This window comes from Seriola dumerili, unplaced genomic scaffold (genome assembly GCF_002260705.1).
Source record: "Seriola dumerili isolate Sdu_G_001 unplaced genomic scaffold, Sdu_1.0 BDQW01000092.1, whole genome shotgun sequence".
NCBI lineage: Eukaryota > Metazoa > Chordata > Actinopteri > Carangiformes > Carangidae > Seriola > Seriola dumerili.
This window is the reverse complement of record NW_019174347.1, coordinates 756,669-828,757: the sequence shown is the minus strand read 5'-3', so window position 1 is coordinate 828,757 and position 72,089 is coordinate 756,669. Positions and strand designations below refer to the sequence as shown.

Here is a 72,089-nt window from a genome sequence, read left to right as displayed (position 1 = left end):
CATCTCCTCCTCCACCTCCTCCTCCTCTTCATCCTGCTGCTGCTGCAACAACCCTGATGAATACAAACTGTACAGTCTGGAGAACAGACAGTAATGGCCGCCACACAACCAGAGACAGAGTGACAGGGGGGGGTGGGGGTGGGGGGGGTGTGAGGAGAGTTGGTAACGAGGGACAGCGTGACATGACAGAAGAGAGAAGAAAGAGACAGAGCCAGGGGAAGGAAGAGGAGGATGTGACAGAGCGAGGGATGGAGAGAGACGGAGGAAAAGACAGTGAGAGTGACAAAGAGGGAGAGAGAGAGAGAGAGAGAGAAGAGTCGACTTGGGTCTTTGAAAAACTTTTACTCTCACTCTGTCAGTCTGTGTGTCGCCGCTCGGGAAACATTTTACAGAGAAATCTCACACTGCCTCAGCCAGGTCCCGTCACAGGAGGATGCTGCCGCTCCAGCCTGGTTTGTGCTTGTTTGCATGAGTCAACTGTGACCTGCGGACGTGCTGAGTCAGCGTCAGTGACTGATCTCCAGGTTTTTTTTTTTTTTTTAGAACATGAACCAACAAATCTTTGACGCCGAGGTAGATTTGTGGACATGGGACGAAGAGAAAAACCTCGCCATTCTGGTGCAGGTCTTTTCGTTCCTCAACACGGCAGCCACTCGCTGCTGCACCCAGTCACCTCGCCAGCTGGATTTATCACCAGCGACGAAAAAAAAAGAACAATAACATTAGAGTTTATGCTCAAAGTCAGACATTACTTCAGCACGTTGATCATCATGACATCATACTTTCTGTTTTACTGACCAATTCCTGATGACACACCTGCACACGAGGCGGTTTACACGCTACAGTTTCCCGTTTTCTGTTTGAGAGCTCCAGGTTTCTCAGTCCTGGGATGGTTATGATCATTAAAAGCATGTAACGTCATGTGATACTTCAGTCTGTTTTGTACTGAACTGAATGAAACAGTTCAAACCAGAAAAAAGTCTGAACCATCAGTCAGAGGCGGCACCATAAAGTCACAGTGTTATCGACAGAGTAGATTCACTTACTGCTGCACGCTTGAAAAAGGTGCGATTACTTGTAAAAACTAGTCATGTCATATAGTAAGAAATCACAACCAGAAGTTACCTCAAGGCACTTTTCATATAGAGCAGGTCTAGACCTTCTCTTTATAATATTATTTACAGAGACCCAATCACCATGAGCGACCACTTGGCGACAAAAAACTTCCTTTCAAGAGGCAGAAACCTCGAGCAGAACCGGACTCAAGGCGGGCTCGAACAAACTACACCCTTATTTACATCGAATGTTTGAAGTGAACTAAATGGAACTATTTGAATCAGCAACAGGATTTTTTTTTAAAGTATTATAAGAAACACTGAATTCATCAGAGGCTTCAGGAGCTTTCAGGACGTCTGGAAGTGAGGGACGATATATGAGACCGGTGACAAGCGTGATGAAGCCCTTCAACACTGTGTGGAGAAACATCTCCCAGCACCTGTCAGCTTGTTACCACAAACTGTGACACGAGCCTCGGGTTATTGACGAGACAATTACGAAGCCCGGACTTTACCATTGCTTCATCGTTGGCATCGACTCGCAGTCCAAAGAGCCAGAATGCGGATGAACGAGGGTGTAGCCAGGGTGGAACAAGTGAGCAGAAACACGCCCGCTGCTGAGGGTGAGTCACCTGTCGAGCAAACTAAATCTTTCACCAGAAAGTCTCCGAGTACAAGAAGGAAAAATTCAAACATCTGAAAACAAAGAGAGAGATTGGACGACTTCTCAATTCAAGTCGTCATCTGTCTGCGATCGGAGTGACTACGTGGCGTATCCGAAGGTACCGGACATCACATTGACACGGATGAAACAAAACAAAAGTCCCGCTCTCAACCCTGATCTCCATCCGGGTCACTGTTAGCCACGCTAGCTGAAATTTTGCACTAACAGTCATGCCGGCCAAAGGATGAATCTCTGCGAGTTTAATGATCCCCTGACTTTTCCTCTATTGCCTCCATGAGGCTGGTTTTTAGACAAATGTCTCAACTATTTGATGGATTACCGTGAAAATTTGGTACCAAGGAAGTTTAGCGAATCTCATCATAAGCAGCGTTTCCTGTTATCTCTAAGCTCAACCTACTCATTCACGTCTTCGTCCAATCACAACCTGACACGCTGGCCTTTAGCCAATTACTCATACGCTGTGAAACTTTAAGGTGTTCTCTCTCTCTCTCTCTCTCTCTCTCTGTTGTCATTTCAGCACCGTGAACATTTCGACACCAGTGTCAAAACTCTTTTGTTCCTCGTGTGAGTCTCTCCTGATTAAAATATTCATGTCTCCCTGAAGATAAGCTGTTATCACTCTGGTGTTCCTCTGACCTTTCATCCACTACCATCATCGGGTTGAAATTTAATTTGTCCAGTACTTTGGTTTATGTCCAAATACCTGCAAAACCGACATCGCCAACAGTGACGCTACATTTCCAAAGTCAGGAGCAATCTACAAATTACAATCATGAGTTACAGAGGTTGTCTGTCTCACTGTCCTGGCTTTTCTTTTGAAACAGTAATTAAGAGGACGTACACTTTCCTAACGCACATGGGCACATCCACACATATTATAACACACGCAAACTATCAGAGCTCCGTTGCCGTAGGAAACCTCAGTGGAGTCAGTCTGCCAGAGTCTTTACTGTGCATCTCTGGACTGAGCTCCAATTAAGTGGAGATGTCTCCCTTTCACCGCCTCGTTAGCCTAATTGGATTAATGAGGGAGAAGCTTTTTGACGGACGGCTGGTTTGGGGGCTGCGTGACGACTCTGTGGCAACCTCGAGAAAGTAAACTTCGCATCACACCGGCGAACGACAGCTTTGTTTCCTCTTCTTCCTCTTGTGTTTTTCTACTGCACAGCGAGGTTTTAAAATCAATTCAAGGTCCCGTGTGTTATGAAACTGACTCATCAGATAATTCACAAAAGGCTCGCTGCTGGTTTGAGGAGAACACTGTACACCTGTGGGCTGTGGTGATACAGTCTCAGAAAACACTTTCTGATGTGTCTGGTTTCAATGCAAGACTGACTGACTGAAACTTTTGTAGAGATAAACAGATTAGTTGTTCAATATCGCCCTGGCATCATAAAGTTAGGGTGTCACATTAGGACAGCAGTGAACAAGGACTGTTAAATTTTTGGGATTTTGTTTAATATTTTGAGAGAGAGAATGAGTCCTAAATTCACTCTTGACTTTGGAAACCGCAGCTGAGAAAACAAGACCATCATAATGTCCATTTAGTAGCTGCTCTGGAGCTTCAGATCATCTGAAGACACGGGATACAAGATCATCTCCGTGATATTTATAAACCAAAACGGACAACAATGAATGAACAACTCCATGACAACTCAGCAAACATCCATCTGCTGATGAAGATCTTGAGATGTGGTCGAAAGCTCCAGAACAGATACTAATTTCACCATGAGAGATTAGCCGTGTCCCAATTCAGGGGCCCCCATTTTTTTTTCACAAAAACTTGAGACCTGTGGTTTGAACAGTTGTTCTGTTAGCTGTTAGCTGTTAGCGCTGGTGGCTGACAACTAAACTTCATTGTTTAGTACACGCTGGTTTTTATCAGACACTTATCTCACCCCACTGGCAGCTTCCCTGAGTCTCATAAAGATGATAACAGTCTGGGGTTCAATAAAAGACAAATTAGTTTGATAAGGTGGAAATATTTCGTGGGGCATGAATCAGCAATAAGCAAAGTACATCGAAAGTGCAAGCTAAGCTAAACCAACAGCGTCTTTTGACCAATTAGAGCCGCAGACCGGACGGACCAGACATCAGCTGGCGGGGTCAGGGTCGGGTCGAGTCAGGACAAGTTGGTTCGGGGTTTCAGACTCAGTCTGGGTCCTGGACGGACCAACTGAGACCCAGATGAGACCAAAGCGACAGAATAAAGGAGCCTTTGTTGGTTTCCCTCTCAAATTAGATGAGATAATGAAACAGTATTACATAAGGAGACTCTTCACACAGCATGTCAGTGAATTTGTTTATGTCCGTGACATTGATTGTGTGTGTGTGTGTGTGTGTTGTTTCTCTGCCAGTAGAACCCACTGGTAATTGGGGTGGCTTCCAACTCCTCTGGTGAAGGGTGTGGATGGTCATAATGAGAAGAGTTTGGCTCGTCTGTGTGTGTGTGTGTGTGTGTGTGTGTGTGTGTGTGTGTGTCAGACTGTTTGTTTGGGGGTGATGGTGCCTCGGGGCCAAGTGCTGTTAGCCTGTGTTGGCGAGCCGCCGACCCTCAGGCTTCGCCTTTTGTTTAACCCAGATCAGTTTGGAGAGGGGAAGCCACTAAACCACCCACAGACCCGGAGGAGTCTGATTGGCTGTGACAGACTGTAAAGAGAAAGCTGATTGGTTCTGACAGTTAGGGCCCGCCAGCCAGTTTGGTGACCCAGACGGGAGGGAGAAGGGGAAAGGTTGGACACTGGCTGGCAAACAAACAAAAGCTTACAGGCTCCTGTAAGAACAATATGTTCAATGTTGTTGATGGTGAAATCTCCATGAAAGTGTTTTTAATGAGACTAATTACACAACATGTGATATCCCATTATAACAGAGTCAGTGCAAACTCGCAACTCACATTTTCTTCTCTGAGGATTTGAATGAACCCTGATAAGAGTCTGTTGCTGACAAAATCTAAGTCGTGAGGGGACAGACGAGACAGTTTGTGCTGAAGCGGGTCGACACCAGCGACCGTCCCGTATCCAGTCACCACATGGTAAATATTATACACGGCACAACCGCAAATAAATTCAGCGGAAACAACGTAAACACTTGGTGCAAAACATTTGGTGCACGGCTGTTGAAAAACAGCGTAAATGAAAATAACAACTGAGTCTAAAACACAAATGCACGTCAACAAACATCGTATTGATCACAGTTTAAATCTTCACCTGATCAACATTGACCGAACCAACAAGGACGAAAAGGAAACAGGAGAGAAACTGAAGGAAAACAACAGCAGCAGCAACGGCGGTTGGGTGTTCGTGGTTTTAATCAGTAGCCGGGTTTCCATTCAAGTTTTACGCAAAACAGAAGCAAATTTTTTTCACGAAGCGTCTGTGTTTCCGTTGAGTGATAAATAAAGCTACGGCGACAGATTTCCAGCAGTCTGCCTCTCGGGTCAGAACTGCCGCCACGACTCGAAGGCGAGAAAAAAAAAAAGTGTTTCCATTTCACTTTTGCGAAAACTGGAAGAAAAAAAAACACCCCAGTTTTCGCAAAATGACTCGAAACAAAACCAAGAAAGAAAGAGAAGAGGGGTTTCTGTGTTTTCTGACTGTGTGGGCATTAAACTCACCGGAGGGAAAATCTTATCAGTGTTAATAAAAATGGCCGCACTGAGGGAACCACAGATTAGACAGATGAAGCGCAGAGAGAGTGAGAGCCTCTTTAACTCATTCCCATTGATTTCAGCATCAAATACCTGAACCTCGGGAGGAAAACACACACACACACACACACACACACACGAACACACACACACGCGCCTCGTCTCTTTTCCCGTTCCCACACTCATTCACTCTGATGAATAAGACATGAGGCTTTTTTATCTTTACACAACTCAATGCTGCTCATTAATATCGATATAAGGAGGAAATGCACAGCTCCACATTCGCCTCTAATTGAAAACCTCTGCATCGATTTCTCTTTCACTCATCTTTTTTACGTTATTGTTCACTCCATCTTCCTGTCTCCTCTTCATCTCCCACGTCTTATTTCATATAATTTCATTTTTTCATCCCTCACTTCGTCGAATAAATCCTTCCTCTCCGTCTTTCTCTCCTCTTTCTACAAGCATTTGTCCGTCTCTCTCTGTCTGTCTCTCTTCTTTCTTTCCTCCTTCCATCACATAAATCCTTTCATTTATGACTCCACAGGTGGTGGGATTGAGGAAGGATGTGTTGCCATGGAAACGGTCTCGGCCTCGCTAGAGTCGCTGCGGCGCTACAAACCCGACAAGATCTGCATCCACGCACATTTAACACACATTAGAGTACGTTGACACACACACACACACACACCTAATAATAATGTGATTATCTCTGTAACTGTGGCTTTATGAAACTGAGAAATGTGATACTGCTTTCTATGTGTGTGTGTGTGTGAGTCAGTGTACACGTGGGCATGCATGCACATGTATGAGGCCATGCGCTTAAGATTCATACTTTTACACACACACGGTTTTTCCATTTACCTCTTTACATCCTGACGTTAAAGTGGCCAGTCCAATTAAATTTGACAGGTGTGTGTGTCTGTGTGTGCGCGCGCGTGTGTGCGTGCATACACAAGTAAGTGCATGCATATTGTATGTGTGCATATATGCATCTGCATCTAAAGTTTTTCTCGTCCCTTGTGACCTGATTCTGAACAGTCAATTAAAATTCAAGTTGTGTAAGCCTGTATGCATGTGTGTGCATCTGCATATGTGTCTGTTTTCCACACACACACACACACACACACACACACACACACACACACAAACACACACACACACACACAATCTTTCCAAATAAGTGTTGAGTTTGACTAAAATTGTTCATGAAAATTAAATGAAATTTGTCGTGTACACTTTACGTTGCACTCATCGTTTTCAGCTTTTATTTTGAAATTGTCAGTATATTTATTTTGGACATGAGCAGATAAACATCGGACAGATGAAAATTAATAATACATGTATCCAAGTGAAAATACACATATATTTTTAAACACTCTCTTCTGCTCAACCATTCAGAGAAACTCTGGTGCACAATCAGAAACTAATTATGTTTTTCTCTGAACTACGGAGGTCAGCATCCGACAGCTTTTGGGTGGAGCCCACTTTAGAAGATTAGAAATCATGTTCATGTTGGAGGATTCTCATGATTTACATCCAGTTTGTGCTTCATGTAGCAAGGAAATAAATGGGGGGTGGGGTGGTCAAGGTGGGGGATGGACCTGCGGGACATCAGACTTTCATGCAGGGAACTGGAAATTGTTTTTGTTGCTGCATTAACCACAATCTTTTGGGGGGTGTGACACACACATAGAGCTGGGCATTGAACTTTTATAACTATTGTTATGGACCGACCAAATTTGGTTTGATACGATTGAGGATCGAAAAAATGCCTCGTCATTCGATACCTGGGGAGTAAAATGAGTAAATCTCATCAGCGTCTGTGAGCCAATAGGCATGCAGCATGCTTGGACCAATATCTAATAATGTTGGTGATTGGCTGATTATTTACACGAACATGTTTGAGTGTTTAAAGGGATCAGGTATAAAAAATAAAACTATAATTTGTGACATAATGTGTATTTTAATTTTCTTCTTGATGAAATGGATTTGATGAAATTGGCATTATTAAGACTGGGTGTGGAAATCGACATGAAAAACCTTTCTACTTGAATTATTTCTAACATGTTTTGTGTTTCATCTTGTTTTATCTCAGCACCCGTGAACTTCTGCAAAAACACAGCTCATTTCTGATGACGTGTTTATCATTCTTACTGAGTTATATTTATGGTTTGTCTGTGTCTTTAGAGCTTCAACTGATGAATATTTTAATAATCAATGAATCATTTAGTGCATGAAATACCAGAAAACCGTCAGTCTCCCAAAGCCTGAGGTAACATCTTCAAATCCCCTGTTTTACCTGATCAGTCCAAACAGAAAATCAGCTCTATCCGTCTTTCCTCTGTTTTACTCGGTTCTGTTCTGTCGGTCTGAACATAAACTGTGAAGCCCAACACCTGAGAAAACAGCATCAGACAAATCAAATAAACCCACTTGTCTAATTATCTGTCTTCCTGCTGAACCTGGTGTGCTGCCATGACAGGTGTGTGTGTGTGTGTATTTGTGCACGTGTGTGTGTGCTCACAGAGGGTTGTGATGGGCGGACTGAATGCTAATATGACAGTCTGCAGCAGAGGAGCGAGGAGCACGTGCGGTCAGACGGAGAGAGGAGGGGGAGCGGGGGATGGGGGGGTGGTGGGATGAACTCGATGACTCGCTTCAGGAAGGACACACAGTGACACACAGACAGTCTCGCACCCACGTAACACACCAACGAACACCCAGAGCAAACGCACTGTAGCTCACATTACGGCAGAGAGACAGGTGCAAGCCTACGCACACACACCAAAAGATACGCTCTTGTTCCACCTTCCATCTTTTCCCACCTTTTATTTTACACACACACACACGCTGCCTACATGAACACACACACACAAACATGTAAATTACTGTTCAAGGGCAGCGTTTGAGAACAACGCCAACTCAGCACTGCAAAAAAAAATTAAAAAAAGCACACATACTGTTTCCTAATTGTTTTGTCTTTGAGCGGGAAGGACAGAAGAACCCGACATCGTCAGAAACTTTGTTCGGGTTGTTTGACGACCTTCTCCACCTGCACCGCAAACTTCCCACCAAGGGCGACGGCAATGACATCCCAAACAACTGTCACACCTGTGAGTCAGAGCTGCGGCGAACAAACACCTGGACGCGGACAAGGACGGCGACATGGGGGGAGAAACACCGGCACAGAGGGACACTCACTTCTTCAGTGACACTGTGGATGATGATTTTTATGCAAATCTTAGCGGCGGAAACAGTTTCCCCAGGGATTTTATTCACGTCAGGGTTGGAAAAGACCAAAAACAGCATCACAGGCAGCTGTAGCCACCAGCTCCTGTTTAAATGCACGCTAGTATCCTGGTTCTGATTCAGTAAGTCACATATTTTTATTGTGCATGCACATTTAAACATCACATAGTGTTTTTTTTGAAATCCGGGAAAAACCTTAAATGCATAACGTGTAATTTTTGGCCGCTAGGGGTTTCGCTTTTACCAGTCGGGATTCTTTCAGTGACAATCCTTCAGGAGGTTTTGGCGATATAAGAATTATCCGCAGAGGTCTTCTCTTCTCCGAAACCAACAGACCAAGTAATTAAAAACGGTAAAAACACTGAATGAAGCAGTTTCACGTTAAAAATCAGTGTTTCTTCGATGCTGTTCGGGGGACGCAGGACGTGTCGGAGAGGCTGCGAGCCGAGCTGCCACTGATGCTTCCTCGGCTCTTTTCTCTGAGATCTCGGCCGGTCTGGTGATGGTGAGGGAAAGATCGTGGCAGATAAGCTGAGGTTAAAGTTATGTTTAGGTAACTACAGCACTTGGTTAAGACCTCCACCCTGCTACATGAAGGCCGCACCCCTCCCTGCTGGCACCGAACGCTAGCAATTGATGTGAATTGTGACGATCAGGCAATATGAACATATTTCCTGGGGATGACCGAGGTGAGTAGCCTTTGTTAGTTAGTGATCCAACAGGCAAATTATTCATACTCCTCAATATTTAACAAGATGTAGCGCAAAAGATTGTTTAAATTTTAAGAGGTTGCTCAGTGAAAACAGATTATTTTAACTCCCTCTGCTGCAGCGCAGTGAAATAATCTTCCTACAAGGTCTTGTTGTCCGTCTTGGACGAGCACAAAGAGGCTTTGCTGTGTTTTCATCCTTAACGACTGAATATTTTAATTATCAAAGGAAATCAATTAGTTAATCAAGGGCACACGCTCTGTCATGGATTTAGGATCTCTAGATACAAATGCAGAGACGAGGCCCATGAGCAGAGCTGGTGCAGTTCATAGATTCATTAAACACAAACACAGATTCTTACTGGCAGGTGAATCAGAATCCAAATCAGGGGTGCAAAGAATCTAAAGTCCAAACACACGGGAGCCGGAGGAGACACGGAGCAACAGAGGACAGACAGCAGCAGCAATAACAGACTGACAGGGAAAGACAGACTTCAATACACAAGGGAGGCAGGGATGATTGGACACAGGTGAAACACATTAGGGCGGGGCACGAGGGAAACTGGACAAAGACAGGAAGTAATTTCAAAGTAATAGTAAGTAAAATAAACAAATAATCCAGTGTGTTGGTCACACAGCGTGGACCATAATGGGACACTAAAACATCCCAATGCAACCCAGCACAGTTTGAATCATTTTAGAAACTGGGAGAGAAGCTCTGAGATGAAAAAGATGTTAAAGTTCATGACAGGAAAGAAAAATCTCAAAGAAGAAAATCTCATTTCATCCTTGTTTTTGTTTTGTTTTTTGTCACTGTTGTTTGAAACAATTTTGACGGAACAAAATAAAACAATAACAGAATTACATTCAGAGCTACAGTGAGTGAAGATTCGTGAAGTCCTGTGCAGCAGGTTATTATGACCCATAGTTACGTTTTGTTGCTAGGCGACATCTAGCGGCCGTAGATATTATGACAGGAGCAAAAAGTGCGTAGTGACGTAGTAGAAATAGAGACAAAGTCCGTGTCAGGAGGAGGTTGTGGTGGATGGATGAATATGACACAGGAGAGCGGTGTTCGATTCCCATGGGAAACTAGCAGTTTGTATTGTAACCATGACGACGGAGATCGTCTAATGTTGAGGAAGTACTTATTTTAACCCAAATCGCGATCTTTTCCTGAACCTGACCGAGCCATGACTGTTATTACAGCAACCACTGCAATGAACGCCGCTGTCTGCACAGTCCGCATGTTTATTACTGTAACCGTGACAACCAAGGTGCGGCACGCCTGTCGCAAAACACAACAACAGTTCTAGTCGTCAGTATTTCAATCCAAACACTTTTATTTCGTGTTAAACTGTTAGGAAATCCTTCCCGGCTCGTTTCAGGACGTTTCCTCACACTTCAAAACTGTGAAACACAAACTTGATTCTTGCATAATTTCCAAATGCAACACCTAACCCGTGTTTCCCGTTTCATGCCCATTTCCCAAAAATGTTATTACTTTGTTCTACGAGGACATTTGCACCTCAGAGGGGGTTGAAATATAAACACAAACCCACATACAGTTCAGTTCTTCCCCGCTCACACGAGCTCACACAAAGTAACACAGAGAGAAGCCAGCAGCTGGTCGGGTCAAGCCTGTGGCCACCTACGTATGCTAATGTTGGCCCGCAGGCAGATCCAGGTGGGCGGATATAACAAATGAGATTAGGATCATTTAGTTTCCCAACAAACAGATTTATCTGGATGAGAGACCTAATAGCCACCGCTGATCCCAGTTTAGTGCTGAGAGAAAAGTTTGTGTCCCTGCCCGTTCCCCCGGGAGAACAGAGGGAGACTGTGGCTGCAACCAGAGACTGTTTTCATTAGCGATTACTTCTTTAGTCTATCAAACGCCACAAATGAGGAGGAGCGGCTTCTGTTTATGTTTTTGAGAAACGGCCAAAAAAGAGATGGAAGGCGCTCCGTTTGCAACGAGAAGAAACGGAGAGAAGCAGCGGAGGTGGAAACCAGGCAATGTGAGCTAAATTTATGTGACTACTGACTCAAGAAGGACAAAATGGACATCACTGCGGTCTTATAACATGATCACATGCTACTGCTAATCACTCTGATAACTGGGCCCGTCGTGGCTTCAGCGGTCTGACATTTTGACGAGCGCTCCCGCGTGTCCATTACTTTACTTTCCATTACTAAAAGCATCAAACGCCAATTGCACACAGAAGCACAACTGTGTATAAGTGTTGCTGGAGTTTTGACTTTTCTTTCTCCTTTGTAAGTCGGACTAGAAATCCCTGCTCTACTTCCTCTGAACAAGATTTAAAAACATCATGCAAACTGAAGCTGCCTCTGAACGTGACTGCTCCCAAAATATCATCAAGACAGACTGTAAATGATCTGCGGTGACACACAGCGAGTAAGACTTTGTCTAAAAATGCTGCAGCTTCCAAAAAAAACAAAAAAAAAACTGATGTTTGCAGAGCCAACAGTTCATCTGCTGCAAATCAAACACACCGTGCATGAAATCATTACGCCGAAATAATGAATACGCCACTACAAATGATGATATCATCTACAAATTATAGCTGGTAATGATGGACTACACCCATTGCCAATGAGATCTGGACTCGCGCACACACACACACACACACACACACACACACACACACACACACACTCATGCACGGTCAGTAGGCGTTGAGCCACCAGACTTAGCAAGAGGCGTCAGCGTGCGCCAAAAATCCGACCAACATTTCGAGCCTTAATAAAATTCAAAGCGCGAACACATTATGGCGGCCATGTGAACACACTGGGCTGCCAGCCGGCGTCATGTCAACGGATGTGTGTGGTTTCCATGGAGACCAGAGAAAAGGGAGATGCGAGAGGAGAGAACAGGAGGAAAGCCATTGTTCACCACACCAATAATCAAAAACTATAGGTGATTTTATTGGGGAGGATTGAGGGGGAGCGGGGGGGATTTCTATCACACTGTGATAAAAACGAGGCTGGATCAGGTTAGTGGAGTCATGGAGGGAGGATTTGGCTTGAAGATTGACCCACTGCACATCAAAGATAATCTGTCAGCTAGCAGATATGTGTCAGCAGGGCAGGAGGGTGAAGGGAGCGGCTGAACATCCTCGCAAGAACCAGAAACCGTTGCCCCCATCAACCACCTTTCTACCAGTTAAACTGTGCGTTGGGGGGAGGGGAGAGACGGCGGCATATTATCAGTATTAAACACACAGAAGGAGGAGGAGTAGGAGGAGGATGATTGCAAATGGCCACCGGAGAAAAAGCGAACAGGAAATGACTGACGGCGTTCTGCTCGGCTGTTGTCAGTTCAGGGCAGTTGGCCTTGGATGTCTGAGCATCGTTCACAGATGTGGGGCAAGCTGCCGCCTCCACACTTCACCGGTGAAGCGGGAAAATGTGTGTGTGTGTGTGTGTGTGTGTATGGGAGGGAGGGGGAGGTTTAGCCCAAGGTTGTTTTAAGGGGGTCTGAACCAGATCTGCCAACCTCTTTTTGTTGAATATCCACCTGAGTCTGAGCCGACAGGAAGTCGCTGCGGCGGCACTGATGAACGGTTACAGAAACTTATTAGTGCTCGAATCTGAGTTTCAGGTGATCATACGGCATTCTGTTATTTTAGTATCCATCAGTAATCCCTTCACACATCCAAATCTCCATCTTTAGCTGTAAATCCTGCTGGTGGCGCGGCTCTACACGTGCCGCTGCCTGAAATATCTCAACTGCTGCTGGACGAACGGCTCTGAAATCTGGGTGAGACGTTCATGTTCCGTCAGGACAACCTCACAGAGGAGCTGCCTCATTTCTTCTTTTCTTAAAACAAGTGGGGGGGGGGAAATGCACCCATGTGGTGAATTTCAACAGTTTTACGCTACAGATGTTGCCTTGCAGATGTTGTCCAGTTCAGCAACTTACATTATTCTGTCTTACTTCAAAAATAAAACATTACATATATTTTTTAACAAATCAGACTTGTGGCTGAAACTGGTAGAAGAAAATCGCAGTGATGTGCTTTGCTCAAGGGCAGCTCATTAGATAAGACTATGCAGAGGCATTTGACCCCTGAACTCTGGTCCAGCACAAAGCCAACATTCCCAAACTCTCATCTTTAAGTCTGTGTAGGTTTTTAGTTACCTGTCGTGTGCATGAGGATGCAATGCAACCGGTGCAAACACTTTGGTTTCAGTGCAGATGTGAAGTGTTATTAAGCGAGCTGTAGAGGCGCAGGTATTACTAGCTGTTTCCCCCTGCAGCCAGTTATTGTGCTAAGCTAACACAACCCCCCCGCTGGCAGTAGCTTTATATTAGCCAGGAGGGTGGTATTGATCTTCTCGTTTAACTCTCAAAGAGGGAAACTGGCAAATTTCCCAAAGTCTGAATTTCTCCTTTAAGAGAGCTGAGGCCAAATATTCCTCACAATTATCTCATATTCAGACTCATCGCACCGTCTGCACAGATCCTTTCAAACTGGTTAGATGAGCTCATATCTCACATTCCTGCGAGGCATTAGAGAGCAGAGGAGGGAGAAATGCACCTGCCACTTAAAAAAAAAATAAAATAAAATAAAACACATCAACATAAATATCCATTACATTTCAGAGGGGGAATGGAGCGAAGCCTGATGACTGGGCCAGGAGGCTCCGATGTGCAGCTGACAGAGATCACTGCTCCTGGATGTTCCACTGATGTGAGATTTGTTTTTCAGCTCCAAATAAAACACACACATTAAAAAAAATAATAAAAAAAAAAACATCATTGTTTTTGGACTCCAGTTTGCAATCACATCACAGCCGGTGAGTTTGAGCCAGAGCGATGAAAAGAATCAGCCAGATTATATTAGATTATAACGCCAGGGCGATTTCATCTCGTGCACGCTCCTGCATTATTAATCTGACAGTAATGTAGCCCGCCATGCGCAATGAATCTCAGACAAAGAGACACAGAGAGACACAGAGAGAGAGAGAGAGAGAGAGCCTCCGTGTCCCTTTTTTTAATGTTTACTCGACTGTTTTTTTTTCCTCTCTGTGTATCAGAATGTCCGTTTAGATCCCTTCATGAATTATTCATCCTGCCCCCCCTCCCTCCCCCCTACTCCCCCCCCCACCCCCCCCCTCCCCCTCCAGCCCTAATCCTCGCCTTTGTGTCGCTGTAGTGCCAGTGCGCCTCCAGGGATCCGGACCGGTTTCCAGCATCGGCTGGACGCTGTCACTGTCACAAATCTCCATCATTTCTCCTCTAATATTCCTGCAGCGTCTCAGAGTGAGTCCGCACCGCTGCAAGTGTTGATTTACTGACCTGGTTTCTTGCTGTGGTTGCCTCCTAAGATGCTTCTATCATGTCCTAAAATGATATATATTTTTTAAAACCCTCCCATCCTATATAATCACTTACAATGTCTGAGCACTGAGCTGATTGTGACCTTATTGCATATTCATATATTAATTATCTCCATTTACAACATTACTCCTTACATAGACTCCCTATGAGGGATCTCAAAAATGTTTTAATTAATGTCCTAATATCATGTCTTTCAATGTGTCTATGGTGTCCGAAGGGTTTGTGCTGACCCCATTGTTACCTCCCCTCTGGTGTCTCTGTAATATTCATAAGGATTTAGATTGTCTAATTGTGTCTTTATCGTGACCTAATTTTGGGTTTTGCCATTTTTTGCCTCCTAAGGCATCTCTACAATGTCCCTGCAGGGACATGGTGTTCAATAATGAGCCTTCAGTGGTTTAATCATGACATGAGCATCCAAATAAAATAGATTTGAAATTTGGTAATTTCTATGATACTCCTGCAGAGTGATATCAAGAAGATATTTGCTGTAGTGTGCATCAAAATGTGCATTACCTACATTTATTTGATGACAGATTCTGCAAAATTTAATTTATTTTGATTTGCATTGACAAGGAAATGTCAAGATCAGCAAGGTGTTAAGAATAATGTCTCCTAATTGTTCTAACCAATAGACTTTTAATACTAGCAGAGTGCTGAGTGCTTCCTAACCCACAATCCGAGCCTCACTGACCTCCTTTCTGGCTGCCCTGTGGGAGTGTGTTTAGGTACCGTGGATCCACAGAGAGGACAAGCTGCTGCTGCTGCTGCTGCTGCTGCAGCAGCAAAAAAACATTAATATGTGGACGCTTTTGCATGATGCAAGTGCACAGCTGAAGGGCAGCTTCTTACCGTGGACAGCCGGCGGGATCAAGTGCAGAGCCAGGACGCACGACAGCAGCGTTAGTCTCCAGCATCCCGTGCAAAAGCTCGCCTCCTTCCCCTGCATCCTCGCCGAGCAGTGGTAGCCTAAGATGATCGGGTGGGAAAATATATATATATAAAGTCCCTGTTCTAACAGTGGCAGTAGAGTTCAAAAAATGTGGCAAAAAAGTAATCCGGACGAGTGGGTCAGTTGATTTGCGTGCAGTCTAGACTCCAGCCTCGCTGCGCTTCTCCTCCATAGCCGCCTGGTCTCAGCTGTCTCCTCGTATCCGCCGCGGCTTCACACGCTCGGCTCAGTTCAGCACACTGAGGTTGGTTACGGCTCCATCGCTTTACAACAGCGGTCGGAGATGGCGAAGCGAGGGTGGGGTGGTGGTGGTGGTGGTAGTGGTGGTAGTAGTAGTGGCGGTGGAGGCAGGGAGGAGGGGGGGTTTGCGTTTGGGGGGCGCAGACGCACGCCGTGGCTCGGCTTGGCTTGGTTTGGCTCGGAGAGGATCGGTGCTTTGGGCACTTGGACGCACGGCGGAGTGCAGCGCGCTCGGCAGCCTTCTCCTTCTCATCATCTGGGGAGGGGAAAAAAAGGATTGTTGATGCCCCCCCCGCCCCCGTCCCCCCGCCCCCCTCTTCTTCCTCCTCCTCCCCCCATGCTCTTCATCCCTCCTCCCTTCCTTCCCTCCCTTATTTTCCCAAGACATCTTCCCCCTCCTCCCTCCATCCTTCCTAAAACTTTTCCTACTTTTTTTTGTCGTTCAAAGCCTCCACCTCCTTCTCTTCCTCAAACTTTTTGTCCTCCTTCCTCTTCTTTTTCCAGACATTTCTCCTCCTCTTCCTCCTCAATTTCTTCATCTTCCAATACTTTATTAACCCACTTTTCCTCTTTCCCCAATATGTTTCCTCTTTTTCCTTCCCTAAAGCGTTCCTCCTCTTCCTCCTCTCTCTATGTTCTATGTTCATCCATCAAAGCGTCCACCTCTTTCTCTTCCTCAAACTTTTTGTCCTCCTCCCTCTTTTCTCAAATCGTATTTCTTTTCCATCAAACTGTTCCTCCTTTACTTCCTCCCTTCCTCCTTTTCCAAAGTTGCTTCCCCCCTCCTTCCTTCCCTTTTCCTGAAATCTTCTTCTACTCTTCCTCAATCTTTCCTTTCAAACCTTTCCCCACAACTTTTCCTTATATCCTTCCCTCCTCCTCCTCCACTCTCTCTTTCCTTTAATTAAAATAATTTCCTGTTCTTTCCTCTTCCCCAGACATTTCTCTTCCTCACCTGCTTTGGACTCTTTCCAATACTTTTTTTAAACTCTCTTTTCCTCTTCCCCTCTTTCTCCTCTTCCTTCCTTTCTTTTCTTCCTCCTCTTCTCTCCACCCTTCCCTTTCCTTTCCGTCCCCTTCCCCCTTTCCCAGAGAAGTTTCTCCTCCTCTTCCTCCTTATACTTTTATCTTCATCTCCCAAAACTTTGCCTTTTACCTCCTTTCCCCCTAGAAACTTTTAGTCCTCTCCTCTGCAGCTTTCCTCCTGCTCCCTCCATCCTTACTTTGCTTCCCACTAAGATATTCCTCCTCCCACCTCCTCATTCTCAAGACGCTTCCTGCCTCCTCCTCCTCTCTCCATCCTTTTTCCTAAAACATTTTCCTGTTTTTATTATTCCACCTCTTTCTCCTCCTCAGACTTTTTGTCCTCTCTCCTTTAAATACATTCCTCCTCCTCCTCCTCCTTTCTTATTCATCTTATTTCTATGTCTTTGTCTTTTCGCCGACACCTTTTTGAGGATGTTTCCATCTTTTTCTCCTCTTCCATCCTCTTTTTCCCTAACCCTGTTCCTCCTTCTCCATTTCTAGGAACACATCCCTCCTCCTCTTCTGCTTTCCTCCATCCTAAGACTCCCTCATTCTTCCTCCTCCTCTCAGACTTTAACTTTTTCCTCCTACATTTCCTGCCGTCTCTTCCACCTTCTCTCTTTCCCAAAACTTTGCCACTCCTCCTCCTCCTCACCTCCCTCCCCTCCCTTGCTCCCTCCCTCTGTTCTCAAAGCTTTCCGTCATGTGCTATTCATCTGAAAGTGTTGGATCTCAATGGGAGTGCACACACTCTGGCCACTTCTCTGTTTTTTGGGGGGGTTTTTTTCCCAGGGGAGATCGCTCTGTTTCGCAGGAGCTTAACTTCGTCTCTCTCTGTGAGCGGCGGACAGGATGAGGCAGTTTGAGATTATGTCAAAAAAATAAATAAAATTAAGTGTGTTGTTTGACGCCGTCAAAACAACCAGCTTTGTTTAATGGTGTGACACAGAGACACAAACAAAAGGGGGGAGGGGGGGGGAAGGGGGGAGGAGCATGGGAGGGTGTCTGGATGAAAAGGAGAGTGGTGTGTGTGTGTGTGTTGGGGGGGGGGGGGTGTTTTAGGGGTAAATGGGGGGGTACACACGGTGATGAATGCCCAAGGGCCCTGGGGGTAATGATGGTGGTGGGGGTCGTGGGCATTCTTCCACACACACACACACACACACACACACAAAGCATAAAGGAAGAGAGAGGGGCAGGGCAACAGGAGATGTTTTGTGTGGATACGTGTGTGTGTGTGTGTGTGTCTGCAGTTGGTTGTTTGTGTGTACATGTGCACATGGAAGCAGCAGCAGTGCCAAATATATATATATGTATATATACATATATATATATATACAGTGTTCCCAGTGTTTTTTTACTTTTTATTTTTTTTTAAAAAGGAATCCAAATGTTTAGCGGAGGAGAAAATGTGCTCAGTGGATTGTGAAAAGTAGGTCACGGGGACAGTTTGGTGTCTTCCATTTAAATAATATAAAATATGGTCTCTTTCTGGCAGAGCAAATGTTTTGGGAACACTGTATGAAAAATGTGTGTCAGCCCCCAAAAATCCTGCCAGAAAACCTTGAATTCACCTGCCGTCTCTCCGTCTGCCACGGATCCAAAACAACCTCTGGTTCATTCATTATGAGCACAACGAGATAACGGCCTCACTACCAACCTTCCTGCTCATTTCGGCTTTTATCTGATTTTACTGGATGACTGGCTGCATCTATTCCGCTGTATGATACCAATGTTATCTGACAGCGACGTTGGACAGAGGAGCAATAACAAAAGCCGTCCCCCGTCTGTTATGAACTTTCATTTTGTGCAGATTTTGTTTGTGTGTCTTCATCACCCCCGAATCTAATAAAGTGGTATCTCTTCCTCATTTTGTCCCACTGTTGTCCCACTCTCACAATCAATACTTATTAGCACTCAACAAGACCAGAGTGTGCGGCCGTCTGAACCAAATATCAATCCGTAATGGTTGTTGAGATGTTTCGCTCAAAACCAGAACTGTGAACCTCATGGTGGAGCCGGAAGGAAAAGGCAGCGGAGGATCACCAAAAGTCTTCACGTCTGCACTGAATTTTATGGCAATCTATGTAGTAGATGTTACGATGTTTGGCTGAATGAGTGAAAACTTTGACCTGTTGGTGATGCATGTGAAAAGTCATATGGTCACCAAAGTCAGTTGGACTCATTCAGTGTGGAAGAAGAAATTTCATCCGATACTTGTTGAGACCATTCAGTCATAATCCAGGTTTGATGTAGGTCGCATCAATACCCCCAAAAACAGAAATCCAATGTTTTCTGTTCATACTGACGAAAACAAAAAAGTCTGAGTGCAAAAACTACATGTAGACTACTTCTGGATTAACAGTTTAAACTAAAGCTGGTCATTTAGTTTAGAACATATTTAAAAGAAATGTAAAAATGTGAAAAGAGGCTTCAAATTGCTTTTGTCTGACCAGCAGTTCAAAACATATTCAAGGTATTCAACGTACAGTCACTAAGTTTCCATTTCTGACAAACTAGAACCAGAGAAATTCTGGTATTTTTGCTTCATTAATGAGTTATTGTATGAAGGTAGATGTCCATGTCTTTATTTGATCATAAAGCGGGTCTAGCTTCTATATTAATAGTGTAAAAGTATTCAGAAACTGACCCTTAAAACAAGCCGTCAGGACTTCTGTAACTTTGTGATGTCACAATGAAACAGCGCTCTCAGCCATGCCCCAAGAGCCGCCCGCCTTGACCCACCATCCAACACTTGCAGGATTTGGTTTCTCTGAGTGTTTTTACCTGAAATCTGATATATTTTTATTTGATCACTCAGAAAACAGTCAGCCAATCAGAAGAGAGGCTCAGAGCCTCCTCTCTTCTGATTGGCTGACTGACTTGTTACTGGAGCTCCAGAGAGAAGCCTGAGAGAGGAGACGTAAAACTACACTGAGATGGTTTTTAAATATATCTTCTTATGGTTCAACACTTTAAACAAAACACAGGAGAAGAGTAAAGTATGGAGCTTTAAACGGTTCATCTCGGGGCAACCTGGTAGCTAAATGGTTACAGCCTTTATACCACAAGGGCTCAAATGCTCCGTCACTGTCCAATAAAGGGAGTTACAAACAAAAAACACTGAAATTATCGTCAATCAATTCTATGTCAGTCGACTTCTTGTTCCCGTACTGAAGCGGTCGTGTAAATGTGGCTCAGATATTCAAGAATCTGCTTTGCTGGCATCAGACGCACAGGAAACAGGATGTGAACTGATACTGAGGCTTGAGGTCTTCTATTGTAATAGGACCACCTTGATGTTCACTGGACACACACACACACACACACACACACACACACACACACACCGTACCCCGGACGTCAGCCTAATTCTGTGTGGCAGTTTTGGTGTTTCCCAGTATTTTTGGGGTTAATGCCTCTTACAGCTATCATGTCCGATTCAGGGTCACATGCTGTTGTTGCGGCAGTTCAGGCCAAAAGCTGTAGTGATATCAAATTGGGGACAGTGCTCATCAACACACGGATTAGGGCCATTTAATCCCTCTTGTTCACCCCCCAAAACATGAAGACACCCCCCCCCCCTCCCCCCTCCCCTCATACTTCCCTGGCACTGTATCACTGAGGGAATAAATTATGATGGTCATAACAGACACTTATTACATCCCTCATCACCTCATCCCCTCCAGTTGCTCTGCTTTCATTTTGCAAGCAATAAAAATAAAAAATCCTTTCCAATAAAGTTGAACAAACAGGGAAACCCACGTTAATTTTGGCTGGAGTTGGACCTCTCATCGTCAGCAACAATAAGATTTCTGTGATTTATTGCTTGTCTACTAATGTAATTCTATCATTTTTCATTACAAGTGTAAAAAGAATAACAAAAAGTTCAAGCTATTCTTTGTAACAAAATTGTGCTTTGTGAACAGTTGGGTTCATTGTTTTTAATCTGAGGAAAGCTCTGAAGTAATTTATTGGATTTCTTTTTCTTATTTTTGTATTAATTGCTTGGTAATTAGCACTTGCTGCCATATTTCTTCATCAAAACAAAGAACAAATAGGTGTGAGAGGCAACGCTAAAGCAGCAGAAAAACCTCCCATATTGTCAGAGCAGAGTGACCCATAAATCAAATTGCTCACCAGTGTGAATTCAGCGTTTGCTCCATTGTTCACAGTCCGAACAACTGGAGCTTCCTAGAACGAACGCATATACAGTCAACGTTGTAAGTGTGTAACAACAGACCTGGGGTCATTTTATGACCTATATCTCTATACGTACAGTGTATCGAGTCTAATTAGTTTACTCTCTAACAAATACGTGTTAATGAGAGCTTGATTCATAAGGACGCTGCTTGCTGCACATATGGAAATGAGACGCTGTGTCCTGGTTTGTTGCTAAAGGACAGGTTCAGATTGTTTCTATTATAAAACCATGATCATATGTTGTGATGGTTCCTCCTCTGCGTACTGGCTGTGTAGTACTCCCTTCATTGTAAGAAATAGGAGACTCAATTCAGAGTTAAGTTCAGCAAAAGCCAATATGAGGTAAAGTAATAAATAAGAAAGCCAGACGCAAAGCCACAGGATGTGCAAAACGGAGGTGAAATACCGTAGAAATACCACGAATCTCTGAAACCATTTAACGAGACATCACCCAGATACAAGGAAATCAGGGGTGATACCCACAATCCTACTGTACGTGTTCATGAAGTGTCAGCCTTTCAGCCTTTGGCCTGGTGATAAAGAATAAAGTACAGCAAAGTTCTCGCTCCATTTTCATCCATTCAATAGTTTTGATTTCTAGTGCATGACCACTCAGTCACTTTGCCCTCCTTCTTTTAGCTTCTTTTTATTCCTCCATTTTCATTCTCTCTCATTCCTTCCTCTGTTGCTCCTGGTTTTTGTTTGATTATTCTCTCTTTTTGACTTTCTATTCCTGGGCTCTGAGGGTGGAGTCAGCTGTGTTTGCTAACCAGAGCAGAAATAAACTGTTTGTCCCCCCCCCCCCCGACTTCATAATCAGCCCCTCCCCTTTCTGTCTCAACCAAAAATATTACCCTGCACTCCCTCTACATACAGTATACAGTCTCCCACACACAAAACACAAACACTGCTGATCTATTTCCTGTTTTCCATATGCAATATAATACATACGCTCCTTTCTCTCTTCCTCTGACCAGACATTTTCACGATTGGCTTCTTCTCATATTTGCAGTTGAAAATACAGCTCGTCTTTGAGCATGTTAATATTTGTTGATGTCTAATACTGTACCATCACGTAAAGGTGGACTCGGATAAAGCCAGCAGGTTTTCAGCCTGTCCTCAAGCCTGATGTTACCGAGTGTAACTGCTCTAAAAGAGGCCAAAATATATCTGCACTTTGGACATGTTAATGTTTGTTCATGTCAAATCACATTTACTGTACGCTTCGGTCTCGGCTGTTTTCAACCTTGTTGAAATGTATCTATTGAACTGAATGTAATAAATGAAATGACAACTCTTTATATCCAATTTTTAATTAATTAATTTATAATTGTATAAAAATATAGATATAAAATATATAAATATATACAAAATCTATAAAATAAAATTTACAAAAATATATCAAGAGTAATAACTATAGCATTCACTGCCAACAGGTGGGATTAAGTTATGTTAAAAATGCCCAGGTTGGAAAATATTCATTATTTTTAATATATAATTTAATTTAATTTAATTTAATAAATAATTTTTAATCTAAAGCCCAAGCGATGACGACACCTCCCTCAAGCGGGCGAGGAAAAACTCCCAAACAAACCCTTTAGCGGGACAGAGTGGAAGAAACCTTGGGAAGGAGCGCACGAGAGGGAACTCCCTTCCAGAGTTAGTTCAGCGTCTCATGGGCAGCAACATAAACACATCCTGTATAGCGCTGTACATTAAGAGTATTAAAGCAATTTTCAGAGTAGTAATATTTACAGGAGGGAAGTCTGTTGATCTTTACGAGTAACTCTCCCAGTATCTCCTCCTCTCCTCTGGGAAATACATGCAAACTACACCGGGCGAGTGTTTTCTTATTTTTACCACCGAATGTCTTCCCGCTCCGTGGCATCGGGTCATTCCTCACTCGGTCCTTGAATTGTGGAGACGTGCTGCTGCGTCCATGGCCTAGGGTCAAAAAAGAAGAGACGCGTCTATTTCAGAGACGTCGTCCAACTATTTAGTATTGCGCTTATAATTCAGAATTTGCTTTGAGACGACGAGCTTTGCTGCCACAGCTGTTTTTAGTAAACACATCGGCAGCCTGGGCCAAACAAACGACAAGGACATGACACAACTGTTGCACCTCGCTCAGTCTTTACCTTCGACCTCCCCTCCCCTCAGAGAGACTCGGCCCGGGCCTGGGCCACCTCACAGACATTGAGCGTTTATGCATCTGGTGGACTCCTGTACTCACAGATGGAGAGACAGAGCGGCTAAACCTCACATGCTCATATCGAACTTTTCTGACCAAACTGAAAAATAAATAAATAATTGATCTCATCTGTGTGTGTTGGCATGGAGATCCTACCTCTGCGTGTCCTCAGCCCATCCATGCTTTGCCCCCTTCCTTCTTGTTTTTATCTCTGGAGATGAGCAGCCTTGTGTTCTGCACAGATCAGATGTTGTTTGAATCTCTTGAATCCTACATTAACGACAGAATCTAAAGAAAACAGGGATGTGACACAACGCGTACTTGTCGTCGACTTCTGACTCGCTGGACTCGCTGCATGAAAACTGTTTAGAGTTGCGGAGCGTCTCTGTGGCAGTGAGGGAAAACAATGAAGTTCACATGTTCGCTAACATTTGTAAGACATCACATAATACAACGTAGGTTCACAGAGTTTTACCAAAGTACACACATGAACACATGAGATCCAGTGAATAGCACTCAAAGATGAGCTCACCTGTTTGTGTCTCCGGGTTCTTCTTCCTCTTCTTCCTCTTCTTCCTCTCCGGTGAGCCGGTGTCTTGACATCTGCGTGAACCAAACCAAATGTTGTTTGAATCTCTTGACCTTTATCAGTAAAATGTAATCGGTACAGGCGAGTTAAATAACACATACCTAATCCCGATGTATGAAGCTTTAAACGTGGCCCAGGTCCTTTTCCTCTGAGGCTCAGCTCTGGCCGTGCTGGGTGTCGCCTCGGTTGCAGCCTCGTTGGAGTTTTGAATCAACTCTGAACAGAAAAAAAATAAAACATGAATTTACAATGCTGACAAAGTTAAATAATACTGATGACATCACCTCATAGAGGTTAGATTCTGACTTTTATCTTCCTGCTATTTCAGCGTTATAACAGGAAGTCATCGCACAGACAACTCACCGCCTCTTCATTTCACATCAGACATAATATCTTCCACTCTATTGATTTAAAATAAACGGCAGGCTGTCGCAACAGATATGTGTAAAATCAAACATTAGTTAGTTACAGCAAAGACTGATTATAGCTTGTATTGAATAATTCCTGTTTACGTGCAAGTTTTCCACAGTTTATCACTAGTGAGTGACAAAGGCACCGTAAACATACAAAACTGTCAACACAAGAACAATATAAGTGATCAGCAACTTAAATTAGCTAGTTCACATGTGATCGCATACATTACAGTCTCCTCTTTACTTAAATAGACCATTGTTGGTCTTATAATTTCAGTCACTAATCGGTCGCTTCCATTTTACTGGCAGGATGCAGAAGGTAAGCCGAAGTAGAAACTGTGCAACTACTGAACAAAATGGTGAGTTTAATGTGAAACTAACCACAAACAAAATAAGAGTTAGCGTTGACTTGTGTGTATCAGGCTGTTGCGTCCTGAAGTGTGTTGTTTTTGGTGAACCTACCTTTGCGAATCTGCACACAACCTGGGTTCATCTTCCTCCTCTTCCTCTCTGGCGATGCGCTGTCCGGACTTCTGCGTAAACGAAATGTTGTTTGAATCACTTGAATCTAAAAAGAGAAAGTTAATCGGCAGAGAGGAGTTACATAAGAGCTACCTGTCCCCGCTGTGTGCAGCCATAAAAGTTTCCCACGTCCTTTTCCTTGTTGGTTTAACTCCATCTGTGTTGCATGGGCCTTCACAAGGATCCTGTCCGTGACACAGGCTCCTCTTATTCCTCTTCATCTTCCTCTTTATGAAAGTTACTGTTGTCCTTTTCGTCACAGTCTTATCTTTGGCTGTCCTCGATGAAGCCTCGGATGAATCTTGAAGTAGGTCTTAAAAAAAAGGAAAAACATGATGATAATTTATAGACAAAGTGATGGATTTTAAAGGTAATTTCAGATATTACAAGTCAGAATCTGAGTTTTAACATGAATGACTGTGATAATGGTAAAGTCTAGGGGTCTTCACAAGTTCACCGAGACCTGAGTCAGACCGGCTCCAAATGATACTCGGTCTAATCAGGTCTCGCTTTACTGCCACTCACTATAATCTCTGATCACGTGGTACAGAAAATATTTCATATGTTTTAGATAATTAGTCGCCCTAGTAAAATAGTTATGCTACTAAATGACAATTGTTAGCAATCTGATGATTATCTTCTATTATTATCTATCATCTATCTCTTAATGAATTTAAAGCCAGGGTGTGTTGCTGAATGTTAGCCCACCTACCTGTGTGTGTCTCGATGAAATCCATGTTCCCCTCCATCCTCTTACTCTCTGGCGGGACGCTTTCTGGGCTGAGATCAAGCACTTTTTGAACCTCTTCGATTTTAGCAGTAAAGTATCTCGTAGTATTTAAGTATAATAGAATCAGGAGAGCATAGTTGAAGGAGACCTACCTTTCATCACTCTGTGAGGTTTCAGAAGTGTCCCTCTTCATTTTCCTCGCAGGCGTAACGTTGCCTCTGCAGGATGGATGTAGTTCTGGCGATGTCCTTTCCTTGTGAGTGAAGAAGCCGGGATGCTGTGGTTGTGGTGGAGTCTGACATTCACGGATGGAGAGGTGGCTGGAGACGGCCGATGAGATCCTCAGTATGAGGGGATGTTCTTGGTTGCTGTGCCAAGCAGGAGCGACCTGGCTGGGGACGTTGTTGTGGCGGTCCAGGCCGGCGCTGCTGGTGGAGGCCTGGGGGTTCAGCCACGGCTGCTGGACCGACTGAACGTCAGAGACCCTGTTTTCGGATCTTAGACTCTGATCCCGACACACCTCCATCACTTCACAGCACGATTTCACGCTGGAAGAAAAGGAATCATTGACTTCAGCAACTACATCCATCCACACCATCAGATAGATTCTACACACAGCACCTTAACGCGGACTTACTAGAAGCTGGTGGGGTAGCTCTCGGCGAGGTCGCTCATGGTGATGAATGGGTCCTCAGTAAGCTGGCTCGGTGTTATCCGTTCATTGAGGTCCAGATGAAGCATCTCCTTCAGCAAATCCACAAAGCTCCTCTGGTCCTTGATTTCTGCCATGGTGTCTTCATCTGCGAGATGACAGGGTGGTCTGACCTGAAGCAGATAAAATCACAAAGGTCATTAAAATCTCACCGTCTCAAGGAAATCTCTACACCAAATGTTTTTCAATTTTTAAGCTGAAAATCTCACGTTCTCCAGGTCGTCCAGGGAGTTGAAGTAGTTCTCTGTCAGGGTGGTTTCTCCATATTCGAACGGGGTCTAAAGAGAGATAATATCTTATTTAGCTAATGTGTCCCAAACACAAGATGAAAGAGACAGAGACAGACTAATGGAGGGACAAAGATAAAAAAGAAAGTCACTGAGTGTTCGTACCATTAATCTCCACTGACGTCTGCGGCATCTGTTCCTCTGGAAAAACCTCCTGGTTTTGACTCCGTCGTTGAGAAGTTGCTGCGGTAGCTGACCCTGAGTCTGCACGATGTGTCGTAGCTGCAACACACAACACACTCACAAAGTCAGTTACATTTGGTACATATGAAAGATATTAAGATTTTTCTGTACCATAGTGTCGCTTAAGAAAATCACTAAATTAAACTGTAGGATGAGAATTGACACGGCTCTCATGTACGTGAGTAAAGTATGGAGCTAGAGCAGGGAGGCAGTTAGCTTAGCTTAGCATGAAGACAGGAAGTTGGAGAAAACAACTAGCCAAGATCTCTTACCCAGAAATAGTTCTACCACTAAGATCACATATTGTTGTTTTTAATTTCCTGCTTGAGATGCAATATGCTAATTAGTTACCATTTTGTAAAAACAACAATTTTATGTCCTGCAACTTTGTCAGGTAAATGAGGTTAGCCGTTTTCCCAATGCTTTCAGGCTTTATGCTAAAATAAACTAAGATAATCTCTAATTTTAATTTGCATAATCTTCTCATTTAGCGAATAAGCATATTTTGCCAAACGCTGAACTACTCCTTTAAAATATTGTTTAAATGCAAAATTAATTTAAATTATGATTGATTATTTGGCATTTCTGCTTTATCTAATAGAGACAGTAGAGATTGCTGGGCTGGATTCAAACTATGATGCAGTAAAAACTCAACCTTGCTGTGTGGTGAACACTCTACCATGTGAGCTACTGGGGTGCATTTAAATAAATGTTAGCATGTACCAGTATGAGGTTATTCTACTTATATTATTTATTTCTAAGCTTTTTCAACCCTCAAAAATATTTTTAATACACTTAAATTGAAATACTGACCATATCGTATTCGCAACTTCCAGGGTACAGTACGTGGCCCAAGTACAGCTCTGCAGCAATGCAGCCCAGTGACCACATGTCTATGGCTTCTGTGAAGGGAAGCCCCACGATGACCTCTGGAGACCTTAAAAGAGGACATGGATTAGCATCAGATTATTTCTAAAGATATTTTTGGCTGTTTTGGTTGTAAAATCTTTAAAGCAGAACTCTGTCATGTTGTCAGTTACTTACCTGTAGTAGCGTGGCTGTAGGTATGAGCCCCTAGCTGTCTGTGACACATAACGGGCCCAGCCAAAGTCAATGATTTTAATCTTGAGCGGCTGGTTTACATGGTCCACCAACATGATGTTGTCTAGCTTGAGATCCGCGTGCACAATTCCTTGGCTCCTCAGGAGCTGCAGTGCAGTGGCCATCTGAAGTCATGAATAAATCAGTAGAGGATCAGCTGCTGTTCAGTCCAATACGATAGTAAGGATGTTTGTCAACCCACTACACAAAATAATAGTGACTTCCTCATAGGACCGCAGTGCATATGTCACCCAGCTGGGCTTGCATTTACTCATAGAACTGTAGTTATGACCAGTAACTACTATCATCAGCTGGTGACATAAATAAGTCAGTTGGAGGAGGTATTTTCAACCACTGCTTGCAGCTTTTGTTAGCTTGATCAATAGCGAGCTACAGCTGATAAAATCTGCTGGTGACAGTTGTCATTTTTTGTGCAACTGAAAAGGTTGACGGAGAGACATTAACAGTTCCTGTATGCCCCTCACATTAGCCTGTAGTGGTACAGCTCAGGTGTGTGGCACGTACCTGATGCAGGATTGGGCGAATCTCCTTCACAGAGAGAGAATAGGAAGGTCTCTCCTCCAGGAAATCACTCAGACTTTTGTCCAGCATTTCAAACTCGAGACAAATGTTCTGTCCGTCAAAAAAAGCATCGTTGTATCTGACAAAGTTGAATCTATCTGAATCAAAAGCCCTCAGTTCTTCAAGGATGGTCAGCTGGGGAACATATGAGATGTTAGACTTGAAGTGAACACAGCGTAAAGTACTGTTGAAGCTTTGTGCCAATTAAACTCTAACACACATTAACTGGTAACCTACCTCGCACTGCACCTCAGGTGTAAAGCTGCTGTCCTTGATTATCTTCACAGCCACTGTTTCCTTGGTGGCTGTCTTAACACACTTGGCCACTTTTCCAAACACGCCCTCTCCCACAATAGACTGCACCAAGTAGTCAGAGGAGGGGGAGGAGAGGACGCACAGGAAGGCCTGGGACTCATCACTTGAAGAAGAGGAGACTGACGAGCTGCTCTTCTCTTCTTCAGATGAAGGAAAATTATGTTGATCCCGATAATTTGTCGTCTACAGGAGAGCGGGAAAGAAAGGCACAACATTAAGTCACACTTTGTCGCACACAATAGGACACCAGCAATTGTACAAGTTTCTTGTACCTGAATATTTCCATTTTGTGCTACTTCACTCTTCTACTCTACCACAATTTAAAGGCACGTGTTGTATTTTTTTTTTTACTATATTTACTTTGTAAGTTTAGTTATAAGTTACTTTACAGATTCACATTAATGATACAAAATGCAATCAACAGATGAAGGATGATGTGTGTTGTTATAGTTGAAGATAAGAGGTTAATGAGCTCCAGGGAGAACGTCACAAGCTAACAGTGTGTCAAGTAATTCAAATTAGCTCCGTCTTTACCAGCTTTAAAATTAAAATTAATCAATACTTGAATACACATTATTCCAAAATGGGCTAATTCTTTGGTACTTTAAGTTGACGCTGAGTAAAATTTTGAATGAGTGACTTTAATTTGTAACTGAGTACTAACGATTGCTGATTGAAAATTTCATGTGAACACAACATTTTTATTCCCACTGATTTCAAATTGATAAATCTAATTGTCTTGCTTATTTTACCCTTGATCTCATCTCTTTTTATACAGCATCTGTTCAAAAGCCATTGTAAGTTTGTTTTTCAGCTGACTAAATAAATACATACTGTAAAACTTACATTATAAACTTTGATTGTCACGATACAGTGCTACAACCTCGGCTTATCTCTGCTCACTGTTCCTTAAATATAGTAAATGTTGATTCGCATGATTAAAGTGGAACTAAACTACATTGTTTTACATTGCAGCCAGTTCAGCTTCCTTGTATTTGGGACTGATTTGCACTGAAACAAACCAATTTAATCTACTTACCATGCTGTCACTCGATTGTTGAGATGTTTTTATATCTGTATATATATTCTAAACAAAAGATCTTCTTGCAGTTGAAATGTTGAAGTTGATCCTCTTGCTGGTTGTTCACACGATGTGAAGTCAGTTGAAATGAACTGTGTCTCTTTTTCTATCCTGCAGTTCTACTTGATTCTAAATTCTATTATGATGCGGCGTTCTATTATTCTCTCTATTGTTCAGTAGTTTAGAATTAAAGAACAATAATAAACATATAGATGTTTGAAATGTTGCTGTTTGCAAAATGACATGATGTCTGCAGCAACCTGTTGTTTTTGGTTTTCTTATATTCAACAGGAAGTGAAATCCACATCTACATCTACTGTACATACAGTGTTAAAGAACATAAAGGCCTTTTCTTTTTATTTTACATATGTAACTGCCCTATCATTGGACAAACACACTTTACTGGAAAGTATTCTCTACAAAGTCATAAAAACAAACAACATAAAACAAAAAAATATAAACTGGTTTCAGACTTTTGGACCCTGCTGTACATTTCAGTCAGATCCATGTGTTTTCTGTTCTGTGGAAAATCAGCCGTAACTGTCAGTGTTAGTTATTCACCTTTGTCTGTGTCAATACAACAAGCACAGTTCTGACATTTATACGGGAGAGTCATTAAAATTGAGAAATGTCATTTTTCGCGCAACTGATATTGTCCTGTATGTGATCTGTGGATGATGATGACATTATTATGATCAGTTGCAATCAAGAACACATTTTTTTGTTGGATACGGTTAAGGCTTTTTGTCAGTTACTGGACTCACAGGAAAGTTAGAGTGAGTCATGTGAGACAAAGCACTGATCAGGTTTGTGTTTGTGTTTAACATGTTTATGTTTTAATCCACTGGCTGCTGCAACGTTGCCATCTTGGCAGTGCCTGACTCCACCTAACTTCCAGCTAATCCAAAAATAGGCAAAGAGTTGGGACGTGTAAGGAGCCGGGATTTTGGTCCATGCCAGTTTAATAACTGTGGCAAGCATATGCTCCTGTTAGCATTGTTAGCACAGCTGGCTAATGATGTCTAGGTGTTTTGCTCGAAGGCTAACCGAAGGCTTATTCATTTGCTGGCTACTTAACGAGCAAAGCTAACAAGCCAGATATCGTGAGCATAGACACAGATACTGGCTAATTAGTGCTAAGTAAAATGACACTATAATTTCACTCACCTCAAAATACAGAAGCACAGACTTCCTCACCTTTTTAGTCACTTAGCCGCACAAGACGAAATATTATTTGTCCAATATTTACATGAAAAATTCTCCCACAGGCACCAACACCACAGATATGGTTGAGAGGTCACGTTCAGTGACTCAAATTAGCTAGTTAGTTGTCGCCTAGCAGACAGCTAGCAGCTAGCCAACTGTGACAGCACCCACCTGCCACTCAAAGCAGCCACGCCCTCAATCATGCATAACTTTAAGCCTTAATAAAAATTTTAACGAGTGAGTTATATGGAAATTCAGTCCTGTGCAGACGGGGAAAATTAGCTATAAAGTCCAAAGTTGGGCGTCTGTGGGGATTGACTAACTTTTAGAGCCAGCCTCAAGTGGCCATTCAGGGACTGCAGTTTTTGGCACTTGTGTGTTGGCTCCATTTTTTAATTAGTCTACAACAGTATAGAGTAAACACACACACACACACACACACACACACACAGAAGGTGCTTTTTAAGGTTCAGTATTGAGTCCAATGTCTTGCTTAGGGACACTCTGACATGAAGACAGACGGAGCCCGGGATCAAACCACCAACAGCCACCCTGAGTAATACAGCAGAGTCGTGCAATCCAGGACAGGATGCTTAAGAGGAGAGAAGGAGAGAGGAAAGGAGACATGAGGGAAGGGAAGAAGGAGGCAGGAGAGGAGAGGATGCAGACAAAGAGGAGGGCAAGGTGGGAGGGAAGGGAGGTGTCTTTGTGTGGCTCCTTCAGCCCACAAGCCCCTGTGGTGTTGTGAACCGCTGGCCTACTTTAGCCTTCTCCATTTTTTATGACACGCACTCGCACACACCGACACACACTTACACACATACTTATTGACACATATGCATATTAACGCTAGAATGATTGTACACACACACACCCAGAGCAAAATTGTACGGCTCAAAGCTTCCTCTTCTACAGCTCAGGAGACAAAATTGAGATTCTCTTTTCAGCCTCATTTTAGTTTCTATTTTGTCTCGTGCTTCTTATATGTTTCTCCTAAAATTGACAAGGATAAAAGGTGAGACATGACAGTTAGCAACAGGAGTCATACTTGAGACTTAAGGAGAAACCCTGCTGAACTTGATTCAGTGTTTTTAATGGCTCCTTTTATTCTCCTTTGTAAATGAAACTGAGCGATACTAGAGCTGCTACAGAGCAATATGTGAGGCTACATGGGAAAGTGGTCTCAGACTTTTGGACACCACTGTATATAAACTAACACTATACTGAGAGGTGTTCCTAATATTTTGTCCATCCCATTTATAGGAATTAGATTTAACAAAATATTAGGAACACTTTTCAGTGTATGCCAGTACACTTAAACATTACCGCAATTACAATTACAGCCTCCACAATGACCATAAAAATAAACCAACACTTCTCAAACAGATTTAGTAAATACTGAACATTATAATCCTCATGAAGGAGGATTTATTACAGGCCTGTTCCATTAGACTGCATTATTTTCATTCAGGTTCACCTAATACATATATATGAATTAAAACTAAAAATCAAGGACACTTACAAATTCTAAAACAAATCAGCCCTTTATTTAAAGTTTACTCAATATACAGCAACGCTTAATAAAATGCATTCAAATAAACAGAATGGTAATGGGGTTAATGGGGCAGAAATAAGTGACTGCAGATTGCCTTAAAAAGGTTCACTGTGTAACTGGTGCTAGATGTCCTGAACTGTCCGTCTCATCTTGTAACACCACTTTGTTCCTCAAGAGGCGATAGTGAGTCACTGTAGCGTGATAAACTTATCATAAACTTATCATATAACTTACTAACAGAACTTGAGGTTTTCTCAACCGATGCCCGTCCATCCACTGCACCACAGCACATGATGTGAGCTGCAAGAATAAAAGAAAGCACACATTACAAATTAATTCTTACAAACAGTAACAGCATGGTGCCCAATGGAGAAGAGTTTTTAGGAGCTTATTAAGACCACCATGAATGCAGTTTAAGAATATAATTAAAAGAAAAGAAAAAAGAAATGTGTACAATTAAATCCTGTTTCAAATCTGCTTTTGGTTCTAGTGTCTGTTTATGTTCGGAATTAACAGCCCAACGGGACAATCGGTACATCAATACATTCTCACTACTAAATATATAATCGTGTGAGAACAAACCAAGGAGGTTAGATGTACTACTTAAAATAAACATGACTTGAGGAAATAGAATGAAATAAACTCACTCAACGCACTCAGGAACAAAGGTGAAATGACAGAGGGAACATGGGGAGCTGGGGTCAAACGTCTCAGGTCGCCTTCCACAAGCTCCTCACAATAAGTTGCTGAATTTTGGCCCATTCCTCGTGACAGAACTGCTGAACTGAGTCAGGGTTATAGGCCTCCTTGCTTGCAATTGCCTTTTCAATTTTTGCACACAGATTTTCTATTGGATTTGAACTCAGGGCTTTGTGATGGCCACTCCAGTACCCTGACTTTGTTGTTCTCAAGCATTTTGCCACAACTTTGAAAGCGTGATTGCAGTGATCGTCCATTTGAAAGAACCATTTGCAACCAAGCTTTAACTTACCGGATCATGTTTTGAAATGTTCCTTCAAAATATCCACATAGTTTTCCTTCCTCATGTTGCCACGTATTTTGTAAAGTACACCCGTCCCTCAAACAAAAAAAAACTGTTGGAAAAAATGACTTGTGTCATGCACAAAATAGAAACCCTTACAGACGTGTCAAAACTATAGATAACATGAAATCTGTGGAGTGGTTAAAAATGAGTTTTAACTTTGTGTTTTCTGACTTCAACTGTACATGGGGGATTGAGATTAAAACATTAAGTCTGAAGGAGAATTCAGTGAGTGTTTGCGGAGAGATCTTTGTTATCTCCGCCTGAGCTCAGTGTGAGATGTATGAATTTGTGAAACTAAAGGCTGGGATGAGAATAGACTGAGTTCATAGAGAGAGATATCTCTGATTTCTCTGCCTGAGATCAGAAAGAGTCACAAAAGTTGAGAAAATCAGAGAATTATTTCAGAGCTTGATGAGATCGCATTTGAAACTTAAAAGGAGAGCAATTTCAGATTTTAAGATCAGAGTCTTTTTTCTCCTGGAGGAGAAACTGGGAGACGGGAGAAATGAGCTATAGTCTAATTCTGCTTTCTCTCAGATCTCATAGTGGTCTAGGAGAAATAAATGAAACACTTTTGAGATCTCTTTTCTGATTTCCTTTTCCTCTGGGCAAACAGCCATCACAATTCAATGTGGATGCATTGAGACTGTGTTATACGTACACACACACACACACACACACACACTCAGAGGCAACATTTATGCCCTCATAAGCATGCATGCACACACAGCAGTGAAATGTCATCTATAAAAACATGCATGGCCACACACAACCTGAAAAGTAGAAAATCAGCTGTTTGCAATGTCGACACATTGAAACAGTCAATATGTCAGAGTCAGCTCCTTGTGCAGGTGTGTGCTACATATGTTCAGTGCTGTATTAAATAATCTATTGGCTTTTTTTTTTATCAATTTACTCTGGCTCATGTGTGTTCAGTTACTTCATGTCATGCAGAACATAATTAGAGGCAGCCAAGCAGGGGAGAAAAAAATATATAAACAAATAAAAGTTGTAATTGTGAGTCTAAGACACTGGGAATGTGTAACTGCCACATTATCTGCAGCTTGGCAAAAAAACGAATCACACAAATGTCCATAAAGTGGCACATCAAAATAAAATATGAACACAGACAATGTGTTCAACAAACAATCAGTTCAGCTAATTAAAAAAAAAAAGGCAGTCACAGCAGGAACAGTTATGGAACTGCTACAAATATATTTAGACCATTTCAATTTGACTCTTGTGACTACAAGGATTATCATTTTGTAATAATGGGTGAATGTTCCCCAATTGGGATTATTTTTTTCAAAGGATTTAAAACACAGAGACTGGGAAGCAGGGAAAAACTGCTAGCTTTTGTCAGAAGTTACAGCAGCTCTGCAACTGCCGTATTTACATGTTGTGTCTTGTTAGCAATGGAGATAATCACCGAAACAAACTTTGCAAAGCAGACAACTTAAATAAGAGGATGTGACTTATGTGTGTCAGTGGTTTGAGTTGTTTGGCTAACAGCCCGTTAAACTAGACATTACACCTTAAATAGTTTTCAAATATGACAGTTGACACTTCCTACCTGCCTAGCTAATACTAGCTAATACTAGCTAGCTAATACTAGCTAGCTGCCTAGCTACATCCATGGAAAATAGCTTCAGAACTTTTAAATCATCATATTTCATTGATCAACGTGTGAAACACAAAATTAACTGTCCTTAGCGACCGTTACCGCAGCGCCTGTGTCGACTAAAAACTATAGATGTGTTGCTACTGATTGGTTTGGGCAAAATAATGTCAAATAGCCCTCCTCTCAAACAGAAATCAGCTAACATGAACATGAGCGAATCAGATATCAAGTTGTTTGTGCTTAGCTAAGCTAAACATAAGACAAACAGCTGTATTTACTTACAGAAAGGAAATTCCCATCATGTCTCGCTTTAGGTCTGACAGTCAATAAAAAGATTTCTCAAAAATATTTTCCAAATTAGTTTCCTTTTAGGAATCTGACTTCCAAGAGACAAGGCCACAACACAACAGTAAACAGTAACAGTTAACAGCCAATTCTTTACACCAAAACTGTCATTTTTGTCACATGACCAAACACAAAACACAGCTACAACAAACAGCTCAGGCTGTTGAGAAGGTTAGAAATGATATGTACATGCAGTAGCACATATTATACTGTGGTTGCCAAAGCAGAAAGCACTACCTTGACTGACCTCAGCCGGTTGAGGAACAGTTTAATTTTCCTGCCATTTAAATTTTGAAATAGGATGCAGTGAGAGTGTAGATTGGATTTCCATTCCTATAATTTCTTGTGATAAAATCTTTTTTAAACTAGATTGAGTACATTATTGGCTAACTCACTGCTGAAACGTTAATTTTAAATAGGTCCAATTTTTTTTGTCCGACTGCAGGTTTTGTAAATGTCAACTCTGACAGGAAACAAACTTGGACACAAGCTGTTACCAAGCAACAAAACTCTTATGATCTACATGATGCTGCAGGTGTTAGGGTCATGGCTGCAAAGCAGCTACAGTCATTACTGAGCCAGTGGCCTCATGCACCTACCTGCCAGACAGAGTGCAGGGTGCCACAGGCTCATAGACTGTAACTATGGAGCCATCGCTATAGCAACAGGCTCCTCTACAAAGACCAAGCACCTGCGGCGCTGTATCTGCTGAAGGATTTAAGACGCGCACATACACACACACACACACACACACACACACACACACACACAGTTGGATGCATTCAGTGATTCACAGTCACTGAAAACCTGCAAATTGAATCCTTCATGAGCAATGAGCATGTAAAATCACACAGTGGGATTGTAGTGGCACTGTTACCCCTACAGAGTGTGTGTTAACATTGAAGCTGTTTACTTTTTTACTGTTTACTTACATTGAAGCAACGACTGGTGGAGCAAAAAGAAAATTAAGCGCTAGCATTCATTCTCTATTTACTCATGCCGCCTTCAGATGGAACTCACAAGCTCCTGGTTACAACTTGGGAAGACACGTACACGACATGCTTTGGGTTTAAGGTGGTATGTCCTGAAAGCACTGGTGCTAGGCAACGGCTATATGGGCGGCATCTAGAAAACCACAGAGGCTAACAATTTAGCAAGCTAGCAGGCGGGCAATGTAATGCAGGAAATGCATTAACAGAGGGAAAAGATGAGGCCGTTGTGTATAAAACATTTTCTTCAGACATATTATAAAATTACGAAGGAAAACTCTATACGACTAAAATGACAATATATTAACTTATCATCCAACGAAAAATAAACTTCCATGGCCTCCGCCATTTCTGAAAACATCAGCAATCATCACTAATACTACTATCACATCCCCATTTGAATAGTGAACTATATTTATCCTCTTCCATTTAATTTGAGTCCAAGTTTCCGCTATAGTCTACACCTGTCTCTAATAACTCATGATGAGTTATAGATGAGTGGTAATTTAGTTGTTTTGGTTCCTACTAACCGGGACCAATATAAAAACCCCAGGGTTGTCAGGTCCAAACTATATTCTGTCGAACTGGATCCAGGCAGAGTCCCTTCTTATTGCTGTGGGTCTCGAGTCTGTAAACCAATACATTTTATACCAGAGTGGATCAAAGTGCTTATTAAGTCTGATCAGACTGTGAGTCATAATCATCAGTTTCTTTTTTATTTTCTAATCAGTGTTAAGTCTGACGTGCAGGAAAAATGACACGTAGTTGATCTTTGAACGCTGCTGCTTATTAAAGGGTGACGCATCAAAGCTCGATGATCAGACTGAATTTACAATTTCATTTCCCTTGCTTCATCCAGCCTGAGCAGTGTTTCACGGTGGACCATTTCATGTTGGGAGAACTATTAATTTTATTTTGCCATAACAGTAATGAGTGACGGATGTGTCCTGCTAGAAAAAAAATAAAAAGTGTGAGTAGTGATTCATCAGTCTGAATCCAGGCTACTGCTACTCCGTTGAGTCTGTGCGGGTATTTTGAACCGGGTTCAACTCTCTTCTGTTTAAGTCAGTGTTCTGGCTTTCCTCAGGTCCCTTTCAGGTTGGATCTCTCAGGACCGGTTATTGCGATGCATCCAGTAGCTGTCGTATTTGAACAGTTGGCTTTTCTGTCCCTTGAACTGCTGGGGTGTGTGTGTGTGTGTGGGACTGTCAAGAGGAGGTAAAACTGGAAGGAGTGGAGGGATTGACTGACAAAATCCAGAGAGACTAACAGAGAGTCACAGGGAACGGTTGAGCCGTAAAGTGTAAAGCTCATCAGTAGTGGCAGATTCAGTGCAGATGTGAGAGGCCGGAGGGAGCGGCCATGTTAATTATGAAACATTCTGGGAAATATATGCACGCACACACACACACACACACGCGCTTAGTGTGCACACAAGCTCATGTGTGACCATATCAAGACTTCTCTATGTGGCTTTAGTTGAGGAAGAGGTGAAGCTCAGAGTGATGTGACATTTGTTTAAGTGGCTCCAGCTGCATAAAAATGAAATCAAAACCCACTGAAGCTTTGTTCATTTATTTACACTGTGCACCAGCAGGGGGGCTGCAGAACTGAGGCGTCCAAGTACGGATGCAACTGATGGAATGAGCAGCGACCAAAACACAAGTCGAATGTCAACACAAAGATGCAAAATGTGGCTGTGAACAAGAGGAGGGAGATTAAGCTCAGCTGGCTGCTGAACGATCACACGGGGGGGGGGGGGGCACTGTGCCTATCCAAACTGTGACATATGACTTGTTCCTCTCACAAAAGCATCCTCATTTTAATGAGAACTTGCCAATGAAATCAGTCCAATTAATTAATTCATATCACAGTAACATTGAGATCTTTCTGCTTCCACTTAAAAACAAAAAAAACGATTATTGCACACGAGGTTAAATGAGGTTTTCAGTGAGTTAGTTTGAGATGAGGTGAAGACCTCTACTGTCTCCACTGCATTTGAGTCACAACCTCTATCCATGCGTTGAACTGAGAGCTTCTGAGACACAGCAAGAGTCTGATGCTGGTGACGTCATCGCTGACTCAGAGACGCCTCCACATAGCCTTGGCACACAGGTGTTACCGGTACTGCAGGAAGCGAAGAATAACAATTGTTATTACGACCTGACTCACATGTCCTTATTTGTGGATAGATGTAAGTGGTGTCGTTTTTCTGCAAAATGAGGATGTAAGTAAATTGACCTGTCAATACTTTGCACTTTTACTTAAGTAAAGGATCTTAATAGTAGTAATATATGATTTTGTTGAATATTTTTCATGTAGAAAATGTCAATCCTCTTAAAATTCATTGATATGACACCTACAAATCCCATCTGGACAGACGAGAGCTCAGCTTTTAGTCATCACTATATTTAATATCCAGTAAACAAGGATCATAAGAGCTGGTTGAATTTAACAGATAATGAGACTAGAGTTTTGAAATATGTCCAGATGTGTATGAAGTCTTACGAAGCGTCTTCCTTCTTCTTTCCGCCTCTCAGTTGTGACACAAGCCGATGGAAGACAACTAGTTTTACATGCAGACTTCATCCCGTCGTTTGCTTTACTGAGCAAACACAGACACGAGAGCAAACTTCAGCAGACACGCGTCAGTTACGTTTCCCTCCTCTGTCAGCATCATATCCATCATTTGAATGTGAGAGGAAGAGACGGTCAGAGTTAAAGACTGCGAAATCCATACATGCCTACATCAGCAGTATCGTGGGCGACTGTAAACAGACTGTCTTGTAAGTGAAAGGTCAAGTAAAAAAAGAAAAAGAAAAAAGCCCTTGTGTAAAAACACTCGACCCCTTCTTCCTCGCTCCCTGTCAAGATATTTTCAGTAAGAGCATCAGCAAAATGCAAATTGGTCCGTTTTGGTAGCGTGTTTGGCAGACGGCCGGCCTGCCTTCTCTCCTCTGGAAACCGGTCCAGGAAAGCAGTAGCTCGGAGGCTTCGGAGTCAGACTGAAGACTGGACGCCTGCCTGTTTGAATTCCTGGTTGTCTGCAAAATAATCAGACACACACTCCCCACAGCAGCTACAGAGTTACTCCCGACGGGCCGTCTTAAATGGAAACACATTATCTCTATATTAACTCTGTTTACACTGAGCAGCAGCGACATATATGTGTGTGTGTGTGTGTCTCTGTAATTATGAACCAAAATGTGCATCATGTGCCAGATTAACAGACTGTGAAAATGCAAGACAACATCCCTTTCAGTTTCCCCCGCCGCTAACCATACTCACTAACACATCTGCCCAGTGTCGCACTAGAAAAACCATCGTTCACTTTACAGAAAACTACTGGGTTTGTGCACTTACAGGTATTTAAATGCCATTTGTTGTCAAAAAAAAAAAAAAAACCCAAACATTTCTTAATATGACAAACTGTCTTCTTTGGTGTTTGTGACTTTTTGGTTGGACACCCAATATACTTCTTAGACACGGGGTTGAGCTTTCTTAATATCACACCAGCATTTTAAAGTTTTGATGAACTTCAGTGTGTCTCTTATTCAGCGTTCAGTCACGGATCATTTATTTTAAATACCCAGGACTCATCAAATCACTGTATTCTTTTAAATCACTTCTTAAAACTTTATTTTATCAGTCAACCGTGCAACAAGTTTGTGCCTGATTAACTGAACATTTTATGATTTGTTCAACTAATATTTAATTTAGCCAGTTTTATCATTTTTATGTAAAGCTCTTTTTTAGCATTGGTTTCATCATTATAATAACTTTTACATGAATTCATAACATGAATTGCAGTGGAAAGCAGCAAAATATGTGCTACTGCACTTGAGCATTTACATTTTGTGCAACTACATATTTTTCTTAATCTAGCAGACAGTCTTCAAAAAATAAAAATGTCTCTTTCTGTAACTGCAGATTTGAGTCGACACACACATAATAATGATATGAAAGGCTGCAGCTTGACCAATACGACTGTGATTGCAGAGTCTCTTCATTGTTTGTATTCTGTGCTGGACTGACTGAGTGATGGACGTTGGTTTGTTAGTGAGGTTCAAAATCCAGATCCCAGTGATCAGTAGCTGAAAATTAGCTTCGCCTCACATGAAACGAGGCTCTGAGCTGAGTCTGCATCATCATTGTTCCCACAGTGCCCTGCTCATCACACACACACACACACACACAAAAAAAAGGTCCTTTCCCCCAACCCCCCTCTCTTCCCATCCCGCTGGGGGAGTAATCACCCTTTGGCCCCTCATCCCTCTCAATAACATCCTCATGGTCAATCTGCCGGACAGAGAAATCCCCCCTCTCGCCAGATTACAGCAGTGGCCCGGCTGGGATTAGGTTTTAAACGGCGACAGGACACGTGTTTTTCTCATCATTCCCCCTTCATGTATGCACACACACACACACGCGCACACACACACACGCTACAATCAGAGGGCTAAGCAGCTAAGACGGCAAAACAACCAAACCAAGAACATCTTCTCCCTCTATCACGTGCCGCCCAGGCCGCGCAAATACCCACGCTTCAACTGGAAGCAGAAATACAGAAAGTAATCTTTGACCTAAAATTAGATTTTCAGTCTCAGTCCAAAACCTCAACCGTATTATTCTGCAGCCAGTAAATGTGCTGCAAATACTCCTGGATTGAAGATGTTACCTTTATATTTTCAGGAAAATTAACTTTAAAGTGTTAAACATAAAACTTTTTCAATTTATAAAAACAGCCTTTGTAACTGTTTAACTATTATATATTATGTCATTTGATTTTCATTACTCGCGCATTAATGTAAAAACTGGATTTTACTGTTGTCGATGTGGAACGAGCTTTAAACTACTGCAGTTCACGATTATTTTAATTTTTTTAATTTATCGTTTGATTAATAAAAGTTGTAATGCAGTTTTGTCTGAAAAAAAAAAGTTTTTAAATGAATTAATAAATAAAAAATATTGAAACAATTTAAAAGAAAAGCACCAAATCTTGACATTAGAAAAATAAACTATGAAACTTTAAAAATAAATTTCACAATTATCAAAAGTTACCAAAGCTTTTGACTAATAATTTCAGCTGTACTAACTGAAGCTATAAAAATAAATGTCATGGACAATATTTCTACCCGCCTACAGACGAGATGATGCGTTTTGTTGGAGTATATCTGACGAATGCTTTCATTTAAAGTCCAATATGAAAAGACAAATAATATTATGTGGAAATCATTTATATCTCCACAATATAAAGGATCCAGGAAGGATAAAAGAAATCCGAGTAGACGTCACCATTTTCCAAGTAAGAAAGGGAAACACACATTTCCACAATAGCTGGATAAGCCTGTGATGTCACTAAAATGTGTGATTTACAGATGCTTTGTAGCAGCGTCCCTAATCCCAACACAAAGGCAACACACAAACAGATAATCCAGTTTCTCCTGCAGTTTGTCAAAAACAATGGAAAACAGTGACAGTGAAAACCCTTCATCCATCTGTTAACTTCAGACTTTTTTTTTTAGTTTTAAGGTGGTTTACTTGTTAAATATGTTGTTCCTCTTTCTCGGAAATCACTTTAACGTGTTTATTTGGTGTGTTTATTTATTTATTAATGGGTAGTTTACTCAGGTGACCTTTTTCTAATACTGCAGGTGCTGTTTTCTTTTAAATTACTCCTTAAAACTTTGTCTTATTAGTTTTATGCCTGATTGAACATTTTGACACTTCTTTAAGAGCATTGTTGCTGTTGCTTTGTTGAGGTGTAAAATATCAGAGCACGTTACAGTTATTGATTCCAAAGTCAATAATTGTTCCCCCCTAGAAAGTATCTTGTGTTTTCTTGTAAACAAGTTGTTTCTATTTCTCACCTAAACACAGTGTGTGTATCGTTGAGGTCAAACAAACCCGTTAAATGCTTTTCCTTCCACACTAATGCTAATAAATACGTGTATCAATAATTATCAACATCAATCAACATGAAAAAATAAAAAAAATTGTGAGATTATTGTTGACCATATCACACGGCTGTTGAGTGAAGCAAAAACAGTAAAAAGAAACGGAGGGAAACCCACAAAGGCCAGTATAACGGGTTCTCCGCTGTGCTGGTTTCTCTCGCAGGAAAACGTGAACGTGCCGAGATTCAGGCTGGTTCATAAAAGAAGTGGCGAGGAAAATGTACCTATCCAAAAAAACCGAGACATCAGGCTCATACAAAACACAGTTTATTCGACAGTGTCTAGGTCCAAGTACCAACAGACCCCATACAAAAGAAAAAAAAAAAGAAAAAAGAAAAAAAAAAAAAGGAAAACAAATGCTACAAACTTCCAAATAACATAACTTCCATCTACACAAAACTTCTTCTTAAAAATACATTACCATGAACACAAAAAAGTATCGATTAAAGATATATATGTAAGGGGATTCCCGTCATATTTAAGTGATATTACATAACAAAGCCTGGTAAGATGTTGCATGTGGGACAGGAGGGCGCGGTGAATGAGAGTGAGAGTCAACGACCGTACGTGTGTTGGTGTGTTTTTCTTCTTCTGACAGACTGAGAGATGAGGGGCGACAGTCGGTGACGCAGCAGTCATGTGGGCGGGAAGAAGAAAAAAAAAAAAGAAAAAAAAGGAAAAAGGAGGAGACGAAAAGAAAGGAACGAGAGGTAGCGAAGGGGCGCGCAGAGAGGTAGCAGATAGCGAGAGGAAGATTTCTAGAAGAAGAGGTAGCTAGCGGATGAACGAGGAAGAGGTAGCAGAGATACTAACAGTGCTAGCGAAGGGCGGGGAGGCAGGAGTGGTTCGGGTTGAGACTTCACATCAAAACAACCTCATTTGCGGTTTTTTATTAAACTGTGTGTCGACTGTGGAAAAGGTGCAAGACGATGTTACTTTAGTATCAAGAAGAAATAATCTTTTTATTGTCAGAATAGTTTCTCTATTTGGCGTCAACGTGCATCTTAAACTAAATTAACGGTAAATGTATGAAGCTAATTCAAGTCACATGTTGGAGGGAACTGAATTACAAATATAAAAAGCAATGTTTGTTTTTTTTAATATATATATTTATGTAGGGCTGAAAACATTAACCGCTTAGTTGGCAAAACAATCATGTCACCGGGTCCTTTAGTGGCTGTTCTGGAGCTTTCGACTGCATCGCTCAGTCTTCCTCAGCAGTTTTATCTGGAGCTTTTGACTGTAACGCAGCAGCTCGTCCTTAAAGCTGGTAAGAAGTTTTCAGGACGAGAAGTCGTTACAATGCTGGAATATTTGAACAATTACGATTCACAGGGAAACTGCATCTGCTGAGAAAGACTGTGTCACTCGATCAAAAGCTCCAGAACAGCTACTAAATGGACCCTGTGGTTTTCGGGGGTCAAGAATGAACCGTCAAGCTCATTAATCGATTAGTCGACAGAAAATCTAAATGATCGATTATTTACCAGGTAAAAAATCCCAAATATCTGCTGGTTCCATCTTTGAATCTCAGGATTTGCTGCTTCTCTCTGTTTTAAAACTGTTTGTTGAACAAAATTAAAGTTTTCAAGACGTTGCTTTGGATTCCTGGAAGTTAAGACGAGACGACATTTAATTGGCTAAACAATTCTTTGGCTGACGACGACCAACCAACGATTGTTTCATTATACATGAATCCTTCTTGATCAATCACAGATTATCTTGAAATGGTGAAAAGTGGCTGTTACAGCCCAAGATGACATATTCAAATATCTCGTTTTGTCCGACCAACAGTCCGAAACACACAAGACATTGACTTCACTATTTCATAAGACAAAGAAAACCAGCAAACATTCACATTTGAGACGTTAGAACCAGAGACTGATCGGCATCGTTCCCCCGAGAAACGACTAAAACTGATAATTACTAAAATAGTTCCAGATTAACTTTCTAAATCGATTTACTAATTTCAGCTCGGTGAATAAACGTTCAGTGGTTGTTTCCCTTGTTTGCGTACGTTTTTATTTACTTAACTTACTAAACTGTGAAATCATAATTGCTTCTCGTTGGTAGCCCAGTATTTTTCAGTGTACAGACCACAAACAGGTTGATACACAGGAATGAGGAATATTGCTAAGTTTTACGTGGCTAAAAAGCAAAAGACGTCAGTGCGTGGAGAGGCGTGTGAGGCGTGTGTGAGGTGGGGTTAGCGAGGTAGGCAGCACTAGGCGTTAGGAGAAATTTGAGCAAAGGCGTAGGGGGGTGGGGGGTGGGTGGGGTTTATTCGCTACAGTATCAGCACCTAAAAACATCTACAAGCCCACCGCGCTGAGGAAGAGCGTCGTTTGTGTTCCGATGTTTCAGTCGAGCCGCATCACAGCGTCTCCCTCTCTGTAAAGGCTGTGTGAAGGTCAGCAGGAGATTATATGTATGTGTGTGTTTAAATGTGAGCGTGTGTCTGTCTGTGTGTGTGGTTGTCCAGTGCTTTGTGGCAGGGTCTGGCCAAGTCGGTGTGTGCACGCAGCCTCCAGTGTGAGCCTCAGCTTAGCTTACGTTTCTCTGTGTGTGTGTGTGTGTTACAGTGTTGTGGTCAGTGTGACAGAAGGTGTGAATGATGGTGTGTTTATCTGTCTGACCTTCCTCTGACGCTTTAACCGAGACCCATTTTTTTGCGTGAACGCTCATGTCATCAGATCTGAGACTTCTGCATTAATGCTTTTAACGTATTAAAGCTCCACTGTCGGAAACTCACTGGAGCACAAGACGTATATTAATCCTCGTCTGAAAATAGTCCCAACACATGCACCATTTCTTACCGACTGAATGATGTTTGCCAAAAGTTCAGTGCTCAGCTGATTTCAGGAAATGATTTAGCTTTTTTTAAACGATGAAATTACATTTATGAGCCGTTTCTAAAGATTTTAAAATATAGAATAAGGCCAGGCTTATTCTTTGAATTCATTAAGACAAAAAAAGAAGCCAGTTTCTGTCAATAATTAGACAAAACCTGATGCACTTTGGAAGATCGTCTTCAGACAATCAAACAGTCAAACAATTTAAACCCATTTCACAACGTGTACCCTCGTCCTTTAAATCAAAGATGGCAGCCAGTTGAGTAAGTAGCAGTTTTTGCAGATGCCATCTTTGTTCGGGTGAAGCAGTTGAGACAGAGATGAATTATATTAGAAAACGACTTTTAGTTCTCATTCTTTCTATCCACAAGCCAGAAAAGTCCTCAACCAACATCAACGTGTCGAGTTTCGCTTGTTTGTCCAATTTGTAACTTTTTTTTTTTTTTTTTGATCATCAAGATCATCACATTTCTGTACCTCAACTTAATCATTAATAACTTACATGAGACACAAAACGTAGGTCAGAGGAGGCGGACGAGTCAACCACCATCAAACACACCTCTATCTTCAGCACACACACATTCACAGACACAGACACACACACACGCAAAGAACTATTTATTATCGTTTAGAGAGGAACGAGAGGTAGATACTCCACAAGACAAGAGCGAGGGCAGGCTAGCCCCCCCCCTTCTGTGTGTGTGTGTGTGTGTTTTATTTATATTATTGTCTGAATCAGCTGTGTTTGTGTGTTACAGCTCAGGTTGCTCAGAGCACACACACACACACACACGCACACACACCCCCCTGCACATCTAACTGGCCGTCTGGTCTCACTAGCTCCCCCTAGTGTTTGGCTTGGAGAAAGAGGTACCAGACAAGAAGAGGTGTGTGTGTGTGTGTGTGTGTGTGTGTGTGTGTGCTCGTGTGTGTTTAAGAGAGACGGGTGGGGGTTACAGTGTCATTTAAAACAGCATTGGAAAGAGAAAAGGTTGAGACAGACTGAGGTTTTTTCTATCTGTTCTGTCTCTTTGTTTTGTTTTCTGTACAGTCTCATTCTCTCCAGCCTCCATGTGGCCCAACAGAGCAGAAAACAGTGTTTATTACTACACGACCCTTGCCGCTGTGCCCTGAGAGGAAGTCTGGATGTGTGTGAAAAATTGGGTTACCCTTGCCACTGAACCCTGAGTGTGTGCGAGTGTGTGTTTGTGTGTGTGTGTGTCCTGTGATGAAGTTTATGGTCGTTTTGACTGTTGAGGACAAAATATCGAGCCAGTAGCAAAGGCCATCAAAGAGGGGGCCGAGGTTCAAAGACAGAGTTAGTTTTGTGTGTGTGTGCGCTTTTGTTTGTGTGTGTGTGTGTGTGTGTGTGTGTGTGCGCGAGCGAGTGTGTGTGTGTGTGTGTGTGTGTGTGTAGGTCTTAGTTGTCAGCCACTCGTCCACTCGGGGGCGCTGCAGGACCCACAGGAGCTACAGGCATGGCCTCAGGCTGTGCAGGTGCTGGACCAGGGTCTGAAGAGAGAGAGAGAGAGAGAGAGATGCTGGTTTTAGAGCGAGATAGAAGCAGGTGATGGAGTAAAGGTGACTCTGTGGAGACGTGACGGTGCGTCCCACCCTGGGGCCGTCCCAAAGGGCAGCCAGGCGAACATAAAGAGTCATGAAATGTTTAACAAGACAGCAAAGAAGGCAAAGAGTTTCTGCTACAATAAATAATGTTTACGTTTTCAGACTCATGTAATCTTTGCATTTCAACATCTAGTATTACCTGTTGAAATATTCAAATGTAATAATGTATACTATGAAAGTGAAGCTTCAACTTCAGCCACAAAACTGGGGCCAAATATTTTTGTCATGGGACCGGATCCGGCTCACAGGTCACTATTTGTCTCAAACACACTCACGAGTCAAGTTCAAAGACACGGAGTAGATGTTATAGAGAGAGAAAGCCCTTATTCAATATTTGTAATCTCATTGCTGAAGAAAAATAGAGAGCAACTAACACCCATTCAATGTTCTCTAATCCGTCTGCCTCGCTGTCAAAATATCAACAGAGAAGTGCTGGAAAACCTCTACTAATGTTAATCCAATAATATAAAACTGGAAAGCTTTGATGTCAAATAGGTTCATCTGCCAAAAGAAAATTTACAGAAGATGATGTTGGCAAATCTGTATTATATTGAAAACAATGTGTTTATGCGGCTGTCTGATCTGATTTTAGTTATTGTTTGGCTGCAGACTCAACAACACTGGAGAAATCAAAGCGATCTACATGCTTGGTGTGTGATGTGATGCTAATAAGCAGCAATGGCCCAAACATTTAGCTGCAGCTGACATTCAAAGTAAATACCAGCTGTCAGCTCCTGGGTCAACGTAATATTTGGATTCCCAGAAACCTTTTCTTTTTTTTTTTCCTCTCAGGTTGTTTGTGGTGTAAACACTGGATTCTAGAAACATCCCCACGGTTTAAATTTAAGTTTTGGTGAATTAAAATGGTGTAAAAGACACCAAAAACAGATCACCACGAGTTTAAACACAGAAACACACACAGCTCAAACACGATGAGACATGGTGGCAGAAGGCGGACTGTACTCACACATGCCGTTGGGAGCTCCGGGGTGGCGTGGGGGCATCATGGGAGGCATGCCGCCAGGAGGGGGGCCGGCAGAGGGCGGGCCGGGCATCATACGCCCAGGAATCGGCTGGCTGGGTCCCATCGGTCCTGCAGAGCAGAAAGTACAGAAGGAACAAATCAGACGTGTGGAGATGTATTTGGCGGAGAGGATGAGCTGGAGCTGTTCAGTCTGAATCATTTTAATGGGGAAGTGGCAGAGTTTCAACAATAGCAAGGAGACTTATTTCAAAGTAGAGGGATGTTTTTAACTGTGCCGTTAACCCTATAACTTTACACACATAAAACTAGAACTCAACTAATTTATAAGTTCAAGTGCAATTTAGTTGGAAATGAATGAATGAATTATCACCCAGTACTTATATTTAATTATATTTATATTTCCATAATTTTTCACACATAACTACTTGTTTTAATAAAGGGCAGGTCTTCCATCTCTTTGCTTCATCCGTCCCTCCACACTTTCTCTGTGTTCGTCTCTCACCTGTCTGTCCTGGGTGGTGAGGCGCCATGGGGTGGTGACCCATCGGGGGGTAGCCGGGGTGCATGGCAGCACCGGGTGGTGGCCCTCCGTGGTGGGGAGGAGGTGCTCCGTGGTGTGGGGTTGGTCCTCCGTGGTGGGGTGGGGGTCCTCCTGGGTGCATGCCTGGTTGAGGGGGCCCAGAGTGGGGTCCAGATCCAGGGGCCTGTCCCTGTCCTTGGGCCTGGGCGGCTGCAGCGGCGGCGGCGGCGGCAGCGGCAGCAGCCTGCTGCTCCATCTGCTGCCTCGCCTTCATCTCGGCGTATTTGAGCTGCTCCATGTGGAACGCCTGACGCTCGGTGAGCAGCTGCTGCCGCTGAAGCTCCAACTGCAGAGAGACGGAGGGATGATGATAAACACCAAGAACAACTGGCAGGAAATCATCATGGACTGGTGGGTGAGCGCATGAACAGTGGTTAATCAAGTACGGTCGGACGCCAAACTGAAATTTAAACCAACCCCATTTCATCCTTTGAAAGTTATTATAAAAGAACATGGAAGATGTTTAATAAAGTTTTCCTCATCCCACTTATCTTCTAGGATTATATCAACACTTATTTTTCTTTGGCTCTTTAAACAGTGATTCTTATAAGATATAATAGGAGACAAAATTGTTTCAAATGGGGATGTGTGGTTTGATTTATTTGCAACGATGAACATTTAATGTCAATTTTTTTATGCGCAATAAAAACATGTATGCGTGTTGTATTTTAAATGAGAAGCTCTGGTGTTCCCTTCAGCTGCAGCACTCAACAAGACCCTGTGAGACTGAATAATTTACACTCAGTTGGCAGTTGATTAGCAACGTCTAGTTAAAACTAATGCAGTCCAAAACAAAAGTCCTGCAATAAATCCTACCATCATAAAGGTTATAATGTCAGTTTTTACTGAAGCTGTTTTAGAGAGTTGTTGATTCATCTGTACGATAATTTGACTGCCTGTATAATCCACAGACGTCACTGCCAACAGTTTCCATTGTCTTGTATTAGGGCGGCAGCAGAAGGTTGAGAGGTGGAGCTCTCGAATCTTACAAGACAAAAAGATGTTCACGTTTCTTTCAGAGCTCTATGACAATATTCTTCAGGAGGACGAGAGCGCAGCAGGTTCGTACACTTCAGTGGCTGCCTGCATGTCTGCAGAAGAGAGAGCATGTACAGCCTGTGTAAAACTGTCTTGTGTCTCTTTGTTGTTCTGTGTGGAGCTTTGTTTTTTGCTCTGTGTTTTACAGCCTATGGCAGCAGCAGAGGTTTGGTTTCTCTCCAGTCTCAGAAAGCTTATGTAAACCAGAGTCCTTTTCATGCACTATTTACAGCTGTGAAACTGGGCTACGCTCCCGATGCCTCCACTGCGAAAACACAGTTTTACACTCTCAGTCGCGTCTCCGGGGATTGTCCAGGGGCAGGACACGCACACACACAGCTGAGGGCTTTTCATTTGCCCTGTGGAGGCAGGTAACAGTTTCACTTGCCTACAACCGCTATGCTCTGGAAAATGTTTTATTTGCAATTCAGTCCCCTCATAAAGAAGTAATTCTGTGTCTCCTCTTCAGTCTCTGTGGAGCGTTTGGATCAAGTGGGAAACAACTTGTTCACTGGCCAACACTGGCCAATGAATTCCAAATATTTACTGACCACTTACTTCAATCCAACCACCACAGAAGTAGGACTGTGTGGCAGAGTCCTGCTGACTCCAAAAACCTGTACTTTAATTCACTACTTTCCTTTTCATCCATATTGTTCTGTTGTTGAGAGGAAGCACAATTTACAGCATCTTCTTATTTTATTCCTATCTTATTTTGATAAATGTGCTCCTAAAATGATCATTGACAGACAGTGAGGATATAGACTACAGGACACCGTCGTGAGTGTTTCATAATAACGATAATTACAGGATATTTGACCATCAGAATGACACTGAATCTGTGTTGGTTGGGAATGTGTTACGTTCAGACGTTCATATATTTTTACACTTTAGAGTGTGGGTGTGATTTCAAACTGCAGGATGAGCTGAAGTTAACACACCACCTTCATTATTAATAACCACAGCTGAGAGCCCTTACTGAGTGCATGCAATAACTAATACAGTGCCATCTTTCCTAGCTGTCCAGGGCTATTGCTGGCTGAAAATATCTACTCTTAATCTCTTTTTGACTTACGGCCTCTTTCTCTCGGTCCATGATGGTTTCGAGCTCCTCGAAGTGCCTCAGCTTGATCTCCAGCTTCTTCATCTGGGTCTCCACCAGCAGAGCGACCAGCGACTTGATCTTCCTCTCCTCCACGGCTGCCAGATGCTGAAAAGAAAGAAACAGGGAGACAGAGAGTGAGAGTTTTAGTACAACAACACTGTGGCAAACACACACTTCAGCAAGTCTGATTTTCCAGTCAGCTCTGCTGCAGTCTCACCTTGGCTTTGGTGGCAGCAGATGCCAGAGCAGCTGCGGCTGCCGTGGCGATATTTCCCTCTCCAATGTCATGCTCCAGCTTCTTCCTCTTCTCCTCGCCCTCCTCTGTAGCTGCCTTCTCCTCCTTATCCTTCTCCTGCTCTGAGGATGATGTCTCCATCGCTTCCTCCTTCTCCTTGTCTGATGGTGACAGAGACAGAAATTTAAGGACCGTGGAGAGTTTCCCGAATATCTTTGTCAAATTTTGAGGTAAACTGAATCTGTTTGGGTTGTCGTTTGTTGATCGGCAATAACAAGCAATTTGATGACATGATCTTGACTTAAGGAAATTGTGATTTTGACTACTTCCTGACATTTTTTGGACCAAAGAGATAACTGAATAATCAAGCAAATAACTGGCAGGTTACGCAACAGAAAAAATTAATAGTTAAAAGTTTTAATTTGGAGCTAATAACTAATGAAATGTTCTTGTTTCAAGCTTAGGAACTTGAAGTGTGTGAGACAATTTCTTATATCTCGTCATGACTCTGTGTTACCTGCTGGAGACGTCTTTGCCTCCCCTGCTTCCTCCGTCTCCTCCTCACGCTCCGATGTCTCCGTTCCCTCCTTCTTCACCTTTTCTGTTGCCTCGGTCTTGTCACTCTTTTCTGCAGACTCACTGGGCTTCTCTGCCTCGTCCTTCAACTCCGCCTGAAGGATTAGGACACAGGCAAACAACAATTAATGGACAATGTCACCAGAAGTAAAGACAAAGCCCTATGCTACAAGTCTGCATGAGATCTGACTTTAGATTGGACGTACGATTTAGTGTTGCAAAATGCTTAAAGAGGAAAATAAAAGAACAGGTTGTAGTTTGTAAAACATAACTAAGAAAATAAAAAAGGTGGGAAAAATTTGACAAGTGACAAACAAACAACTGCAAAACCACAACAGGTAAAAGCAGCTGCTCAGCGGTTAAATGCTGTGATGGCTCAGGGCACCTGGAATAGATCCTGTCGTGACCCTACTTAACTTTTGGGGACAATCACTGTGATTTGGACAAAGTGTCTGACACTGGTTAATGGATGCTAATGAGGAAGCCATTAACCACTGAGCCGGCCCGGCCGAGCGGGGACAATGTGAACGCTTCAAAGTGCCATTAAATTCTCCCGCTGGGCCTTTCCAAACCACGAGACAAGGACCAAATGTAGACAAGTGGAAAAATTAACTAAACACTAAGTGGGAGAGAGAACAAGTGTTGAAAAAATACTGAAGTCAATATTAATGAGATGGTTCGAAAAATGTGTTTTTTTTTTTTTTTAACTACAACAAGCTGCCAAACTTAATATTTAATAAACTAAAATAAATGTCTTTAACTGTTGGTCCACTCAGAGATTTGGTCGTTTCACAGAATAGGAACAAATAACTTCACAGCCATTTCTAAAGTTATTTCACAATTATATTTTAAGTGAGATTATTTTCTTAATATTGTCAAAACAATTACTCATGAGACTTAGTCTTGATATTTTGAGGGATCAAATCTTGACACTTTTTGATTTTTAGCTGCATTCAGGTTTTCATGTGACATTTAATGCTTCAGTTCAAACCCATACTTCCATACTCAGTTTATAATGAAACAATAAACTTGGTCATATTCTGTATTTTTCATATTTGTAAACAAATCCCGTGAAAAGACATATTGTCTGTTCAGCCCAGCTCCTCTGTGCCATAAAGCTCCACTGTAAAAAACACACCTTGTGCTCGGCGCTTGTTCATGGTGGCTCTCTGTAAATACAGTCTACAGTCTAGACCTGCTCTATATGAACAGTCACTGGACATCTGTGAGCCACACTGTCGAGCTAGGAGACATGTTCCTTCATTACCATGAACACACATACAGCAGTTTGTTTTGACTCAGTCTCACATACACAGTTGTGTATTAATCCGCCACTGAAAATAGTGCCCAACAACTGCACAGTGTTACTCCTGTTTGAGTAAGGTTTGCTAAAACTGACAGTTGTTTGAGGAACTTTTAAATTTTATGTATTTGTGACCTGTTGTAAAAGACTTGTGTCTTAAGTAGGAATCCCTGGGCTTGGGGCTGAGTGCCACAGACAGGGTAGGAAAGTCGTAAAGTGTTTTGTGGCGGACTTATGTAGACATAAGTCTCTACATGCAATTTGTTGTTGACAAAGAGAAAAATATAATTTATTCCCAGTTTTGTCCTTTTCATTTGCAGAGGTTTTTTTCATTTATTATTATACCATTCATTCCCAAATTAAAAACAGGACGTCCACGTCCTGCAGGACACATGAGAACATAGAAGAGTCTTACCTTATCGGCCTGCTGGGAGTCTGTGTCAGTGTCCATCTTTTCTGGCTCTGTGGTTTCTGCAAGTGACAGTGTGATGAAGAATTAGCTTCATGACACAGAAATAAACTGATGATCTCAGATTTATGTGTTGTAGCCTAATTTATCATTGCAACCAATTCTCAACCGTTAATTCTTTATGCTGTCAAAATCACAAGAACAGCAAGAGACAAGGTGAGATTGCGTACATGAATGTATAATCACACAGATTACGCAACAAATTCAATACACTTGTGACACATCCATAACAGAGACATGTCGCCCTGTTTGATATAAATGCATAAAATATACATAAATAAGTAAATAAAATGCATTTGTTGATTCTCTGAATGAAACACTATCAAACACAAGCGTTTGAGGGAAGTACGTCCGGAGAGGAAATTAAGGTCAAAGCATTTTAAGTGAACAGGCCCACAGGGATGGGTGTGAAGTGTGCCCAAGATTTGCACACACTCACGAAATGACCACACACACACACACACACACACGACCAGCTGAATACGTGTGTATGGTTGAGTGTTAAACCATGTCATGAGTGCACTTGAGCGTGTGTTAAAGGTTTGAATATTGATTGTGTGAGTACTTCGGCCCGGGCGAGGCACTGGGAGCATTAAAGCTTATCGATAGCAACATTGGCTCTAGAGGGCATTCATTCAGGTATAATAAACGATTGCTATTATGTGTGTGTGTGTGTGTGTGTGTGTGTTTGTGTGTGTGGGAGAGGAAGAAGTCAAAGAAACACAGAGACAGAGAAATATTTTGAGAAAGCACAGAGCGAAATAGAGAGAGACACATGAGCACATGGTAGAGTGCGATGACCCAGTTTTCTGCTCTCCCTCCTCTCGCTCTCCTGCCCCATCTGCCACCGATGTTTTAATCCACTGGTTACCACGGCAGTATGCTCTCTCACACATACACACTCTCACACACACACACACCAATATTTCTGTACTGCTCACCCCCCTGCTGGTCAAAAACGACGTGTTGTCTTCAAATGTCAAGACAGATTGATCACCACTGACTCATATTCTGGTGATAATTAGAGGAAAATGCAAGGAGGTGATGACACCGTCTATCCCTCCCGTGGTCTCCACACATACACACACACGCGCACACAAACACACACACACCAATAATCTGCCATCAACGTTTCCTCTCTCTGCCCAAAAGCTTGCTGGTGCTACTGCAACCATGTGCTGCCCTCCGGTGGCTGCAGATGTCACAACAATCCAAACAACCAAACCTCTGAATAAGATCAAATATTACAAGTTCTAAGCCTACAACTACACTTCCTAGAAAACACCTATTTTTTAAGTTTAACACAGTTTAACACTTTCTTTTATTGGCTATTGGTTTTTCCAGGAAGATCTTAACCAGCGACTTCAGCTCCTGTCTCTACGCCTCGTCACGCTCACTCACCAGTCTTTTCTGGTTCCTCGGGGGCGGTGCCAGCGATGCCACTGCTCTCCAGGCCGAAGGCAGGGTCCACCTTTCCTGTGCTACGAGCCGCCTCCTGCACCTTCTTCACATGAGCCTCCACCAGCTCAGCCGGCACCTCCTCACGCACACGGGAAAACTCCTCTGTAGACAGAGATGTATACATTTACAACTCAAAACAACTAAAATATGTCATGACAGACAAACTGGAGAATATTAGAATGGCTGCATTACTGAATCATTTTTTCTCATTACCAATTCCTCAAGTAGTTTATAGTTTTTAAGCTTATAGCCTTTAATGGTTTTTAGTTGAGTGATAGCAATGTTTTTTTTCATTTATCTCCCATCTATCGTGTCTCTATCTGTTGATCTGAGTGACAAATTACTGCATGCAATTGCACTTGCAGAGATAAAGTTATACTGAATTCACTTGTAGGATTAAAAATATATATATTACAGGTACAGTCATATTTGTGATCACCAAATAAAAATATTTACATCAAAAAATAAATGTAATAAAGGATATTTATTGTAAAAATTATCATATTATCATAGGAAAAACCTATTTGCAGAATTCATTAACAGATTTCAAAGATGTGAAGCTGCAGTTTCAGCTTCCTCCCCTCAGTTCTCACCTAGAGCTGCCTTGGCAGCAGCAGACGCCACCCTGGGGTCGACCACAGAGGCCAGGAAGGCTACTGTGCTCATGACGGGGTTTCCAGACTGGCTGAAGGGTATGGGCTGGTAGGCCAGAGGGCCCAGAGAGGCCTCATTGTTCTCCAGGTACGGATCCTCGATGGGCAGCCGCAGGAAGTGCAGGATACACTCGTCCTGGGTGCGTGAACCGACATGCTCCGACACTTTGTTCCAGTCATCTTTGTACATCTCCAGGGCCTGGAAGAAGGGGAGGGTGTGAGTGCACAAGTCTAACGATCGGAAAAGCAGCTGAGGAGCAGGAGGACAGAGGTACAGACTGAAGGGGTTGTAAGATGGAGTGAGAGAGGAGGAGGGTTACAATACTGTGGAAGGGAAGTCATTCAAAAGTGGGAGAGAAAGTAAGTAAGCTTTCAGAAAGGAAGGAAAGATTTATAAAAACCAGGAGGGAGGACACAAGATGGACATACAGGAGGAACGAGGGGGACAAGTGGGGATGAGAGAGGGCAAAGACAGCAAGGAAAGGAAAGAGGAAACAAGGTGACAGGCAGAGGATGGGGAGATAAAGAGAGATGGAGGAAGACACTTTTACAGCAGGTTCCTCCTCTTTTGTCCCGTGGGACTCACCTCTAGCAGCAGTAGAGTCTCCTGCTCGGTCCATTCCCTGGTGGAGGTGACTGGTTTACCCTGTAGGGAACCAAAACCAAATTATCACATAAACACTGGTAATGAGGCAAGAGGAAAGTTTATTAACTGTATCGCATGTGGAATAGGAAAGAGGGTCAATTTTTGCCCCGAAAAAAAAAAATAAAAAGGGAAAAATGTTAAAATTCAGCTCTTTAAGGATATTTTACATGTTACTACTTTTGTTTTGCCATTTTTCCATTATTTACCACCTGAGAAACACCAAGAAATCATCTGACCCGAGGATCGCACAATATTAACTGTTGAAAACATGTTCAGGATGTTGAGTGGGTCGTGCACTGCTGACCTTTAGGGTTTTCTTGTAGAGGTCGGTGCGAAGGCCAAAGTTCTGCAGGTCGATGGCTTTGTCTTTGCCTTTGTCTGCAAAGTTGGGCATTTGCTGTGGAGGAGGAATCTAGAGGGAGGAAACACATCGCATGAATCAACACTGTTCACAATGCATTGTTCACTGCATGTAAAGATGTTGTGTTTCCTATTCTTTTTTTGAGAATGAAAATAATGCGCTGGGTTGGACCAGGTTATACACATTTATATTGCTCAGCTGTAAAATCTTGTCTTATTGTTTTCAAAATCTACGTGGGACTGTTTTCCTCACTCAATCAGGTTCAAGTTATTCAAGTTATCCTTACCGGCGGGGGTCGGTGGTTCAAGGGCATGAGGCCGGAAGGTGTGTCAGCCAGCACAGTGAAGTGGGGTGTAGGTGGGGGGCCCATGGGCAGCGGGCGACTCTCGGAGTCGACCTGGTAGTTCACCAGACCCCACTGCTCCAAGAACGCATGAACCCTAGAGACAGACGGCAATGGCAGTTAATATGGTTTTACTTTCTTTCGAGCATTTTCGGCAGTATTTATCTATTCCATTTCACCGTGCCAGGCCGTTCTGAGGATAGAAAGTGACAGATCACAGAGCCATCCAAGCCGAGACTGCACATGCTCATGGGACTCGGCTCACCTCATGATGGCGCAGACATCCCCAGTCAGGTTCCTGCGGCAGGAGGTGGAGGTGAGATACTCCTGAGGGTTTAGCCGGTACGTGTCGATCATGAAGTTGCGGTAGGCCAGGTATCTGTTGAGGGGTCGAGAAGAACCACAAAGAGATCAGCACGACAGGGAAAGATATCACTTTGGTTCTGCAGCAACGCATCATACAAAAATTACATCATGTAAATAAATTACACCAGACATGCTTCACATATCATGTGAAACGTGTCTGGCGGTTTAATCTAATTTGTATCTGTGTGTGTGTGTACATATATATAAAAACTCACATCTCTGGAGTTTTGGACTTGTTCTTTCCATTGAAGAACTCGGGCAAGGCTCTTCTCTCTATCTCATGGATGCTGCCAAGAAAGGACAGAAAAATAGAATCAGGTAGGTAGGAAATGATTTTAAATGAAAGTAAAAATACCACACTAACGTTCCTCTTTAATTAGGGATTAACAAAGCCTCTTGTTGTCTCCAGTGTAGCACATGGTATTTGTGCCAGAGGCCTAACGTTCTCATTATTATCTCACAAGAGAAAACAAAAAGCTAAATTTTTCCTAGCTCTTACCAGTTGTAGTCGAACCAGGCGGCGTAGCTGGGGATGATGATGTGGTGAGTCTGCTCGGTCACGTTGTCCTCACTAGCGTCCATCAGCCGGTTGATTTCAGCTTTGCCTTGCTCCTCATCGTCCTGCAGAAAGAGACAGAGTCAGACAGGTCGGCGTGATTAAGAGTGCTGCTGTGTGAGAACGATTGAGAGACATTAAAGGGAGTTAATTATGAACTTTAAAGTTTCATGGCTCTGTGAAATGGAAATACATGTGCAGATGCTTTGATTTCTTTTCCAAGTTCTTTAAAGCTTCTCTGCATCAAGAAAAACTCGGCCTGCAAGGAAACTCAGATGGTCTTGGGGCAGTATGTAATTTAGGAACAAGAGTCCACTTCCTTCATACATTAATATTACCCAATGGCAAAAATCCTTTTCACCTTTTTTTAAAAATCAGCCAGAGAAAGTAAAAATCAACCATATTAAAAAAAAAAATTCTTAACTTTCAAACACTTTTTCTAGAATCTCTGAAGAACTGTTCCCCTGGTCCATTTTTGCCACTTTTCCAATATGTGTGTGTGTGTGTGTGTGTGTGTGTGTGAGAGAGAGAGAGAGAGAACAAACCAGGGGAGATTTCAGAAGAACAATTAGTCCCAAAAAAAAAAAAAAAAAAATATTCGTAATTTTCTTTTTTCTCATGCTTAGTCATTTCTAACATTTGTCAGTTTTACCTTGTGTAGTTAATTGTAAAAGGGTCAGGTGACTTGAATATCGTTTCTCCCAAAAGACATCGCTCCTATGTAATAGTATACAATAGATCGTGTTTATATTTTAGACTTGAGAAATGGTTGCACCAACCTTTGGATCTTTTGATTGATTGACAGCATCACACTGGGCTCTCATAACTTGTGAGTATCTATTTGACCAATGTCATACACTGAACGATGATTAAGCTTAAAAAAAAAAAAAAATATTCAAAATCTTTTTCCCCCTCCCTCTCATTCACACACCCCTACAGTTTTTGGTCTGAGTCATCAGTCGTCTTACCTTTCCACCAGACAGCACAGAGTCATCCTCCATGTCATCTGGAAGGAGTTAAAACAGATTTCAATTGAAATGCATCACACTGCGATACGGCTGATTTTATTTGAAATGATGTAATTCATACACAACTAAACTACACAGATAAACTCTGTCACAGATACATACCCAGGTCGGCCACATTCCCTCCTTTCACTGGAGTATTTTCACTGTCTTTCTTTGAACTTGCTGTGTATGGAGGAAAAGAGAAAAAGATACTTAGGGGTAAAAAGAATGAAAATTCAAAGAGGGTTAAATTCAGCCGTGGGGCTTGGAGGCATTAACCAGCACCTCTTTGCAAAAGAGGACACTAAAATAGATTGAGTGAGAGCGAGTGAGTGTGTCTGTTGGAATGAAAAGGGAGGAGATTTTTGTAAAAGTGGGACATCGCAGATGGGACTTGGTCTACAGACAGCATCTTTGGTAAGGATTGTGTGTTTGGTTTTACAGGGAGGAGGGAGAATACAGATCAGGCTCAATTCATATCTGGTTGTTTAAAAACACACCCTCAGGCTGATTTCCTACTTTTGTTACTGGAACACGGTGTGTGCGTGTCTTGAGATTTTTTCTTATCATTCTTATTACCCAGTGCACAATAACCACACAGGGAATCAGAGAGAAGCCACCACAGACCTCAGACTTAAAAATTATTAAATGATCTGTTACAGATTAGCGACACAGCGCTCAATGAAAACATCTCAAATTATTGCAGATGATTAAACACCAAAGCTGACCGATCAATATCCACACTTGGATGGAAAGATAGGATGGGATTCATGAAACAGAACTGTATTCTCACACGTTGGTAAATGAAGAGGATGAAGAAAAGTATTTTTTATTCTTTGATGTGCAACTTGAGATGGAAACTGACTCCCAGTTTTAATGTCTTAGTTTTTTGCCTGATGATGAACTCGCTGCATCTTGATGATTATTTGAGAATTACATTATGAGGTTCCACCTATCACCATACAAGCTGTACTGAACTGGCACACGGCTACATGAAAGAAAACGATCAGATGAACGAATCAAACCCAGAGTCATTTGTGAGCTTTACATTCCTTCACTAATGTTTGCAAGCTTTGAATTTCAGAAGTGAAAACTTGGATCCTAAAAATGTCTTCTAAAGTATAAATAAAGGTTGACTGTACGATTTTTTAAAATCTATTTCAGATCTTGCCAAGCGATGATGATCAGCATCCACTCATGTATCTGGTAATATTTTGGTCTGGTTTGGTTTTCTGCCTTGAGTTTCAACAGTGACACACTAAAGAAGATTTTCTGCCAAAACAGAAACACAAAAAGCTTACAGTGGAACAGGTAATCTTACATTTATGGGGAACACCATCCAGCTACAAATCCTACATGGTAGCTCACTTCACTTTAAAAGCAGAGACGGTGGGAATGTACTGATGCAATGTTTCAACCAAGTTTCCCTATCAGACCAGAACAATATGGTTAATAGCAAAGCTCTTGACTGACATTTTCATCTAAACTTCTGCCTCAACATGCTCATTCATTCTGATCATGCATTAAATCGAAGTACGAGTTCCACACTCAGCACATACCATTCTTGGACATGCTTCCCTCCTCCATGCTGGCACCAGCTGATGAGTCGTCCATATCCTTGGTCATGTCCTCCTCTGTGTCCTCCTCTTCGCCTCTGTGGCCCCGTCGCTTCCAGTGAGGCCCGGGGTTCCTGACACCAAAGAGTGAACTAAGTTATAAGTCACGTCATCCCACAGCCCACATCCGCCGTCCTTCTGCTGGAAATACTACAGCACCAAATGTCTACGAATGTGCAACTGAAAATAATCCAGCATGTGTAATGTTTCCTACCCCGGGTGTTTTAGGAAACTGCTGAGCCTCTTTTAAAGATAAAGCTATATACTCTTTATGATTAAAGTCTTCATTAGGAACCAATGAGCTTGGGACTAAGTGCCACAGGCAGGACAAGGAAGTGAGAAATTAGTAATAGACGGACTAACACACTTATTTCGTTGCCAAATAAGATTTTTTGACAAAAAGAAAACTATAGAGTAACACCAGCCTTATCATTTAAAGATTTGTTTGGAAATCTCCAAGCTCACTTACACAAATTTGTAGCATTTATTTAATCTCTTTCATTTTCCAACTTAAATTCTTTGCTCTGCCCCTTACAATAAAAAGAAATATTAAAAATTGGCCTCCTTACCCCTTCTTTCCTCCCTTCTTGCGGGACTCGACAGGAGTGCTGGGCGGCGAGGGCGAGCGCCTCCTCTTCTTCCCGGCGGAGTTGGCCTTGCGCTCCTTGCGATCGGGTGTACGGGAAGACTGATCAGACAAACCCCGTGCAGCGCATGGAGCGAGGGATGGAGGATGAGAGAAAGAGCCGCAGAATGAGAGGATGGAACGGTTGCACACACAAGGAGGGGAAGCGCTGGGAGAACGACGGCAGGGAGGGGGGGATGCCGTGGCGGTGGAGGAGACGATCAGGGTTCCTGTATACTGTCCTCTTTCACACAAACCTTCACTTCTGGGTTTGTGCATTGTGGTGAAATATTGTATATACATATATATATACATTTAAATTGTCTTTAGCAGACAAACTTTTGTAATATTAGTTTAGTTACTATAGTTTCTGGTTGTTCATTCATTTTTTAGGCTGCTGTGCACCAGAAGAAAGTAACAAATCACCTGTGAATCAAACAGGTTTCTGATTTGCTGCCTGTTTTGATAGTCTTAAATTAAGTGGGAGCAATAAAACATCTGCATGCCCAGTTGGCTTATTGTTAGCAGAAACCATGAGGGCACTTTCATGAGGTATCAGAAAATATATCAAGACAAAATGGTCTAATTTTCAAAAATAAAACTAAATGTCTTCGCTCTTAATGAATTCTTCAAATGGCCTTTAATTGGAATCATTTTTAAGTGTTTGCCAAGTGAAGTAACCAGTGGCTAATAAACCACCTGCAAGCTACTAACACACTATCTCATTTTTAAATCCTGGTAAATTATTTTCCAAACATGGACAGAAACCCTGAAATACATTAGAAGGAGACAAAGAGAGAGGAAAGGCTCGGAAAGGATGGGCAACAAACAGATAGAGGCAAGACGGAGACGAAGGAGGAGGAGGAGGACGACGACGACAACAACAACAAGCCCAGTCCAGACTAGAGGGCATAGTCACATGCAATAAAGCACAAATCTGCAGCAAATACACTCATACTCACGCATTCACACTCATTTGGTCACTCAAAGAATTTCCATCAACAACTTTCCATACAACACTGGGTCCATGAGCTGTTATAACAAGTTTAATGTTGGGACTCAATCGGGAAATGTTTTTGAGTCTGGTTTCAAATTGTACTGACGCACTAGTGCTGACAAGTCTACTTTCAGACCCAGAATTGTCTGGGGCTGAAATCTTCTCAAGAAAGAAAAGAACAACTTTAGAAATTCTGTCAAACACACACACACACACACACACACACACACACACACACACACACACACAATACCAACCTCCTCCTCCTTGGGGAAGATCCTCTGGCGGAAGCTGACAGGCTTCTTGTTCTCGTCTACCTCGTAGTCTTCTTCATTCATCCACTCATTGAAGGCATCTGTGTCTAAAACCCACTTGGCGTGGACCTGATGGGGAGAGGGAATGACACAGAGGTTGTTCACGACGATTGAGTCTCAGTGTGAGGCTTGTTTATTATTCGCAGTTTATCCCACAGGAATCTAATCATCCTTTTACACTGCTGCCCTGATTCTTCATCATTTCCCAGTGGAACTGATTCACTGTTGAAAGATAAAAACCTGAGGAGGAGTAGTGAGGTATTTTTGTGACGATAGCACCAAAATATTAAAAGTCATTTTACGTTTCTTTACTTTTACCTTCTTCTGATCAGTTTTGTTTGTATATGACAGCATAAACAACAGCCATGCTCAATAAATGCATTGAATTTGCTATACAAAAATGCACCTCTGCACTCTTCCCCTGATAATAAAAATGTACACACTTTATGAATTATAATTTACTGAGTCAGTGGAGGTGGTAAACCTCTGCTATAACAAGACTATATACAACACTGCAACAGCCATAACTACCACTTCCTGTGTGTCTTTTTAGAGCTAAAAGCCACTAAAAAAATGTAAATAAAAAAATGGATGGCTTGACTTGACACTAACTGCTAATGTATTCATTTTCAATGCTAAATACCATCTTAAAGTTTCAGTTCAGCTCTGCTTGTGCTCACTCACCTTCCAGGGTCTGTCAGTGCTCGGAGGATCCTCCACATCACCATCCACCTCGCTCACTGATACCCAGGTATCATAGCTGACGGAACAAAATACAGCCACTCAATGATCGATATATCAATGAAATAACACGCAGTATAAACCTAGCTAAATCATCTCAAGGATCCCCAGAATGCAAATGGCCAGTGAACCTGATTTAAACAGTTTGTCTCGAATACCCCTCACCTGAGAGGGTTCTTGTTATTTGGTATGAAAGGAGATTATTATTTCATCTTAAATATCAATTACTTCTTAATATTAAAATCGACAATTTCATAGAAATGATTTTACAAACATAAAATATGATAAAAATGTGTTAATAAAATTCTGTGGTGCAAAAGCAATAATAGTAATATATACAAAGACTGTTAAAAAACACTGGGAGAAATCTGGGTAAAAGCTAAGGAAAAAAGCAGGCAAAAGGCTCACCTGTCTGGGTAGAGACCCCAGTGCACCAGCACCTGCTTATCTTTCCTCATAACAGGACGAAGCCACTCCTCTGCAACACACACAAACCAATGCTGACATATGCACACACACACGCTGACTAACAGGCTTTAAGAAATACTGAGTATCACATTAAAAAAATTATGGAAAGGAACTTTTCACTAAATATTATGTGATGAGAGGAGACTTGACTTATAAGTTACAGATAATGCGACCCTACCTTCCTCTTGTTGGGATGGAGAAGGGTAAATGTGGTGGGTGGCCTTTGACTTGTCATCAGTGATGGAACCCTGCGGGGGACAGAGGGGAAAAAATAATAACAAACAACTAAAGAGAGAGATACAACAGAGTTTGCCATTAGAAACATCTCCTCTCTACTTGACTGAGAAATCTCTTCATTGGATAGTTTGCTGTATCATGTTGGAGCTCACCTGGTGCCTTTTGATGATGTCTTTGAGCTTACTGGCCTGTTTCTGCTCGATATCCGATGACAGGAAGACAGTGGGTCGAGTCAAGCAGTTATTCTGGAGGGACGGGAACGTTACAACAGAATCAGAAACAGTATTATAATATAATTACACCACTGGTACATAATGCAGATCAGATCAAAAAGACTTCAAAACATCAGATTTATGTTGGTTAGCTCAAACTGTAATTTTCTGCCTTTGATGACAGTATCAAATGAAGCCTAGTTGAAAGAATACAGCTAATTTTGAACATTTTATTGAGGTCTTTCTGCAAGCGCATTATAATCAGAACAATAAAATTTGTTCAAATAAATATAAAGAGAAACATCTAGAGACTAAAGCAAACATCTACAGTGGGGACACTGCTCTGTTTACTAGTCAACAGCTTGTGTGATGACAGTATGGGTCATACCTGGACCAAGTTCTTCTCTACATTTAAGAACATTTCCACGTTCCTGTCCATCCGGGAGGGATTCTGTAGGTCAAATCGACGCCTGGGGGCGGTGGACAGAAAACAGTAAAAGAAACAATGTGATACTGTTGCATTATTCCAGCACCCAAATCAAACTGCAAGTCTAATTTCTATAATCAGTACCTGCCAAAAGCTGTTTGAATGTTCAATTCAGGGTAAATAAAATGGAATTCGGGGTACCAAGTCCTTACAGAGTTACATCTTTTTAACCCCACCAATCAGCATCCAAAGATACAAAGCCATTTACTATTATTAAATCCTCAAGAATATGCATAATTTAAGGACTTCCAAGGAAGCAGATATTATTGTAAGATTTGTATGAGTGAAAACAATGCAGCAGGAAGCATGTGGGGTTGCACATTGGGGTCAAAAGCAATTGTATCAGTGGAGGTTAACCACAAGTCAACTCACCAGCCCTGCTCGCTCTTAAACTTGTAGACCGACCCCAAGATATGACAGAGAGCACCTCCTGCCTTGAAATCCAGGAAACATTTGGCCTGATAAAGAAGAGAAAGAAACAGGATATGACATACATTTAGGGTTTACTAGCTATGGGTTTTGTCGATATCACAAGTGAGAATGTCATTAGCCACAAACGTCACTTAATGAATGTGGTTTTAATGCAAATATGATATGATATGTTTGTGTGTGCGTGTGTGTGTTGTGCTTACAGGAAGCTTGGTAAGAGCAGGATTGTTAACCCTACGTCCAAATGCGTCCTCCTGGAACTGCAGCAGCTGGACAACCAGACCCGCCAAGGATTTACTGGAGGGGGAGTCATTCTGGACATACTGGAACCAGACAGAGACAAAGGCATTCATTAACTTACACTGGTGAAAACGATAAACACACACACACACATCTGGAGCTGCACAACAGGTCACAAACAACACAGTATCACAACTGTAATGTCAGCAATTAAGAGGGGAAAGCCACCTTCAACAGGGACCACAAATAGGCTTGCAGCTAACAATTATTTTCATTAGATTAAGCTGCTGATGATTTTTTTTATACATTTATTGTTTTGTCTGTAAAATGTCAGAAAATATTTAAAATGCCAATTAAAAATTCAAACAGATCGAGGTGATATCTTCAAATGTCTTTGACTGATATCCCAAAAGATAGAGTTTACTATAAATGAAAAGCATCAATTCCCAACATTTAACAAGCTACAAACACAAAATATTTGACATTTTTGCTGAAAAATGTAATAATACCCTNATGCATTTATTGTTTTGTCTGTAAAATGTCAGAAAATATTAAAAATGCCAATTAAAAATTCAAACAGATCGAGGTGACATCTTCAAATGTCTTTGACTGATATCCCCAAAGATAGAGTTTACTATAAATGAAAAGAATCAATTCCCAACATTTAACAAGCTACAAACACGAAATATTTGACATTTTTGCTGAAAAATGTAATAATACCCTTATAAACATTGTTCCCAATGTATTTTTCATCCATCCACTGATCAGACAATGTATCATTGGAGTTCTAAATGCAGGTAGCAATTATTCACATTTCCAAATAATTTATCAATTACTTAAATTAACCTATGAATTAATCACCTTTTCAAAACAATGACAAATAAAAACTGGAAATTTACTTCACTTGGCATAACTTTCTGACTGAGGATGCATGATTATTATGTAATGTTGCCATTATTCGGTAAAGGTGCATTTAATTTGAAGTGGCCATTAAAGTGTGTGTTTTCATTTGCAACCATGGAAAGATCATAAGGTCACACCAGGAGCTGAAAGGGATTCTGGATGTTGCTTAAGGACACTATAGCCGGGTAGATTCTCGCGGTTAAGGGTCCTTCAATTTTCCAAATCTCATGCAAACATTAACACTGTTCCTGGCCTTGAGTAAATGTTCACTCCTACTATGGCAAAGAGCGAGAGTGCTGCACAGAAAGACACAACATAGGAGCTGTCTTGTTATAACAAGATACAGTGTCAAGGAGACGCGCGTCTTGCCTTAAAACACGCCCAACTTAACTGTACTAGGTACAGTGATTGGATATAAACAAACTCAAGCCAAGCATGTGGGTTAGCAAAGCTGACATGTTTATTCCACAAATGCTACTATGTTAAAAACGTAGCGTTGTCTCCGGAACTGCATCTACAATCCCCCATGTAACTTAATTTAAACCGACTGCTTTCTGTTTTCTTCGATTTAACCCACTCAGGCGTGTCAGCGGGCTTGAATGAAAGCATGAAGAGACAGGGGGACCACTCTTTGTTTGGCTAACTAAGTGGGCGAGTGCAGTCTGCACACAGTCTGATATGCTACTGTGTTGACAAAACTCAACACTGCTTCTTCTTTAACACAGAATAACGATTGCACAAATGTACACAGTGATCTGATTATTATTTTCTGGCAAGAAGATCATTTGAGCGGGAATAAAAGGCATGCTAAGTCTTATCTAGCTAACACTGCAAGTTGTTTGAATGCATGGTGTCCCGTGACTAACATTTGGTTAGCTACTCGGTCTTTTGCAGTACTGATGAACTGAGAAATACTGCAAATTTGAGTATAACTGCTGCTGTAGCTGCAACGTCTATCTGCAGCTTTCCTGTAAACATTTCCCTCTAAGTGTGTTATTAGTAACGTTACTGAGCGGATGGTTAGCTGGCTAACAGCGAGCTAGCTAAGCGATAAACAGCTCGGCTCAAGTAAAATTACAGTCTGTCTACCTTGTGGTGTGTTTTACACGTTTTTACTAAACGTGTACAAGCTGTTACTCATAACCAAAGTAAACGTTTGCACACATAGCTTAGTCCTCACCACAATTAGTTTCGTGTGGCTGAAGCTAACGAGGACATCAGCGCCCCATTGTGCCAGCGGGACTCAGGCCTTCATAGAAATCAATGGAGGAGCGGAGCAGCTAGCTTACCTTCTTGTAGTGCTTTCCAATCCAGAGCCGCACCGTCTCCAGTTGGGATATCGTCTCTGAACTTTCCCAGAATTTCGTGGATGGGCCACCGTCCTTTTTACGTCCCACTGCGGTTCCGCCACCGACCTGGCCGGTGGCCGGTCCGCCTGAGCCCGTTCCGCCTGCCGTTGTCGCCGCCGTCGCCATTGTGTGTTTTGTTCACTGCGTTGTCTTTCTCCTCCGCGGCGTCGCTCACCGTGCAAGTTTTCGAATGATATTGCGCAGCCGCAGACGCGTTGACACTTTTCAAGTCTCGCGAGTCTCGATATCATAGGGATTATGGGAAATGTAGGCTGTTGTAAATTAAAACTACTAAAGTATGTTAAATATAACCGTTTTATGCTTTTACACAACACATTCTTCTCTTTTTCGAAAGTGTTAAAAATATAACATGTAAAGTCTCACTTAAAATATTTGCTGACTCCTATGACAACTCCCTTTCTATTGGTTTACTCTTGAGTTATTTATCAATTGTTTTTATGTGCTGCTATTTTGTTGTTTGTTTGCTTGGCTGTAAACAGATGATTACATTTTTTTCCTCTGCCTCTTGCTATCATTAGCAGTGGTTGAAAAAACATTAAGTGCTTTAAAAGTAACTGTATAACAGAGTAAAAATAAGAGTAAACGTCCCTCATTTAAAATCTTACCTAAGTAAAAATAGCCTACAAAAGTATTGACTTGAAGTAGCAAAGTAAAAGCATTCGTTCTGCAGAAAAAATAGCCTAATGTATTATAGGCTAACCATTACTGATAGCCTACACTTACCTAAGATTCATTGTTATTAAGTTTGCTACATCTTTTTTTTCATATTCTCCTAAAAAAGCAAAATAAACAAAAAAAAACTCCTAACCAAGTAACAATAAATAAAAGAAAAAGAAACTCTGATTGTCATGTTTGGTTATTTATTCACATATGCATCATATTTTAAGCTCATTGCACAGTTTGTTTAGTTTTTAAAATCTTACTTTGTAAAGTAACTACAGCTGTCAAATAACTGCAGTGGGGTAAAACGAAATAAATCCTTCCGAAATGTAGTAGAGTGGAAGTACAGTACCATGTGGCATTAAATAGAAATACTCAAGTAAAGTAACTCAAAATTGCACTAAGGACGGTACCTGAGTAAATGTAATTAGTAACATGCCAACATAGTTTCACTGAAAGCTTTAATAAATATTTTTCACAATCTAAAGAAAAACAGTTACATATATGCTCTTGTTCTTTTTGAGACTGAAAAACAGCTTTTGAAGACCTGAGAATATTTGAAATGAGCAGGCTAACAAACCAAATGGAAACCCATACCTTGGAAACTTGAAACTTGTTAACATTGAACTTTATTTCAATCCTTTTATACTGAACGTATCACAGTCACTGACACACTTTATCTTATCACACCAGGTCATCATGCCTTTTATGAATCACTTGGCAGTGTATCCGTAATATTATTATTCTCTTATTTTACGGCTTTATCTCTGTGTTTATTAATCTATCCAGGAAGTACAAACAAAAGGTACCCTATAAAAGAAAAACAGACAATGAAAGTCCACGTTTACATAATTGCAATCTACATTTACCTAAAGTTACATAACCTGAAAAGATAATCATATTCCTTTGATTTACTCAACATGTTACAACAACGTTACATTTACTGTGTATGTCTGTGTGGGTGGGTCAAGATGGCGCCATCCTGTGGTGACACTGTGCAGCTTTGTTAGTTGGTGATGTTCGGTTTTCGTGCCTGTTCGGCTATGAACGGATTTAACTTTTGCGAGAAATAAAAGCCTGTTCATGAGCCGATACCAGGCTCTTCCTGGCATGAAAAAGCTTGTACCTCCAAGGCCAGGAGGTGGAGCAGGTTTACAACATCTCCTCTGCTCTGAGGTTGACTTCATGAGACAAACTTATATGTTCAAATTATCAAGAGAGGAGATTTCCAGTTATATCAGGCTGTGATCAAATCCATATTGACCTTTTCTGCACCAGTTTAAGACCACAGCCTAAGAGAAAAAGTAGTTGGAGAAAATGATGCTGTTTGAAGCCTCAAAAGTTGTTGGTACTGAGCTGCTCTTTCGCACTGAAAGACATGAGACTCAAACTCAGATGTGGACAGAAAAACCTGGCAATGTTGTTATTAAAATATACATACTTTGTTTTGGAGTCTGCATGTGCACACTAAACAATACACTGACAAATAAATAGCAACAAAAAATCAGAGGCGCACATAATAAAACCAACCATGTTTCTACCCTGCGAAACGTAGGCCCAAGCCCAATGGTTCCTACTAAAGATATGAATCTTTAAGTGGGTTATAAAAATAAATTGAATAAATAACCCAAAAACAGGAGTAATTTCTGCATTTGATGTGGAATATTTTCAGTCACAAATTGGTTCCCTGGGTCCTTCGGTTCCCAGGTTTCCCCCTCAAAACCCCAGGTTCATTGTGCTGCAATTGTTTTGCGGTAAGGATAACTTTAATTTTGTTCAGGGATATGGGAATACGTGACTAAAGCACACTATCAGTTGATATAAAGCAGGGGTGTCCAAACTTTTTTCAAAAAGGGCCAGATTTGATAATGTGAAGATGCCCGGGGGCCAATAGTCCATAAAACCATAAAACCATAACCATAAAAGTTACATGCAAATACACCGCAAATACACTTATGTTCACATTTCTGGAAACCTGCCTTTATCCAGCTGCCGGTAAAAGCCAACAAGAGAAAGCTGCTGGTGTGTGCCACGCCACTCGTATATATTATAATTCCCATTTCTCCTGAAAGCGGCGGCCCTCACTGTCAACTTTCCTCTTTTTACTTGCAGTCGCCATGGTAGAAATGAGCGGAGAAGGGTTCACACACAGAAAGGTTGCACAGCCAGATAGCATTACAGTGGTGCTGCCACCATGAGGTGAAAGGAGGAATTGCATTAAAAATTTTATGATTTATTTAACAGTGCCAGCGGGCTATAAATAATACATTATAAGACCGAAGCTGTGGGCTGTATGACATCTGACCAAAGTCCGACTTTGGACATGCCCGATATAAATGCTCTAAAGTGACTCTTGTTTTATCACCTGGGTTTCATCATCTATTCGTAAATCCACTAAGTTCTTATTTGAAACTAGTTAGTTTCAAACTTTGCTAAATCAGATTGCACCATTAAAACCTAAGAAATGTCTTAGCTCATAGAAAGCATCTGTAGCACTGTTTAATTAAAAGCAATCAACAGGATGTCACTGTAACATCACAGACTAGCATATGCAAACCGGTACAAGATTTATTCATTTAGTCTTAGTCAAATATTATTGCCATAACATTTCCTAATTTAAAGTATGTTTTGTTATTTTTGTGAAAAGTAATTAAACAAACATCATTATTAAACAGTATATATCAAGTTTCAAGTCAAATATGTTGCATATTAGCAAGCTAACGTTAGCTTTTAGGTTGGATTTAGTTAGCTACACAACAATTAGCCAAGACCTGCAGTTAGTTAGTGTGTGTAAATATTTAGTAAGAACTAAACTACATAAGAAGTCGCTTGTGTATTTTCTTTTAATGTCGTGATGTGTAAAACTTCAATTATTTAGTAAGTTTGAACTTCAGACAGTGCAGTCACATGTTCTGTTTTTATGGCTGTATTTTTTTGTTTTATTTTTTATGTTTTAATGAGCACATTACAGTTATCTCTGAATAAAAGAACATGAATAAATAAAGTTCATCTTATCTTTCAGTGCGTCATAGCTGACGGGGCAGTCAGTTATTGAATCTTGAATCTACAATTACAAAGGTACCACCAGACAAAATCAAAGACACTATCTTTACAGCATCATCAGTGTCTGCCAATCACTGACCTTTGTAGTTCAAATTAACCTAAATCTAAATACAAAGGGAAGGACAAAGGACAAGTGCCATAATAAGATGTGCATATAAATATTCCTAAACAGCGCAGCATCAACGGCAACGCCTCATCCTTCTCTGAATTTACTTCACAAGCCAAGGTAAGAGGTTGTCGTTGAACAGCATTGCTTTTAAAAAACACAATTTGGATGGTAATTAAATTTTTGTACTTGGGCTTAAGACTTCACAAATGTTTCTTATTTGCTTTGTTATTTAATTTTTATGTGTCTGGGATACATTTCACTACATTTCTGTTATTGACTCTCTCTTTGTCAGTCTCAACCAGAACAATGAAATACAGTTCAGCCCTGCTGCTGCTGCTGCTGCCTCTCCTGGGGACATGCTCATTTTACCGCTATCGTAAGTACGATCAAGTGGAGCGATAAAGTAATGATTCATTTGGCTCGGATGTGTTGAGTGGATTTGGTCTGGTCTTCGGCTTCAACTCCAAACTCAAAAAACTCTTAGAGTTGCGGTAATGGAGGATCAACAGATGTCCATGTAGTCACCTAAAGCAACACAAACCAATCAGAGGAGGTGATGTGTAGTTATTTGTGTTGTGCAGTCAGGGTGACCAACCTTTGTTTGTCATATGAATCGAATTGTGCAGTGAAAGAAATACCACATTTGAAAATGCTGAGTTACAAATAGAAGTCCTGCAATCAAAACATTAGTTTAGTAAAATATGTAAGTAGCCTATTAAAAGCAAATGTTCTTAAAGTATACGTAAAACTCAAATAAATGGCTTTGTCAAGTGTAACATTTTTATTTGTTAGACTATTGAATTATTATTATTGATGCATTAACAAACATGTAAGCACCATTTTGATATTTTAGCTGACTGAAGTAAAGATACTTCTACTCATTTCATATACTT

General features: G+C 41.8%; 3 protein-coding genes across 7 annotated transcripts in view; 1 reads left to right on the top strand and 2 right to left on the bottom strand.

The window, feature by feature from the left end:
• The window catches only part of cspg5 (chondroitin sulfate proteoglycan 5), a 54,309-nt gene extending 38,287 nt beyond the window's left edge, over positions 1 to 16,022 (bottom strand). For all 5 annotated transcript variants that reach the window (XM_022746164.1, XM_022746166.1, XM_022746165.1 and 2 more), the window contains exon 1: positions 15,571 to 16,022. In XM_022746164.1, the coding sequence (XP_022601885.1) occupies positions 15,571 to 15,667 (97 nt within the window). In that variant the 5' untranslated portion in view covers positions 15,668 to 16,022. The remainder of the gene's footprint in view (positions 1 to 15,570) is intronic.
• Positions 16,023 to 46,834: 30,812 nt separating this feature from the next.
• On the bottom strand, positions 46,835 to 67,469 carry smarcc1 (SWI/SNF related, matrix associated, actin dependent regulator of chromatin subfamily c member 1). Its single transcript, XM_022746151.1, has 28 exons — positions 67,284 to 67,469; positions 65,055 to 65,174; positions 64,795 to 64,880; positions 64,324 to 64,405; positions 63,876 to 63,968; positions 63,665 to 63,734; positions 63,427 to 63,496; positions 62,962 to 63,037; positions 62,221 to 62,346; positions 60,911 to 61,029; positions 60,285 to 60,415; positions 58,849 to 58,908; positions 58,687 to 58,724; positions 57,662 to 57,783; positions 57,378 to 57,449; positions 57,062 to 57,175; positions 56,740 to 56,893; positions 56,397 to 56,504; positions 56,033 to 56,092; positions 55,387 to 55,645; positions 54,734 to 54,895; positions 53,279 to 53,334; positions 51,502 to 51,655; positions 50,967 to 51,145; positions 50,720 to 50,854; positions 48,529 to 48,892; positions 48,009 to 48,134; positions 46,835 to 46,927 (listed from the first exon to the last, which is right to left on the bottom strand). Exons 1-28 carry the CDS (start codon positions 67,467 to 67,469, stop codon positions 46,836 to 46,838), a joined length of 3,414 nt encoding a protein of 1,137 aa, XP_022601872.1. The 3' UTR covers position 46,835.
• A 4,018-nt stretch (positions 67,470 to 71,487) lies between these two features.
• Positions 71,488 to 72,089, top strand: part of LOC111222432 — a 13,890-nt gene continuing 13,288 nt past the window's right edge. The window contains exon 1 of the mRNA XM_022746158.1: positions 71,488 to 71,572. Within this exon, the coding sequence (XP_022601879.1) occupies positions 71,503 to 71,572 (70 nt within the window). The 5' untranslated portion in view covers positions 71,488 to 71,502. The remainder of the gene's footprint in view (positions 71,573 to 72,089) is intronic.

Excerpts from the sequence above, each read along its gene's own strand:
- smarcc1 (XM_022746151.1), bottom strand. The coding sequence starts at position 67,469 with ATGGCGACGGCGGCGACAACGGCAGGCGGAACGGGCTCAGGCGGACCG. Across the intron at positions 56,894-57,061 it reads GATGTCTGCGCCATCATGAG|GGTTCATGCGTTCTTGGAGC; the intron begins GTGAGCCGAGTC and ends GTCTGTCTCTAG. Across the intron at positions 48,893-50,719 it reads TGGACCGAGAGAAAGAGGCC|TTGGAGCTTCAGCGGCAGCA; the intron begins GTAAGTCAAAAA and ends GTCTCTCTGCAG.